At 47.9% G+C, this 62,646-nt stretch overlaps 1 protein-coding gene across 5 annotated transcripts; it reads left to right on the forward strand.

Annotated features, from left to right (window-relative positions):
• The first annotated feature begins 15,166 nt into the window (after positions 1 to 15,166).
• LITAF (lipopolysaccharide induced TNF factor) lies at positions 15,167 to 53,917 on the forward strand. Of its 5 annotated transcripts, none has more exons than XM_050774611.1 (4): positions 15,167 to 15,231; positions 44,841 to 45,065; positions 48,183 to 48,339; positions 52,155 to 53,917. In XM_050774611.1, the coding sequence occupies exons 2-4, from the start codon at positions 44,846 to 44,848 to the stop codon at positions 52,261 to 52,263; spliced, it is 486 nt and encodes a 161-aa protein (XP_050630568.1). In that variant the 5' UTR covers positions 15,167 to 15,231; positions 44,841 to 44,845; the 3' UTR covers positions 52,264 to 53,917. The 5 variants fall into 5 exon arrangements, with proteins under 5 accessions (XP_050630568.1, XP_050630564.1, XP_050630566.1 ...); XM_050774607.1 differs by lacking the exon at positions 15,167 to 15,231 and adding an exon at positions 15,644 to 15,865; XM_050774609.1 differs by lacking the exon at positions 15,167 to 15,231 and adding an exon at positions 15,675 to 15,742.
• The last annotated feature ends 8,729 nt before the right edge of the window (positions 53,918 to 62,646 follow it).

A 62,646-nucleotide genomic window follows, 5' to 3' on the forward strand; every position in this document is an offset into this window, starting at 1 on the left:
GAGTTCTGAGAGCTCTTTGTCAGCTAAGCTGGAAGCACAATTGCATGCCTGCTGAGATGGCTGGGTTGGGATGGGGGCTGCGGATTTTCTGAACCATTTCTGATACTGCCACATTGCTCTGTCTGCTAGGAAACCCTGCCAGGCAGCTGTGTCCCCCAGGGCGTTTCCAGCCATTCCCAGGCTAAAACTGGAGCGCCTGTTCCATTTTGGAAAATGAAGACTGACATCTCAAGGCGTGTTTCCTTTTTGGATGTTCCCCTGGATTTCTGGAGGGGAAGAGAAGGACGTGTGGAAAACAACCAGGGAGGCCCTTGAAACCCCTTGTGGGGCAGAGCCCCTGGGGCAGGGATTTGTTTTTTTTCACCTCAAAAGCCTGCTGACAGCTCAAACAGCATCGCCCCCATCCTGGGGATGGAGGCAGGGAAGTTTATTTTTTCTAAAAGATTGTTAAAGGTCTTTATTTTATTGCAAAAGCAATACATGCTGATTGTTTAAAAAGAAACACATAAGTAATACGGAACTGTATAAAATAAAGTTCCTGGCAACCCCCTCCTCCTCTTCAGAGGGAGGCACCCTTTACTGTTTGTTTTAAATGTGTTCTGTTTTATTTTCTTGATCGCCCAGGCTGGAGTGCAATGGTGTGATCATAGCTCACTGCAGCCTCGGACTCCTGGGTTCAAGGGATCCTCTCACTTCAGCCTCTCAAGTAGCTTGGGACTACAGGCATCAATCATATCCTGCTAATTTTTTATTATTTTTTTGTAGAGATGGGATCTCGTTGGTTTGCCCAGGCTGGTCTGGGACTCCTGGCCTCAAGCAATCCTCCCACCTTGGCCTCTCAGAGCTCTGAGATTATAGGCGTTAGTCAGTCACTGAATCCCATCTGTGTTCTTTCTTTTAGAGAGTTTCCATTTTAAGTCTTTGCAATTTTTTTTTTTTTTTTTTTTTTTTTTTTTTTTTTGCAAGAAGCCACAGTGAACAATAGATCTTACAACCTGGTACACATGGGCACTCGTATATAAATAAAACACAAGTGTGACTCAACCATACTTGTGACATGGAGTGCCCATCTGGAGTTGTGTAGTCTATTCTGTTCCATTCAATTACATTTTATTTACAAAGAAAGGTGGCTGGTCATAAACCAATCAAATGATTTCATGCCCCACTGCAGATGTAACCTGCAGACAGACAACTACTGTAGATAGTGGCACAGGAGACCAGCTGTTCAAGACTCCCTGTCCTACAGCTTGGATCTCACATTGAAGAATTTAGCAGCCTGCTTTCCATAACATTTCCATAACAGCCTGCGTAGGGCTCTTCCTTCCTTCTTAACAGTGACAGAATATCTCATTTTTTATTTTCATTTATTTATTTATTTTTGAGACAGGGTCTCACTCTATCACCCAGGCTGGAGTGCAGTGGTGCGATCTCAGTTCACTGTAACCTCCACCTCCTGGGCTCAAGCACTTCTTGACTCAGCCTCCTGAGTAGCTGGGACTGCAGGTATGCGTCACCACACCCAGCTAATTTTTTGTATTTTTAGTAGAGACAGGGTTTCACTATGTTGGCTGGTCTTGAACTCCTGAGCTCAGGCAATCCATCCGCCTCGACCTCCCAAAGTTCTGAGATGACAGGCGTGAGACTCTGCAACCGGCCCCAGTGGGCAGAGTTATCTTATTGAGTGGTTTTTCTGGAGGTATTTGTTCAACTCCTTCTTGAGTCATTTGCATTGTTTCCACGCTGGGGCTGTCACCGTTAATGTCGTGTGGGACATTCCATCCAGGCACAGGAACAAGAGCATCCATGTGGTAGATTCCCAGCATGGAATTTCTGGACTACAAAGCAAGCACCGGCCAGGCAGGGTGGCTCACGTCCGTAATCCCAACAACATGGGAGGCCTAGGCAGGCGGATTACTTCAGTCCAGGAATTTGAGACCAGTCTGGGCAACATGGTAAAAACCCCGTCTCTGCAAAAAATACAAAAATTAGCCGGGTGCCTGTAGTCCTAGCTGCTGGGGAGACTGAGGCAGGGGAGGATTGATTGAGCCCGGGAAGTAGAGGCTGCAGTGAGCTATGATCACACCACTGCACTCCAGCCTGAGTGACAGAGCGAGACCCTGTCTCAAAAAAGTTAATAAATAAACAAAAGCGTCTCCTACTATGTTTGCATGTAGGAACCAGTCACGATTTTTAAGAAAATACTGTGGTTTTAGAAAGAGGATATTCTTTTTTTTTTTTTGAGACGGAGTCTCGCTATGTCCCCCAGGCTGGAGTGCAGTGGCGCGATCTGGGCTCACTGCAAGCTTCGCCTCCTGGGTTCACGCCATTCTCCTGCCTCAGCCTCCTGCGTAGCTGGGACTACAGGCGCCCACTACCGCGCCCGGCTAATTTTTTTTTTTGTATTTTTAGTAGAGACGGGGTTTCACCGTGGTCTTGATCTCCTGACCTTGTGATCCGCCCGCCTCAGCCTCCCAAAGTGCTGGGATTACAGGCGTGAGCCACCGCGCCCGGCAAAAGAGGATATTCTTGTTTCAGAAAGAGGTTGGGTCAAGCAGCTAACCTTACCCTGGCTCTGTGTGGCCGAGAGAGAGAAGAAAATTGGAGAGCCCCCCTTCCCTCAGGGATTCCCCAAATGTTTCCTCTACATTTCAGGGTCTAACTGTGGTGGCCCCAAGAAGGTGTTCAGGATGGAGGAGGGAGGCCAGTGGGGTGGGGTTGGGTGGGGGAATGACCTCTGTCTCAGAAGGGTGGGAAGGTGGGAAGGGGAGGCGGTTTTTTTTGTCTGATTTGTGGAAACCCTCCAGACATTGAGGCCTCTGAGTGACATTCCCAGGATGGGGTCTGGAGGGCCGCCTGTGTTTGGAGGCAGATGCAAAAGGGGCAGTGAGGGTGGGGGGATGGACAATCAGGATTCTCCCCATTCCATTCCTGTCCATATTGCCCTCTCTTTATTCACTTATTCATGTGCCGGTGATGCAGGATTTTTCTTCTCAGTCACTTTACAAACCAGGGACCCCCAGTAGGCGACACCCTGCCCAGGCCTCACTCAGTCACACTGGCATGCCCCGGTTTGCCTGTGTTATAGCTTGTATCCACGTTCGGCAGTTCCCGAGCTCTTGTACCACGCCCAAGAAGAATGAGGATATGCAGGACATTGGAGGAGGAGGGTGGAGAATAATTTTATTGAGTGATAAAAACTGCTTTCAGCAGAGAGGGGACACACAGTTGGTCCCCCTACCTGAAGGCGGGAAAGTTCTCCCCCTGTGGCTGGGTCTGGGGTCTCTTATGGACTCAGAATGGGGAGTGTGGGCTGACTGGTTTGTGAGTATGCCAAAAAGGTTAAAGTGAAGACACCATTCAAAGGTGGGCACGACAGTGTAGAAAACCAGTTAGGAAAGGGTAGGTATATGTCAAATAGGTGAAGGGTGGGGACCAATTAGAGGAAAGCATGCCAAACGGGAACACAAGCTCCCAATCCAGTATGAGGATTTAACTTCTAGCTTGGCTTTCGGGTTTTAAACTATCTCCTGCTTGGAGGCGGGGTTTCACCGGGGACCCGCCCCATCTGCCTAGGCATTTGGCTGCCTCCTGCCACTCTTTCGGGCCTATGCCAGGCATCTGGGACACAGCAGTGACTAACGCACAAGCTTTAGCCTCCCAGCAGGGACCTTCTAGCTGGGGAGACAGATGTGGAATAACAACCATGATGTAGTTATTTACGAGGTGGTAAATGTGGCCGAGTGCAGTGGCTGGCACGTGTCATCCCAGTGCTTGAGGCCAGGAGTTCCAGACCAGCCTGGGCAACACAGAGAGACCCCATCACTACAAAAATAAAAAATAGGAAAACGAGCCGGGCATGGTGGCTGGCACCTGTAGTCCCAACTACTCAGGAGGCCGAGGTGGGAGGATTGCTTGAGCCTAGCAGTTTGAGGCTGCAGTGAGCTATATGATCACGCCACTGCACTCCAGCCTGGGGGACAGAGTGAGACCTGTCTCTATAAAAAATGAAAAAATTAAAAAGGAGATGGTAGTGCAACAGGAAAAGGTGACAGGGTGGGGGTGTTTCACGAGGGTCAGGGAGGAGAGCATAACCTCAGATAGAGTGGTTCGTGGTGTTTGAGCACAGGTTTGAAGGAAGGAGCAGGCCACATAGACACCTGGGATGCCTGCAGTCCAGGCAGGAGGAGCGGCCATGCAAAGGCCCTGAGGCGGGACGGTGCTGAAACAGCTGGGAGGAGGTCAGTGTGGCTGGAGTGGAGTGAGCAGAGTGGAGGATGTTTTGGAGGTGAGGGGCAGAGAAGAGACAAGGCTTAGGGTAACACAGGGCTCTGGAGTTCTCAGGAGGCTTCATGACCATGCGGAGGGGGTAGGGCAGCTGAGAGAACGAAAACAGAGGTTCTGGAAGGGAGGGGCTGGCTCAGGTCCTGTGGCCGCTGCGAAAGACACCAGAGGGAACTTTCAAAACCGCCATCATCATCACCGCTTCTCTCACCATTTCCTAAAACCAAAGGGGGCCTGGCTGTACCGTAAGCCCTGGTTACCCCCTCGGGAGGTTGAGCAACCTATGGCTTCCCAGTACCCACAGGCACGGCTTCCTACCTGCGCTTCCCCTTCTGGCCTCAGGAAGAGAAGCGCTCTTTGAGCCACCGTAGCTCGTGCCAGGCGCCTCAGATGATGGACAAACACTGACATGGAGGTTCAAATATCAGGAAATACAGAAACAGCCCAACCATGGTGCATCTGGGAGAAAACTCCGACAAAGAAGTCCTTTTGCAAGCCGAGAAGGAGAGTGGCATCTTAGCTTGGTGTTGTCTGGGGCAAAAAAAGGCTCAGCCCCTGGAGAGACAGCGGGGCTTCAGTGGGTGCCCCAAGAAAGGGGAGGAACCTGCATGGAGACCCAAGAGTGCTGGGGTTTTGGCTGGGCACAGAGGTTCATGCCTGTAATTCTAGCACCTTGGGAGGCTGAGGCAGGAGGATCACTTGAGCCTAGGATTAAGTTTAAGATTAGCCTAGGAAACCCATCTCTACAAAAAATAAAAAATTAGCCTGGTATGGTGGCGCATGCCTATAGTCCCAGCTACTGAGGTGGCTGAGGCGGGAGGATTGCTGTGCCCAGGAGGCAGAGGCTGCAGGGAGCTATGATAGAGCCACTGCACTCCAGCCTGGGTGACTACGTAAGACCCTGTCTCTACCAAGAACAAAGAAAGCAAAAAAGCATGCTGGGTTTTGTCCCATTTCCAGCCTGGCTGTGAGGCCTTTAGATCCCCAGCCCCTTTCTGGGCCTCAGCTATAAAATGACGGGGCTGGAGCGGGGAAAACGGGCGGGCAGACGGCCCTCCTTCAGACTGCGGATGGCAGTGAGTTGCCTCACCTTAAGTGCTTGTTTCTGTTCTGAGTTGGGCTCTGTAGGACACTGTTTTGGAAGGGAAGACTCTTAGGTTCTGTGGCCGAAAAGTCACAGATCTGGGCCATCTAGAAAGCTCTAAGCTCTAGAACCTCTCCACAGCATGGGGACTGAGCATGGACGTAGAGCCAGACAGCTTGGGTTCAAATCCTACTGCTGCCATGTGCTGGTTGTGTGACCTTTGACAACCTGCCTGACCTCTCTGGGCTTCTATTGCTAAGTCTGTAAAGCGGAGATGATAATATTTCCCTCATAGGGTTGCTGGGAGAGCGGAGTCCGGTGGCCTATGTGACTGTGACTATTCGTTAGGCGACTATAATTCTATGACTCATACTCCACCCGCACTCCATTGCCCAGCCCCTCCCCACACCCCTACTGGGTTGTGGAATGGAGCTCAAAGAATGAAATTCTTCAGTGTTATGAAGACATGTGTTTCCTGGAGGCTACAAGGAAGAGAAAGTGCCAGTAGATGACCCCAAGGTCACAGAGTATTTGTTTATTATGCATTTGTCCTGCCCTGCTGCTAACCAGAATGTAAACTCCAGGGGAATTGGGGTCCCCATCTTGTTACCCCAGTTCTAGCTCCTGAGATGGTGCCTGGTTTCCGGGACACACCACCTGAGAGGGTGAGAAAACTGCCTGACAACTTCAGGCATCAGCCAGGCCTGGCACAAATTTCACCCCTAGTCACCTTCTTGCTGTGTGATTCCAGGCATCTTACTTTACCTGTCTGGGCTTCAGTTGCCCAATCTGTAAAACAGCTGGATTGTTGTAAGGATAAAACGAGATGGTGAATGTAAAAGTGCTTTTACATTCCAGGGCCCAGTGCCCAGTGGGTACTCAGCTTGTGTTCCCATCACTATCTCCCTCCTCCCCACCAACTCCTCCTCCTCCCCCTCCTCTTTCCTCCTCTCCCTCCTCTTTCCTCGTCTCCCTTCCCCTCTCCTGTCCCCCTCCCCCTCCTTCTCTCCCTCCTCCTCCCCTGCTCCTTCCCCCTCACTCTCCCCCTCCTCCCTCTTCCCCTCTCCACTCCTCCCTCTCCCCCTGCTCCTTCCCCCTCCCCTCCTCCCTCTCTCTTTCCCCATCCTCCCTCTCCCCCGCTTCCTTTTCCCCTCCTCTCTCTCCTCCTCTCCCCTTCCTCCTTTCCTCCCTCCTCCCCTTCCTCCTCTCCTCTACCTCCTTCCTCCCCCTCCTCCTCCCCTCTGCCTCCTTCCCTCTTCATCCTCCCATTCCTCCCCCTTCTCCTCCTTTCCTCCTCCCCTTCCCCGCCCTTACTTCTCTCTTCCTCCTCCTCCTCTATTGGGGTTTCATTCTGCATCAGATGCCAGTTGCTGTGACCCGGATATGTTTTGTTAAATACAAACACAGTCACGCAGCACAATCCCTGTGGCCAAGAGGACGCCTGTGTGTCATTATTAAGTGGATCAGGCCTCCCATCCTGAGAACACGCTCTTCCTACGGTTTACAGGGCCCCTGCCCTGAAGCAGATAACCGGGGCCTCACTCTGGGCAGGCAGGAAAGGCCCTACCTGCCATCCAGCTGGGCTGCTTCTCCTGGCCTGGTGAAGATGGAGGCCTTCGTCTTCTGCCATGTTACCCAGCCTGTTCTGGGATGGTCTCCCACGCCCCCAGAGGAAGGGTTGACCCATTAATCACAGGGCTTGGGAAGCTCACCTGGGCCTCCACCTGGGCCACTGGCTGCAGGTGCCATCACCCACAGACGGTGACCAGGGACTGCCCTTGGACGTGGAGCCGGGCCGCCTGCTGACTCGGATGTCCTGTCCTGGCCAGAGGCAGCTCTCACAGCGAGCACTGCCAGATGGAACCCAGGATGCCTAGTTACATTTGAATTCCAAAGAAATAGCAAATGATTGTTTGGTGTATGTCTTGCGCAGTATTAGGGACAAATTACAGATCTGCAGCATTTGGGACACACCTATACAAATGACAAGCAGGCATTTGCTACTTCTCTGCAATTCAGATTAACTGGGCACCCCGTATAGTTATGTGCTAGATCCAGTAACACTCCCTAAAGCCTCCTTCTGCCCATGAGCTCACCCCGTTTCAGCTCCATCTTGGCAGCAGCAGAAACAAAGGGTTTGGCCAGGCTAAGGGCGAGGCCACTGAGCCAGGATTGGGGTTGGGGGTGCAACCTTAGGCAAGCCTCCTGTCCTCCTGGTCTCAGTTTCCCCGTCTGCATAACTCAGCTGGAAGAATCGGGGCTGCATGGACCTTTTTTGAGCATAAAGCGTGTGATGTATGTGGGAAACATGTTTTGGAAATGGAAAGGTGTTACGGAATTATGAGTGACCGGAATTCGTTGTTAATGGGTAATGCAGACCAGTCAGTGGGGGCTGTTTACTGGCAACTGGGTTCCTTTTTTGGAAATTAGTTTTTTTCAATAAGCAACCTGCATTTGTTCTTGAAACATTAGAAAATGGAGAGTAGCAAAAGGACGAAAAATTCCCTAATGACATCACTCAGGGACAACTATTTATAGCTTTTTTTTTTTTTTAATTTTTATTTTTTTGAGAAGGATTCTCGCTCTGTTGACCAGACTGGAGTGCAGTGACATGATCTCAGCTCACTGCAGCCTCCACCTCCCGGGTTCGAATGATCCTCCTGCATCAGCCTCCCAAGTAGCTGGGATTACAGGTGCGAGCCACCATGCCTGGCTAATTTTTGTTTCGCTATGCTGGCCACGCTGGTCTCAAACTCCTGGCCTCAAGTGATCCACCTGCCTCAGCCTCCTGAAGTGCTGGGATTACAGGTGTGAACCACCACACCCAGCCTCTATAGCATTCTTTTTCCTTGGAAAACTTTTCCTCCAGGTGTATGTGTGTATTACTTTTTCTTTTTCTTTTTTACAAAATAAGTGGGATCATAGTCTGCATTCTTTTAGGGAACCAGTTTTTCCTCCTATAGCCACTTCATGTCTGAAGTTTCAGAGTACACCCAGAGGAAAAGCATCTTCCTTTCTGGTCCATGTGATTCCTGGGGTATTGACAGACGTCCTATAAAACCACAGCCTGCCTGTCCTCCTCCTGCTATGCCTGCATAGATGCCTAGCTTATGTTAAAAAAAAATTGAGATACACTTCTCATAACAAAGTTTAACATTTTAAATATTTTAAACTGTACTATTCAGTGGCATGTAGTGTTTTGCAATCACCACCAATATCGAGTTCTTAATTTTTTTTTTTTTTTTTTTTTTTTGAGACAGGGTCTCACTCTGTCACCCAGGCTGAAGTGCAGTGGCACCATTTCGGCTCACTGCAACCTCTGCCTCCCAGGTTCAAGTGATCCTCCCACCTCAGCCTCCCAAGTAGCTGGGACTACAGCTGTGTGCTACCATGCCTGGCTAATTTTTGTACTTTTTTTTTTTCTAGAGACAGGGTTTTGCCATGTTACCCAGGCTGGTCTCAAACTCCTGACCTCAAGGAACCCACCTGCCTTGGCCTCCCAAAGTGCTGGAATTACAGGCATGAACCACTGCACCCAGCCCAGAACATTGTTATCACCCTAAAAAGAAACCTCATACTCTTGGGCAGTCACTCCCCAATTCTTTCAGCACAGATCCACTTTCTCTCTCTACGGATTTGCCTATTCTGGACATTTTGTGTAAATGGAATCATACAATATGTGGCTTTTGGTGTCTGGTTTCATTTTACAAAATGTGTTTGAGGTCCCTCTATGTTGTGGAAAGCATCAGTGCATTGCTCCTTTTTATGGTCAAATCACTCAATTCTTTTATGGCCAATACTTGTGGTAGAGATAGATTACATTTTGTCTATCCATTCATTCACTGATGGACATTTGAGTTATCCCTACCTTTTGACTAGTGGGAATACTGCTGCTATGAACATTCTCATACAAGTTTTTGCTTGAGTACTTGTTTTCAGTTCTTTTGTGTATACACCTTGGGGTGGAACAGTAGCTATAGCATTTTATGTTCCCACCAGCAATGTATGAGGGTTTCAGTTTCTTCACATCCTTCCCAATATTTATTTTCCATTAACTTTTTTTTTTGAGACAGAGTTTTGCTGTTCTCCCATGCTGGAGTGCAGTGGCACAATCTCGGCTCACTGCAACATCCGCCTCCCGGGTTCGAGCAATTCTCTTGCCTCAGCCTCCTGAGTAGTTGGGGTTACAGGCATCTGCCACCATGCCTGGCTAATTTTTGCATTTTTATTTATTTATTTTTTTTGAGACAGAGTTTCTCTCTGTTGCCCAGGCTACAGTGCAGTGGTGCGATCTCGGCTCACTGCAAGATCCGCCTCCCGGGTTCACGCCATTCTCCTGCCTCAGCCTCCTGAGTAGCTGGGACTACAGGTGCCCGCCACCACACCTGGCCAATTTTTTGTATTTTTAGTAGAGACGGGGTTTCACCATGTTAGCCAGGATGGTCTCGATCTCCTGACCTCATGATCCACCTGCCTTGGCCTCCCAAAGTGCTGGGATTACAGGCGTGAGCCACCACACCCAGCCTAATTTTTGTATTTTTAGTAGAGATGGGGTTTCACCATATTGGCCAGGATGGTCTCAAACTCCTGACCTCAAGTGATCTGCCAACCTCGGTCTCCCAAAGTGTTGGGATTACAGGCATGAGCCACCGTGCTCGGTCAAAAACTTTTTTTTTGTAGCTATCATAATGAGTATAAAGAGGTATCTCATTGTGGTTTTGATTTGTATTTCCTTGCTGACTATTGGTGTTGAACATCTTTTCATGTGCTTCTTGGCCATTTGTATATTTTCTTTGGCGAAACGTCTATTCAAGTCTTTTGCCTTTTTTTTTTTTTTTTCTTTTGAGACAGGGTCTGGCTCTGTCATCCAGGCTGGAGTGTAGTGACATGATCTCTGCTCACTGCAGTGTTGACTTCCCAGGTTCAGGTGATCCTCCCACCTCACCTCCAAAGTAGGTGGGACCACAGGTGCCCACCACCATGCCTGGCTAATTTTTGTATTTTTAGTAGAGACGGGGTTTCACCATGTTGGTCAGGCTGGTCTCGAACTCCTGACCTCCGGTGAGCTGCCTGCCTCAGCCTCCAAAAGTACTGGGAGTACAGTCGTGAGCCACCGTACCCGGCCTCAGTGCCAATTTGTTTTGTTTGGTTTTTTTTTGCTGAGTTGTAAAAGTTCTTTATATAATCTAGATACTAGACCCTTATCGGATATATGATTTGCAAACATTTTCTCCTCTTCTGTGGGTTGTCTTCTTACTTCCTGATAGTGTCCTTGGGCGCACAAAAGTTTTCCATTCTGATGAAGTCCAATTTATTTATTTTTTATTTTATTGCTTGTGCATTTGCTTTCATATTTATAAAACCATTGTCAGATCCAAGGTCACGAAGATTTATGCTATTGTTTCCTTCTAAGAGTTGAATGATTCAACCTTTGTATATGATGTGAGGTAGGGATTCTAACTTCATTCTTTTGCATGTGGATATCCAGTTGTCCCAGCACCACTTGTCAAATAGACTCTTGGCTGGGCATAGTGGCTCATGCCTGTAATCTCAGCACTTTTGGAGGCCAAGGTGGGCAGATTGCTTGAGGTCAGGAGTTTGACACCAGCCTGTGGTGGTGCATGCCTGTAATTCCAGCTACCTGGGAGGCTGAGGCAGGAGAATTGCTTGAACTTGGGAAGTGAATGTTGCAGTGAGCCAAGATCACACCACTGCACTCCAACCTGGGTGATGGAGTGAGACTCTGTCTCAAAAAAAAAAAAAAAAAAAAAGACTCTTTCTCCATTGAATGGTCTTGGCACTCATTGACCATAGATGTATAGTTTATATGTAGACTCTCAATTTTATTTCATTGATTTATATGTCTATTCGTATGCCAGAACCACATACTTTGATTACTGTAGCTTTGTAGTAAGTTTTAAAATCAGAATGTGTGGGCCAGGTGCAGTGGTTCATGCCTGTAATCCCAGCACTTTGGGAGGTGGAGGTGGGAGGATCACTTGAGCCCAGGAGTTCAATACCAGCCTGGGCAACATAGTGAGACCACATCTATACAAAAAATTTAAAACTTAGGCATGGTGGTGCACTCCTGTAGTCCCAGCTACTCTGGAGGCTGAGGTGAGAGGGATTGCTTGAGCCCAGGAGTTTGAGGCTGCAGTGAGCTATGATGGCACTACTACACCACAGAATGGGTAACAGAGTAAGACTCGGTCTCAAAAACAAACTGTAAACAAACAGACACAGTGGGTCCTCCAACTTTGTTCTTTTTCAAGATTGTTTTGGCTATTTGAAATCCCTTGCAATTCCATATTAATTTTAGGATCCACTTGTCTATTTTTGCCAAAAAAGCCAGCTGGAATTTTGATAGAGATTACATTGGACCCGGGCCAGGCACAGTGGCTCACACTTGAAATCCCAGCACTTTGGGAGGCCGAGGCTGGCAGATCACTTGAGTCCAGGAGTTCGAGACCAGCCTGGCCAACATGATGAAACTCTGTCTCTATTAAAAATACAAAAATTAGCCAGGCTTGGTGGTGCACACCCGTAGTCCCAGCTACTCGAGAGGCTGAGGCAGGAGAATCGCTTGAACCCAGGAGGCAGAGGTTGCAGTGAGCCAATATCGTACCATTGCACTCCAGCCTGGGCGACAGAACGAGACTCCATCTCAAAAACAACAACAACAACAACAAAAACAGAGATTACACTGCACCTGTACATCACTTTGGGAAGTATTGCCATTTGTGATCATTACTTTTACACATCAACTTAGCTAGCCTATAGTACCCAGTTATTCAACTAAACACCAATCTAGAAGTTGCTGTAAAAGTATTTTTCAGATGTGGTTAATTTTAGTTGACTTGAAGTAAAGGAGAGCATCCTTGGAAATCCAGATGATCCTAATTCAATCAGTTGAAAGGCATTAATAGCAAAATTGTGGCAGGCAGGGTGCCTCATGCCTGTAACCCCATTACTTTGGGAGGCCAAGGTGGGAGAATCACTTGAGCCCAGGAGTTCAAGACCACCTGGGAGACATAGTGAGACTTCATCTCTAAAGGAAAAAAAAAAAAAAAAAAAATAGCCAGGAGTGGTGGTGCATGCCTGTGGTCTCAGCCACTTGGGAGGCTGAGGTGGGAGGATCACTTGAGCTCAGGAGGTCAAGGCAAGAGCGAGCTATAATACTGCCACTGCATTTCAGCCTGGATGACAGAATGAGACCCTGTCTAAAAGAAGAAAGAAAGCACTCCCACCAACGGGTGAAGCTTTAGTTCCTGCCCAAGAGTTCCCAGCCTGCCATCCTGCCCTACAGATTTTGATATTGCCAGCACCCACAATTGTGTAAGCCAGTTCCTTGAAATCTCTCTCTGTACGTCTGCCTCTGTCTCTCACTCTCTACAGATAGATAGATTCTCCTCAATTTATGACAGGCGTATGTCCTGATCAATCCCACTGTAGGTTTAGAATATTGTAAGTTGAAAACGCATTTAGACTGGGCATGGTGGTTCATGCCTGTAATCCCAGCACTTTGGGAGGTCAAGGCAGGTGGGTCACTTGAGGCCAGGAGTTTGAGACCAGGCTGGCCAACATGGTGAAAGTCCGTCTCTACTAAAAATACAAAAATTAGTCAGGCATGGTGGTGCATGCCTGTAATCCCAGCTATTCAGGAGGCTGAGGCATGAGAATCACTTGAACCCAGGAGGCGGAGGTTGCAGTGAGCCACTGCACTCCAGGCTGGGCAACAAAGTGAAACTGTGTCTCAAAAAAAAAAACCAAAAAAACCAAAAAAACAAACAAAAAAAACCACAAAAAAAGCATTTAATATGCCTAACCTACTGAACATCAAAGTTTAGCCTAGCCTACCTTGAATGTACTCAGAACAACTTACATAGCCTACAGTTGGGCAGTAACATCTAACACAAAGCCTGGTTTATCAAAAAGTATTGAATATCTCATGTAATTTACTGAGTACTATACTAAAAGTTAATAACAGAATGCTTGTAAGGGTACTTGAAGTACAGTTTCTTCTGAATGTGTATCAGCATCATAAAGTTAAAAAATCGTAATTGAGCCATCGTTAAGTCTGGTACCATCTGTATATGTATATATCTCCTCTCTCTTTCTTTGAAAGATTTCTGACTGATATACCACTTTAACAATATTAAATCTTCTGGTCCGTGAATGTCTTTCCATTTATTTAGGTTTTCTTTAATTTCTTTCAGCAATGTTTTATAGTTTTCAGTGTATAGGTCTTGAACTTCCTTAGTTAAACGTTTTCCTAAGTATTACATTGTCTTCTCTCTCTCTCTCCTTCTTTTTTTTTTTTTTTTAGAGATGGGGTCTTGCTATGTTACCCAGGCTGGATTCAAACTCTCATGCTCAAGGGGATCCTTCCGCCTCAGCCTCTTGAGTAGCCGGGACTACAGGTGTGTGCCACCATACCCAGCTTCTATCCTTTTGAGGCTATTGTAAATGGAACAATTTTCTTAATTTCATTTTTGGATTGCTCATTGCTAGTATACAGAAATGCAACTGGCTGGGCATGGTGCCTCACACCTGTAATCCCAGCACTTTGGGAGGCCCAGGCAGGTGGATGGCTTGAGCCCAGGAGTTTGAGACCAGTCTGGGCAACATAGCAAAACCCCGTCTCTACAAAAAACTACAAAAAAATTAGCTGAGCACAGTGGCATATGCCTGTAGTCCCAGCTACTGAGGAGGCTGAGGTGGGAGGATCGCCTGAGCTCAGGAGGTCAAGGCTGCAGTGAGCTGTGATCGAGTCACTTTACTTCAGCCTGGGTGACAGAGACCCTGTCTCAAAAAAAAAAAAAAAAAAAAAAAAAAGAGCAACTGATTTTCGTATGTTGATCTTAAATCCCACAACCTTGCTGAACTGGTTTATTAGCTCTAATAGGTATTTTGTACATTCTTTAGTGTTTTTACATACAGGATGATATCATCTGTGAGTAGAGATAGCTTTACTTTATCCTTTTCAATCTGGATGCTTTTATTTTTCTTGCCTAATGGCAATGGCCAGAACCGCCAGGATAATGTTGGACAGAAGTGGCCAGAGTGGGTACTTTGGCTTGTTCCTGCTCTTAGGGGGAAAACATCCAGTCTTTTACCATTAAGTGTGTCATTAGCTGTGGGATTTTCACAGAAGCCCTAAAGTTGAGGAAGTTCCCGTCTATTTCTAGTTTGAGTATTTTTTTAAAAAAAAAAATCATGAAAGCATTATTGGATTTCTTCAAATGCTTTTTCTGTCTATCGAGATGCTCATGTGGCCCAGTTTACTTTTATCCCCTGGTTGGAAGCCTTGGGTTGGAAATTCAATCTCTGTGGTTTTTTGGGGATCAAAGAAAAGAGTTACAGTCTTATAGCTCTGCCCATAAATAATTGCAAGCTCACAACCGTGGTAAGTGTTTAGGATGCATAAAAACACAAAGTTGGCTCCTGTTGCTGCTCAGCAGTTGGGGAAAGAAAAACAAATGAAGATGTGGTACTATTCAGTAAAGGACAGAAGAAAACTCAGGCTCACTACTGCTTTTACAGGAAGGAAGGAAGGGAGGGAGGGAGGAAGGGAGGGAGGGAAGGAGGGAAAAAGGGAGGGAAGGAGGGAGGAAGGAAAGAAGGAAGGAAGGAAGGAAGGGTGGGAGGGAGGGAGGCAGGGAGGGAGGAAAGAAAGAAGGAAGGAAGGAAGGGAGGGAGGGAGGGAGGCAGGGAGGGAGGGCGGGAGGTAACTCATCCACAGCTGAGGGTGGCCCGTCAGTGGACATGGCACAAGGTGGCAAGAACTTGGGGCTGGGGACACTTTGCTGAGGGACCCGGGACAAGCCATACTCCCTATCTGGGCCTCCCTATCTTTAGGACCTCAGGTAAAGGCATGGGATTTGGGCACCGGTGGGTTCTAAGATTCAGGTCTTTGCCAGCATGGGGCTCAGAAGCTCCCTGTCCAAATGGCGTTTGTCTGTGGATGGCCACATCAGGGTTCTGCCCATCTCCTGGCTCTGTGTACTCTCAAAGCCAGGCACGTTTCTTAATTCCCTCTAATGATTTCCCAGAGAGCCTGCTGGATCCAGGCTGCTGCTGTGATCACTGCAGCCGGCCGATGGGGCTCCAAGCAGACGGGGAGATGGCACCCATTTAGAGGCAGATGTGGAAACAGGAGCTACTGATTTCCAGAGCTTTCTTTCAGTGAGAAAGGCCTACCTGGGGGCACGGGCCACCCTGGGCGCACAAAGCGGAGAAACAGCTGATAAGCCTTACGTAATACCTATCCCGTGCTAAAAACTTTACCCCCATCTTCCCAGTTAACTCCTAGTCGGTCTTAGGAGACAGGACTGCTATTGTGCCCATTTTGCAGACGGGAAGCCGAGCTCAGAGAGGGTGGGTAACTTGCCCGAAGGCACAGAGTGTCTTGGTCAGTCCGGACGCGTCTGTAGAGTTAGAGGAAGAGAAGGGCCGTCCTCCAGAGGGCTGGGAGCGCCCCAGCGCGGGTCCGGGGTCGAGGTTGGTGGTCCCGCCGCCTGGAAGTGGTGGAGCGGCGGGGGGAGAGAGGAAAGTGGGGAGAGCTGCGAGCGGCAAATCCGGAGGGAGGGTCAGGCTGTCGGGGGCGGGGTGGGGGGTGCTGGCACCGGGAGGCAGGGGCAGGATCGGAGAGTCGGGCAGACACCAGGTCCGCGCGAGGCGTCTCAGGGGTAAGCCTGGGGGGCTCTGGGGTGGCGAGGGAGCGGGGTGTGGGGTGAAGCCTGGGGGCGATCGGAGTGAGGCGGGGAACGGGCAGTGGTCTAGTCTGGGGCCCAGGTGCGGGCCGCGGGGGCGGGAGAAGCCGGAAGCGCGAGCTGGCCGCGCTCCGCCCCGGCGGGTCCAGCCCCCGCCCCCGTCCCCGCCGCCCGGCCCTTTTCCCGGGGCGCCCGCGCGGCCAGCTCAGACCTCCCGGCTCGACAGGCGGCGCGGGCGGCGGTGAGTGCGGCGCGGGGACGCCGGGGCTTGGGGGTCAGAGGGGGAGAGCGGAGGGCCCGTGGCGCCAGCACCTGCTGGGCGCCCAGTGCACCGAGCCCTTGGCTGGGGGCTCCCGGGAGGCCGGGGGGCGCCGGGCGGGTTGCCGGCATCGAGGCACAGCGGAGGGCGTAGGGGCCGGGCCGGGGCGGGGTCCGGCCTCCCAGCCCTGGTCCCGGCCGCGTCTGCGGTTGGGCTCATTTCCTGCGCCCCGGAGTGGCCCGATCGCGTGTGGCGGGGTCGTCTGGCCCCCACCCGAACTAGCGGCCCTCGCTGCCCGCCGCGACCCCCTACGGGGAGAGGACGGCCCCTGGGCTTTTTAGAAAAAGGCGCAATTCGCTCTAGTGACTCAGGTTGAGACTTCCAGAAATATTCCCCGGGGGTTCAGAAACAAAACCAAAACAAACAAAACCCCAACGAATTCCGGAATGCTGTTTGCATACATTTGGCTTCTAGAGGCGCGGGTACCCGCGTTTCTCCGCTTGCCCCCGCGAGTTCGCACAAGATCCGGGACGGACACCCGAGGGCCCTGGGAGACCCTGGGGAGGTGAAAGTCAGCGAAGTGGGCCGTGGCCCCTAGGCCTGACCCCTCCCCGCGGGGTAAGGTGGGCACCCCGCGAGCGCAGAGGTCCTCTCACTGCTGATGGCACCCAGCTCTGGGCCCAGACGCCGCTCACCGTCCACCGCTGGTGCCGGGTAGGTGCTGGTGGGACCAGCTGGTGACTGGTGGCAGAAGTGGACCTCGCCCCTCCCTGCCAAGCTAGGCAAATACCCTCCCCGCTCTGGTTTGCAGGTCACTGTGGATCTAGGTGGTCAGTTGGTGGTGTGCCCGAAGCTCTTCAGGGTCAGGGAGAGGAGGTGACGGGAAAGGTGTGTGTTCTGGAAGGGCCAGTCATGCTTCAGGGACCAGGCTAGTTGGACCTTCACTGGTTTTCTACTTCCCGACAGTGCAGCTGATGTCACTGACTGTTGGACAGAGCAGTGGTCACTGGGAAATCTAGTTTCTGGAAGCCACCGGGCCTTCCGAGCTCCTACCAGTCTTCCCAAAGAGGATACCTTCCTCCCCTTGGCCTGGTGCACTGGTGCTGGTTCAAAGACTGCCTGAAGCCCAGATTGGGGTCCTCTTTAGGAAAGCCGTGATTTGCCTTAATGTGTGCTTGGCTGCCTCATCTGCCCTCTCACCCCCTGCCTTCTCAGAGTGACTCTTTAGGACTTCCTATTTAGGACGAACCCAGATGCAGAGAGAAGTGCAAGCTGGTATCTGGAATTCCACCAGTGTTTTGGTTTTATCAGTTGGAGCAGGATCTAGATGGCCTGTGACTTGCTTTACCTGGCACTGAGTAACACCCATGTTGCACTTGGCTTTCTTCTCTACCAGCCCTTGCTCTGGGAACTAAATGTGCACCAAACTCTCTAAGAAACATTTAATTGTAATCTACCATGAGGGAGGCCTATCTTCCTCTTTCCTGTTACTTTAAGGCATGAATAATAGATGCATTTATTCACATTTGAGAAAGTATCTTGTAATGTTGTCAAAGACTAAGTGACTGGGTGATTGATCTAAGACGTAGGATCAATTTCTTTTCTTTTTTTTTTTTTTGAGTCAGAGTCTCACTCTGTCTCCCAGGCTGGAGTGCAGTGGTGCGATCTCGGCTCACTGCAACCTCTAACCCTTCCCACACCCCTCAGCCCCCGACCCGGGTTCAAGCAATTCTCGTTTCTCAGCCCCCAAGTAGCTGGGATTACAGTTGGGTGCCACCACGCTTAACTAATTTTTGCATTTTTAGTAGAGACAGGGTTTTGCCATGTTGGCTAGGCTGGTTTCAAACTTCTGACCTCTAGTGATCCACCTGCCACGGCCTCCCAAAATGCTGGGATTGCAGGTGTGAGCTACCTCACCTGGTCAATTTCTTAAGTCTCTAAAATACTACATTGAAGTGTAATTCACTGTCTTTGGTGAATCCATTTCCTTTTGTTCCTTCTGTTCCTTTTATGGGCTGGCTGTTGAGAAATAAAGCGCTACCCTTGCCATGTAAAGGATGCAAAAGAATGGCTCCTGGTCCTGAGGGGTTTACACAACGGGTAGAAAGTAGAAGTAAACACAGGCGAAAAAGTTGGTGCTTGCTAACACCCTTGTAACTCCGGAAAGGGCTTGAGAGCAGTGGAAAGGAGGCAGCTGAGTTAGAGAAAGTTTCATGGAAAAACTGAGGCCTGAGCACATGTGGCAGAAGGAACATGTGGACATAGTTCAAACAAACAGGAGGGTCTCAGCAGAGCTGTGGAGGAGGTACAGCCAAGCCCAGGTGGTTGAAGACACTAAATGGAAAATCCACTGAGAGGAAAGAGCTGGAAGGCGTTTCCAGCCTAAGTGAATTTTCAAGAAAATAAACAGTGCATGTTTTGCTGACATTACCCATCCTTACTGCTCAGAGGTGTGTAATAGCACTTTGAGAATGGGCTGGTGCCGTTTTGTGACTTAAACTTCTCCCACTGAAGAGGAATTTCCCCAGAGCTACAGTGAGGGTGGAAAAAAGAGGATCTGCAAGAGGAAGTCCTGGATTCTTGGCACTGTGACTTGTCCTCTATTTGTTTTCGCTTTTATGGCAGTGAAAATAGCCCCGTGGGTGAGGCGGTCTATCAGGTAAATAGACTTCCTTAGTTCTGTGTTTCTTTAGCACACACATTTTTGACATCTCCTGGGCGCGTTTGGCCACCCATGGTCTGTTCTGAACTTGATTAATGTTTACTTGCCTAAGAATTGTTATTTGAGGTCAAGTGGCATTTTCCAGGGTCCTCATAATTTCATCTTGTTTGAGCCTGTGTTGATTGACTCTCTGGACACCAGTGACAACGGCTTTGTAGCTAATGAAGTTGTCCCTTGGCTGCAGGTTATTTCAGTAGAACTGTGTAATTTCATAGAGCTTAAGGCATGGACACAAGAAAAGAACCATTCTGGAAGCTGTCTGTGTGATGGTGATTCTCTGCTCACCTCATAGTACGTAGGAGTTTATATACCAGGATCCAAAGCTGGAGGCTTCAGAGAAAATAATGTTGGAGAATTTAAGCTATTTAGCTCATGGAGACTTAGAAATAATTGACAGCATGCCTCAGGTGTGTTTAAGAGCTTAATGATGACTTGCCTTAATCTTGAATGCATGAGGTTATTCCTAAATGATGTACTGATAGTTTGAAATTTTTTATTAAAAAAAATTAAAGAAAGTATGGAAGATAAAGAAGAAAGGCATAATCTCATAGTCAGAACGAAACAACTCCCACTGGCTGTCCTTATCGGGCGGCTTCTGTCTTTTGTCTTTGTGCCTGTTTTCTATGAAATCATAATCAGGGTTCGTACAATTTTGTATCCTAATGCAGTTTCAATCTTATTAATGATCTCATTGCACTGTTTGGTGAAAACCCGTCATTCATGTGGAAACTGGGCATGTGGTTTCACCCAGAATCCAGAGGAAAATTGCCCACTCTGATTGTGGGGGAGCAGCCCAGCTCCCTGATGGAAGCATTTTCCATTCCACAAATCACTATGATTTGTTGTTATGCCATGCTTGAACCTGGCTTTAAGATTGTGGTAACTTTATCTTTGACTTGAGGGACATACCGCCCTGCAGAAACCGCCTGAACTCAGAAGATGGAATTGGCACACATTTCTCTGAAATATTTCACTCTGAGCTTCTGTACTTTTAACTGAGGTCTACTGAAATTAGAATTTGTTTGGGATCAAGTAACCGAAGGCCAATTTCTCGCTTCCTTTCCCAAAGAGAGCTGGAGGTCCGGGTTTCCCCTTTTGTCTAAATCCTTCCTGCTTAACCATTTATGGCTTAAGACGTACCATTCACCTTGAACATTTTCAGGAATGACAGGCAGGTTAAATTCCATGACAATAAAAACCATGTTGCAGAATCGTAGTTTAAAACCTGCCAAGCGACAGTCCTTAGTTTAAGAATTTTAAGCAATATTCAATGTAATAAGTATACAATTTGGGAGGGTTGATTATAGTCAGGATCCACTGTGCTCACATTATTGGAAATAACGTTTTTTCTCCAGAGACCCTAAAAGACCAGACCTTTTTGACCCTCGCAGCTGGTACTCTATCTTGTTTACAAACTAGGCTATTTTCTTAGGAGACCTGACAATTTGCATGTGAGTGCCCTTCTTTTGCCCAAGGAATCCCCTTTTTATTCTGGGGTCATTTCTGCGATATACATATTCATGGACCTAGCTTAGTGTTTCTTTTCTGGGGGCTGGGAGGTGGGGACCAGAGTAGAATTGAATATTTCTCCTTTTTCTTCCTGGAAGAATCGATCTTCGAGGATTAAGTTGGTGGTTAAAAAGCCGCTGCATCTTTCTGAAGGCCTTGCCCTTTTATGTGTTGATCTGATACCCAAATGTAGAAAACACTTCTATACACAACTTGAGGATATATTTTTAGAAGAGTTTACCACCCACATGTGGCTGAAGCTTTGTGGGGAGGTTTTTTTTTTTTTTTTTTTCCGTTGTGAGTAAAATAGATATTTCACTATATCTTGCTCTTATTTTCAAACCCTTTAAAAAGCCATTGACCATTTTCTCTTTTATTTTTAGCTGACACATAATAATCATACACATTTATGGGATAAAGAGTGATATTGTCATACATGTCTCCAGTGTGTAATTGATCAACGGGTAATTGGCATGTTCGTCACCTCAAACACTTATGGTTTCTTTGTGTTGTGAACATTCAGAAGTCTGCTAGCTATTTGAAAATATAGACGGAATCATCGTTAGCCATATTCACCCTACAGTTTACAGAACAGTAGAACTTCTTTCTCCCATTGAACTGTAACTTTGTACCTGTTAACCAACCTCCCTCTAGCCTCTCTTCCCCTCCCCTTTCTAACCTCCAGTAACCACAGTTCTTTTCTCTACTTCTGTGAACTCGATTTTGTTGTCCTTCCTTTGTGGAAGTTGTGAAATACCTTTTGAGGGGAGTGCAGACTTGTGGACAGGCGTAAATATGCATTCAGCTGGACTGAGTTTGGGAGGTTCCTTCAAAACCTGTTCTTTTGCTGAAATTCTAGGTATCTTTTTATTTTATTTTATTTTTTATTTTTCACCTCATTAGTTAGAAGTATCAGAAACTCTCCTTTTCCCCCCACTTAATCTTTGGCATTTAACCAAAATATACTTCATTTATTTATATGTTTTTTGAGATAGGGCCTTGCTCTGTTGCCCAGGCTGGAGTACAGTGGCGTGACCACAGCTCCATGCAGCCTCAGCCTCCCTCCCGGGCTCAAGCCATCCTTCCACCTCAGCCACCACACTAATTTTAGTGTTTTTTTTTTTTGTTTTTTTTTTTGTAGAGAGACAGGGTTTCGCCATGTTGCCCAGGCTGGTCTCAAACTCTTGGAGTCAAGTGATCCATCCATCTCGGCCTCTCAAAGTATTGCCATTACAGGCATGAGCCTCACCCCAAAGCACTCTAATGTTGTTGTTTTTTTTTTTTTTGAGACGGAGTCTCGCTGTGTCTCCCAGGCTGGAGTGCAGTGGCGTGATCTCGGCTCACTGCAAGCTCCGCCTCCCGGGTTCACGCCATTCTCCCGCCTCAGCCTCCCAAGTAGTTGGGACTACAGGCGCCCGCCACCACGCCCGGCTAGATTTTTGTATTTTTAGTAGAGACGGGGTTTCACCATGTTAGCCAGGATAGTCTCGATCTCCTGACCTCGTGATCCACCCGCCTCGGCCTCCCAAAGTGCTGGGATTACAGGCTTGAGCCACCGCGCCCGGCCAAATGTTCTTTTTTTTAAATTGAAATTGAGTGCTTTGGGGTGAGACCTGCCTATTTCATTTCACCTTATAGTTTTTCTTACTCTTGGCCTATGTAGGGGAGAGGGAAGACTTTTTTTGTGCCTTCTGAAGTTACCATAATTGAGTCTATGAAATAAACCGATGATTGATAGATTAACAGACAAAAATACATACACATTTTTCCATGCGTAAATGTGGGAGTCCCACAGAAAGTGAAACTCAAAGCAAGGTCAGATGATGGACATTTATCTAGTGTGCCTGAGCTACAAAAAAGGAATAAGGGGCTGGGCGTGGTGGCTCATGCCTGTAATCCCAGCACTCTGGGAGGACAAGGCAGGCAGATCGCTTGAGCCCAGGAGATCCAGACCAGCCTGGGGAACATGGCAAAGCCCTGTCTCTACAGAAAATACAAAAGTTAGCCTGGCATGGTGGCTCATGCCTGTGGTCCCTGCCACTCTGGAGGCTGAGGCAAGAGGATAGCTTGAACCTGGGAGATTGAGACTGCAGTGAGCTGAGATAGCACCCCTGCACTACAGCCTGGGTGACAGACCAAGACCCTGTCTCCAAATAAAAAAGAAAAAGGAATAGGGGCTTGGGGCTCCTGGAGGGAGGTAGTGCTAGGTTACAGAAGGGTGAGGGGAGGAAATGTATAGTGAACAAAGGTTGCCTTGTTATGCAGATAAAAAGTCTCTTGAATGATGAAAGTTGTCTCAGAGTAGCCCTCAGAAGAACAGGTGATAGCTTGTGACCAGGTGTCAACCTTCAATCTCCTCTCCTAAGTTAAGATCTTCCAGCTGGGCCTGGTGGCTCATGCCTATAATCTCAGCACTTTGGGAGGCCGAGGTGGGTGGATCACGAGGTCAGGAGTTCGAGACCAGCCTGATCAAAATGGTGAAACCCCATCTCAACTAAAAATATAAAAATTAGTCAGATGTGGTGGCAGTTATCTGTAATCCTGGCTACTCAGGGGGCTGAGGCAGGAGAATCGCTTGAACCTGGGAGGTGGAGGTTGCAGTGAGCTGAGATGACACCACTGCCCTCCAGCCTGGGCCACAGAATGAGACTCCATCTCAAAAAAAAAAAAAAAAAAAAAAAGAGAAGATTTTCCCTGGTTAATGAGGGTCCTATGATAGTCACTTTAGTTACACAGATCAAGTATCTTTTCTCTGAAATGCCTGGGACTGGAAGTGTTTCGGATTTTGGATTTTTTTCACATTTTGAAATATTGCATTCTACTTACTGGTTCGGCATCTCTAATCCAAAAATCCAAAATCCAGAATGCTCCAATGAGCATTTCCTATGAGCATCATGTCTGTGTTCAAAATGTTTCAGATTTTGGATTTTCATATTTGGGATACTCAACCTGTAGATTTCAATTTATTATATCAAAGGACAGCTTTTCAGAGCTACTCCTGTGTCTGCAGTTTCTAAGAGTAATCAGCTCGAAATATGCCAAAGAAATAGATCCTGAGGTGACATATTCCAGTCTCCTACAGTCATTTTGGGGTGGTGTGTCCTGAGCCCCAATACCTATTTGGCTCAGTTATAAGTGTAATCCCTGAAGGTATTTAAATAAACTTTCAATTTTGGCATAATTTTTGATTTGCAAGAAAGTTGTGAAGTTAGTATAGGGAGTTCCTCACCCAGTTCCTGGTTCTCTCCATTGTTAACATCTTACATCACACAGTATATTTGTCAAACTAAGAAACTGATGTGGTGGGTATGTTACTGTTCACCAAACTCCAGACTTTATTTGGAGTTCCTGGTTCTCCCACGGATGTCCTTTTTTCTGGGCCAGGGTCCTAACCCCAGGGTACCACATTGCATTGATATATTTTATCAATCATTGATATATTATTTATCAATAAATAAAATAAATATTTTATTTATTATAAATAAATATATTTTATTTATTTATCCCCATGTTGGCCAGGCTGGTCTTGAACTCCTGACCTCAGATGATCCACCTGCCTCAGCCTCCCAAAGTGCTGGGATTACAGGCATGAGCCACCGTGCCCGGTCCCACACTGCATTTAGTCATCCTGTCTTCTCAGCCTCCCTGGCTGTGTTAGTTTCTCAGTCGTGCTTTGTTTTTCATAACCTTGACACTTTTTGAAGCTCAGGGATTCTGTAGAATTTCCCTCAAATCAGGGTTGTTTGATGTTTTTCACATGATTCCAATGGGGTTATGGGTTCTGGCAGGAGAAGACCACAGAGGTAAAGTGTCCCTCTCATCCTGTCACATCAGAGGGCACCTGATATGCACATGACATTCCGGATGTTAATATCAAGGGAGAGAGTAAAGGATTCCTGATGTTAATTAATACCAAGGGAGAGAGTGAAAAGGAGGTGTTTGCCAGGTTTTCTCACTTGTGGTTTACTCTCTTTCCCTTTTCATAGACTCTGTTTTTCTTTCTTTCTTTTTTTGTTGTTTTGAGATGGAGTTTTGCTCCTGTTGCCCAGGCTGGAGTGCAGTCGTGCGATCTCGGCTCACTGCAACCTCCGCCTCCTGGGTTCAAGCAATTCTCCTGCCTCAGCCTCCCGAGTAGCTGGGATTACAGGCATGTGCCACCACACCTGGCTAATTTTGTGTTTATTTATTTATTTATTTATTTATGAGACGCAGTCTCGCTCTGTCGCCCAGGCTGGAGTACAGTGGCCTAATCTCGGCTCACTGCAAGCTCTGCCTCCCGGGTTCACGCCATTCTCCTGCCTCAGTCTCCCGAGTAGCTGGGATTACAGGCACCCGCCGCCTCGCCGGCTAATTTTGTGTATTTTTAGTAGAGATGGGGTTTCACCGTGTTAGCCAGGATGGTCTTGATCTCCTGACCTCGTGATCCACCTGCCTTGGCCTCCCAAAGTGCTGGGATTACAGGCATAAGCCACCGTGCCTGGCCAATTTTGTATTTTTGATAAAGACGGGATTTCTCTGTGTTGGTCAGGCTGGTCTGGAACTCCTGACCTCAGGTGATCTGCCTGCCTGGGCCTCCCAAAGTGCTGGGATTACAGGCATGAGCCACCACGCCCGGCGACTCTGTTCTTTGAAAGAGAGTCATGGAGTCTAGCCCACACACAGGAGAGGAAAGGGAGAGATTAAGTTCCACCTCCTGCTGGGTGCCATGGCTCATGCCTGTAATCCCAGCAGTTTTGGAGGCTGAGGCGGGTGGATTACTTGAACCCATGAGTTTAAGACCAGCCTGAACAACATAGTGAGACCCCCATTTCTATGGAAAGTTAAAAAAAATAAAAATCACTGGGCGTAGCCCCAGCTACTCAGGAGGCTGAGGTGGGAGGATCACTTGAGCCCAGGAGTTGAAGGCTGCAGTGAGTTATGATCAAGCCACTGCATTCCAGCCTGGAAAGAGTGGAATGAGCAAGACCCCATCTCTACAAAAAGTAGAAAATTAGCTGGACTTGTTGATGCACACCTGCAGTCGCAGCTATTTGAGAGGCTGAGGTAGGAGGATCGCTTGAGCCCAGGAGGCTGAGGCCACAGTAAGCTATGATGGTGCCACTGCACTGCAGCCTGGGTGACAGAGTGAGACCCTGTCTCAAAGAAAAGAAAAGAAAAGAAAAGTGCATCTCCTGGAGGGGGAGTATCTATGCATACTATTTGGAATTTGTCAATGAGGAAGATTTGTCTTGTCTTATTTAAAACATAGACACTTCTGCCAGGCGCGAGTTGCTTACGCCTATAATCCCAGCACTTTGGGAGGCTGAGGCGGGTAGATCACTTGAGGTCAGGAGTTTGAGACCAACCTGGCCAACATGGTGAAACCTTGTCTCTACTAACTGTACAAAAACTAGCCAGGCATGGTGATAGGTGCCTGTAATCCTGGCTGCTCGGGAGGTTGAGGCAGGAGACTTGCTTGAACCTGGGAGGTGGAGGCTGGAGTGAGCCAAGATCATGCCACTGCACTCCAGCCTGGGCAAGAGGGACACTCCGTCTCAAAAATAATAATAATAATAAAATAAACACTTCTTATGAGCTGATGCCATAGATACCCTGTCATAGATGGGATAGATGTGCCTTATGGGCACAGGAGACGTCAGCTGTACAAGGATGTCAGATGCGCGTGGCTTTCTCAAGGCCTGGTGGGGAAATATAGATCACATCGCTTCCCCTGGGGTCGAGGGAGGGTAACGTAATATGGTCCAGTTAGGGAAATATTAATAGAACCTAACTTGCAGACAGGAAGCAATTAGGAAGCAGGAGGAAGGCATATGTCATCAAGGGCTAGATCATGTGTTGCCGGCCAGGGGAAGTGAAACAGGCATGAGAAGCACGTGACAGGTAACGTCTACCACCAGCCTGTTCCCACGTTATCCATAAGTCTTGCTAAAGGCAAGATGGCTGTTTTCTGGAATTTTCAAAGACAGACAGTTAGACTACCTGCAGTCATCTGGAATTTGGCCAGAACAAAGGAAGTAAACAAATAGAAGACTTCCAAATAAGGTAGATATTTATCATCAAAGCAGATGCCCAAGCCTGTTTACCTCACTCAGAGGAGGCGCCCGAGGCAACTATGAGCTCTTACTTTGTGTTACACAAAGTCCTTGCACGCTTGGTTCTGCTGGTGTCCAGGTCCTCAGAGGCTTTGAAGCAGCAAATTGTGGTGGTGGAATGGAGCTGCCATCAGCACCATGTTGGACTATTGGCAGCCTGGGACAGTGTAGAACCACAGATGTAGACACAAACGTTTTTCTTTGCTTTCTCTGTTTCTCTTTCTCTCTCTCTCTTTTTTTTTTTTCTTTTTTGCAGATTGTAAGAAAGCAGAGAGGAATATGGGATTTTATTTACTTATTTATTTATTTATTTATAGACGGTGTCTTGCTCTGTTGCCTAGGCTGGAGTACAGTGGTATGATCTCAGCTCACTGCAACCTCCACCTCCCAGGTTCAAGCAATTACACCTTAGCCTCTCAAGTGACTGGGACTATAGGCATGCACCACTTTGCCCAGCTAATTTTTGTATTTTTAGTAGAGATGGGGTTTTACCATGTTGGCCAGGCTGGTCTTGAACTCCTGACCTCAAGTGATTCACCCATCTCGGCCTCCCAAAGTGCTGGGATTACAGTCGTGAGCCACCGTACCCAGCTGGGATCGATTTTAAAAAAGATTAAGGCTGGGTGCAATGACTTATGCCTGTAATCTCAATGCTTTGGGAGGATCCCTCGAGGCCAGCCTGGACAACATAGTGAGACCCCATCTCTACAAAAAAATTAAAAATTAAAACAACTAGCTAGTCATGGTGGCATGTGCCTGGAGTCCCAGCTGCTTGAGAGGCTGAAGTGGGAGGATCACTCGAACCCAGGCTGCAGTAAGCTGTGATTGCACCACTGCACCGCAGCCTTGGCAACACGGCGTGACCCTGATTGTAAAACAAAGTTCAATTTAAGAAAGAAAAAATAAAAGAAAAAGGTTAAGATACTTTTTTCGGGGGAGTGTTTACAGAGGCTATGGGTCAGAATGAAGCAACACCAGAAGGAGACTGGGGTTTCTGCTGCGTTTCGATGTGGTTTTTTTGTGTTCTCGGGAGAAGACACCCTTGGCGGGGGGGCCATGAGACCTTTGATGTGTGTTTACTCTGATGGCGAGTTGTTGGGGTGGCTTCTGCGGTGGATGGTTCTCTTGGTATTCTAGGTTTTAAAGCTTATTTTTAGACTCTGAACTCCCCTTCTTGGCAGGAGTTGAATCCCTCTGGGGGTTTTCAAGTTGCTTTTGGACTGCTGGTTGTTGAAATAGAAACCCCTTTTGTGGGGTCCCCCATAAACCCAGGTGCTGGTGCCCACCTCATGGTGTGAAGGCTCCTGTAACACAGCCTCACTCTCCTGGCCCCACACTGCTCAGCTGCCCCACGGGACGCAGGTATGTGGCTTCTGGGTGTCTGTCCCCGCTGTACCAAGATCTGCCCCCTTGCCCTTGTCCCCAGATCCTCCACTCGCTCCTAGAAACTGTGCCCCTGCCCACCAAAAAAGTCTCCCCTTCATATCTGTCCCACATCTGCCCCTGTTGGTTGACTTTGCCTCCCTATATAGGTCCCATAAGACTGGCAAGGGAGGGTCCACATCTCCCAATCCCTTGTCCAGCACTGGCCTTTAGAATCCCCTGGAGGAAAACTGGATCATAGTGCAACATGAAAAAAAAGAACTTTTGGCCAGATGCAGTGGCTCACGCCTGTAATGCCAGCACTTTGGGAGGCCGAGGTGGGAGGTTCACTTGAGGTCAGGAGTTCGAGACCAGCCTGGACAACATGGTGAAACCCTGTCTCTACTAAAAATAAAAAAAATTAGCTGGGCGTGGTGGCAGGCACCTGTAATCCCAGCTATTGGGGAGGCTGAGGCAGGAGAATCGCTTGAACCCGGGAGGCAGAGGCTGCAGTGAGCCAAGGTCATACCACTGCATTGCAGCCTGGGCCACAGAATGAGACTCTGTCTCAAAACAGAGAAAAAAGAACTTTATATTGACAAATAGGACGTTGTTAGTGCAAATTTTAGGGTTGATATAGCGGGAGTGGTAAAGGGAACATCTTACCAAATAGAAATAATTAGAAGCTTTAATCGTTCAGCAAACAGGGAAGGTCCCAGGGCCAGGTGCTGGGCAGGAACACAAAGGGCTGTGATGACATCACCTTTACCCAGAGGCGAGAAGGACCGGGTCGGAGGCCTGGGGAGGGCAGAGACAGGTTTGCAGAGGAGACTTTCTTTTTTAATTAAAAAAGTGTGTATTTTGTAAATATGTAATATTACTATGGTTCAACATACAGAAGACCAACAAGGGTGTAAAAGTGACCAGTGTTTGCCCCACGCCATCCCCTAGTCCACCCAGTTCCCCTCCCTATAAACACTGACCGTTAAGTTCCTTCTGTATGCCTTTGGAGACATTTTATGCATATTATATAAAGAACTACTAGGCCAGGCATGGTGGCTCATACCTGTAATCCCAGCGCTTTTTGAGGCGAAAGTGGGAGGACTGCTTGAGCCCAGGAGTTTGAGACAAGCTTGGTCAACATCCTGAGACCCCATCTCTACAAAAAATAAAAAATTAGCTGGGTGTGGTGGTGGGCGCCTGTAATCCCAGCTATTCGGGAGACTGAGGCAGGAGAGGTGCTTGAACCTGAGAAGTGGAGGTTGCAGTGAGCCGAGATCACACCACTGCACTCCAGCCTGGGTGACAGAGCAAGACTCAAAAAAAAAAAAAAAAAAAAAAAAAGTGTTTCTTCTTCTCTCACCATACACAAATAGTGGCACACTACAAACAGTGTCCTGGCTCCTTAAACGTGATGGTGTATCTTGGCGATGATTGCATTTCCCCAAATAAAACTCTTCCTTGTTTCAGTACCTTGCGGGGAGGGACCATCCCTGATTGGTACCCGTGCCTTGCTGGTGGACTAGGCTTCTGCTGTTACCAGCAACGCTGTAGTGAATACCCCATGTGCTTGTCATTTTGTCATTTCAGCCACATATGGGGGTTATTGCCAGCACACATTTCTAGAGGAAGAGTTGCTGGACTTGTGCATGTTAAATTGTTTTGGCCGTTTCTGTTGCAGGAGCCTCAGTTTATCCATACCCCACGCTAGCTCTCTGTGTGTGTTACCAACATTTTGCTCTTTGCCTGGTGGACAGGTGAAAAATGATACCATGATAATGGCATCGGTTATGGGGTTTAAAAGAAATCTTTTATGGCCAGGTGCGGTGGCTCACTCCTGTAACCCTTGGCCTTTGGGAGGCCGAGGCAGGTGGATCACTTGAGGTCAGGAGTTCGGGACCAGCCTGGGCAACATAGCGAGACCCCATCTCTACCAAAAATACAAGAAGTTAGCCAGGTGTGGTGGTGCGCGCCTGTAGTCCCAGATACTCAGGGAGCTGAGGCATGAGAATTGCTTGAACCCGGGAGGCGGAGGTTGCAGTGAGCCGAGATCGCACCACTGCACGCCAGCTTGGGTGACAGAGTGAGACCCTGTCTCAAAAAGAAAAAAGAAAAAGAGCTTTAGATATGCAGGAAGTGGGTACAGTTAATACAGAGAGCTCCTGTATACTGTCACCCAGCATCTACTTGACTGCGGGACACTGGTCACAACTGCTTCTCTGATGCTGCTGCATTACCGCTTACCAAACTCCAGGCTTTATTTGGACGTCACCAGTTTTTCCAACTAAGGCTTTTCTGTGCCAGAGTTCTACGTCGTATTCAGTTGTCACCTCTCTATTCATTCTCCTCTGGTCTCTGACAGTTTCTTGGACTTTCTTGTTTTCCGTGACCTTGACAGTTTTGAGGAGCGCGGGCCTGGCGCCCTGTGGCAGGTTTTCTTTTTTTTTGTTTTTTGTTTGTTTGTTTTGAGACAGAGTCTTGCTCTGTCGCCCAGGCTGGAGTGCAGTGGCCGGATCTCAGCTCACTGCAAGCTCCGCCTCCCAGGTTCACGCCATTCTCCTGCCTCAGCCTCCTGAGTAACTGGGACTACAGGCGCCCGCCACCTCGCCCGGCTAGTTTTTTGTATTTTTTAGTAGAGACGGGGTTTCACCATGTTAGCCAGGATGGTCTCGATCTCCTGACCTCATGATCCACCCGTCTCGGCCTCCCAAAGTGCTGGGATTACAGGCTTGAGCCACCGTGCCCGGCCCTCAGGTTTTCTCATGACTATATGGGGCTGTGGGTTGAGGGGAGGAAGGCCACGGAGGCCCTTCTCACCTCCTCCCGTCAGTCAGCAGGTGTGTGATGTCCCATCAGCAGGTGTGTGATGTCATGTGACTTCTCGCTGACCATATGCAGCCTGATCATCTGTCTCCGTGTGGTTTTAGCTGCATCTCCCTGCTTTAGAGGAGGACTAGAGCGTCGTCCCACCCTAGTTTGCACACCCTAGAAGTGGCAGAGTTGGGATTTGAACCAAGGAGGCTGAGTCTTAGAGTTTCTGCTCTGAAAGATTTGACCTGCCTTAAAATTCTGCCATTTTAACTTTTTTTTTTTTTTTTTTTTTTTTTTTTTTTGAGACAAAGTCTCACTCTGTGGCCCAGGCTACAGTGCAGTGGTACATCTCAACTCACTGCAATCTCTGCCTCCCAAGTTCAAGCTATTCTTCTGCCTCAGCCTCCCAAGTAGCTGGAATTACAGGCACGCACCACCACACCTGGCTAATTTTTACATTTTTAGTGAAGATGGAGTTTTGCCATGTTGGTCAGGCTGGTCTCGAACTCTTGACCTCAAGTGATCCACCCGCCTCGGTCTCCCAAAGTGCTGGGATTATAGGAGTGAGCCGCCGCGCCTGGCCCCATTGTCTTACCTTTCTTTTAGCACTTTTCATTTCCCTCTTCACGCCCTGCCTGTTCACTGTCATCTGTGTCTTCTCTTCACGCTGAGTAACAGTTGGGTTTTCCTTTGGCTAGGCCGTAATCCACGCAATTCCTGCTGTCCCTGAGTTATGGGTGACTTTGTGACTCTTGTAAATAACAGGGGGACACGTGGAGATGTTTCTGAAATTTCCATGTCTTAAATTATGTTAGTTTAATCCCAGCACTTTGAGAGGCCAAGGCAAGTGGATTACTTGAGGCCAGGAGCTCGAGACCAGCCTGAGCGACATGGCAAGACCTCATTTCTACAAAAAAAATTAAAACTTAGCCAGGCATGGTGGCATGTGCCTGTAATTCCAGATACTTGGGAGGCTGAGGTGGGAGGATGACTTGGGCCTAGGAGTTTGAGCCTATGGTGAGCTATGTTGGTGCCACCGCACTCCAGTCTGTGCAACAGAGTGAGACTCCTTCTCAGAAACAGACATTAATCGTGGGCACCAGGCAGAGGTGTCCAGCCTGTATCATCTCTGAGCTTAGTGGCCTCAGTTTCCCCACCAGGCCAATTCCTGATGGGATTTTGCTAGGAAGCCTCCACGTCCTGTTCGGTTGCTCAAGGGCAGTTCTCAGCCTTGGGCACTACCCATCCTACCCCTCCTTCCCTTTTGGGCCCTGCCTGCCTGTTGGCCATTTCACCAGAAAGGGTTGGGGTCAGGGAGGAAAAAGGCCCTGAGACTCCTTTGATATGGGTGTCAGGCTGGACACGGTGGCTCATGCCTGTAATCCCAGCACTTTGGGAGGCTGAAGCGGGTGGATCACTTGAGGTCAGGAGTTCCAGACCAGCTTGGCCAATATGGTGAAACCCCGTCTCTACTAAAAATACAAAAATTAGCTGGGCTTGGTGGCACATGCCTGTAGTCCCAGCTACTCAGGAAGCTGAGGCGGGAGCATCGCTTGAACCCAGGAGGCGGAGGCTGCAGGGAGCTGAGGTCGTGGCACTGCATTCCAGCCTGGGCAAAAGAATGAGACTCCATCTCAAAAAAAAAAAAAAGAAAAAAAGACAAGACTGTACCTTCAGTGTCACAAGCAAGCACTGAAGGTGGAGCCACTTACGTGGTGGCAACTCTGTGTCGCCTTTCTTTTCCACACCTGTTGGCTGGAGCTGTTGACGTTGTGACATCTTGGGGTGCCAGCAAGTTAGAGGCTCAGAATCTGCTTAATACCCATGAAGAAAGCCAGTGTCATTTCTGAGGAATGGAAGACACCTTGTCCCCATTGAACAAGTGGCTTTAGGGCTACCCCAAGGACCAGGTGATGAGTGTGGAGTGACAGGTATTTCTGAGTTTGATGGGGTGGGGACATTGGGGAGCCTGCTCATGACTCAAGGTTCTGAATGGATAATACAGTGGAAAGAACTACCCTCTCTCTCTCTCTCTCTTTTTTTTTTTTTTTGAGATAGGGTCTTGCTCTGTTGCCCAGGCTGGAGTGCAGTGGTGCAAACATGGCTCACTGCAACCTCTGTCTCCCAGGCTCAGGTGATCCTCCCCACTGAGCTTCTTAAGTAGCTGGGACTGCAGGTGCATACCACCACTCCTGGCTAATTTTTATCTTTTTTGTAGAGATGGGATGTCATTGTGTTACTAGGTTGGTCTCGAACTCCTGGGCTCATGCCATCCTCCCGCCTCGGGCTCCCACAGTGCTGGGATTACAGGTGTGAGCCACTGTGCCCTGCTGGAACTACCCTCTTTTCTGGGGGGGCACATCGTTCTGTCGCCCAGGCTGCAACACAGTGGCACGATCTCAACTCACTGCAACCTCCGCCTCCTGGGTTGAAGTACTTCTCCTGCCTCAGCCAACCACATAGCTGGGATTACAGGGGTGCACCACCACGCCCAGCTAATTTTTGTATATTTATTAGAGCCAGGTTTCACCATGTTGGCCAGGCTGGTCTTGAACTCCTGACCTCAAGTGATCCGCCCGCCTCGGCCTCCCAAAGTGCTGGGATTACAGGCGTGAGCCACCGTTCCCAGCTTGGAACTACCCTCTTGACATCCTTGCCTAGCCAGAACAAGAACTGGAATGGATGCTGGCCCAAGCAAGCGGTCCCTTCCACTGAGTGATGATTCTAGCAGTGCTGTAAACTTGCACCAAGGAGAAAAAAATGAACCAGTCTTGAGGTTTGGAGACTGCGGCAGTTTTTCTTTCTGACTTCATCTTGTCCATATGCACACGCCCCCACACTTCCCTTTCAACCTCTGTCCACCCATGTTTTGTTGTTGTTGTTGTTGTTTTGAGACAGAGTCTTGCTCTGTTGCCCAGGCTGGAGTGCAATGGCACAATCTCAGCTTACTGCAACCTCTGTCTCCCAGGCTTAAGCAGTTCTTCTGCCTCAGCATTCCAAGTAACTGGGATTACAGGTGTGTGCCACCACACCTGGCTAATTTTTGTACTTTTAGTAGAGACGGGGTTTTGCCGTGTTGGCCAGGCTGGTCTCGAACTCCTGACCTCGGGTAATCCGCCCGCCTTGACCTCCCAAAGTGCTGGGATTACAGGCGTGAGCCACTGCGCCCAGCCTGTCCACCCAGTTTTATCCCGACCTAATCCCCTCCTTCATGGACATCCTAGGGTCCCCTGTTAAGAAACAATACACAGGCCGGGCGCGGTAGCTCAAGCCTGTAATCCCAGCACTTTGGGAGGCCGAGACGGGCGGATCACGAGGTCAGGAGATCGAGACCATCCTGGCTAACATGGTGAAACCCCGTCTCTACTAAAAAAAAAACAAAAATACAAAAAACTAGCCGGGCGAGGTGGCGGGCGCCTGTAGTCCCAGCTACTCGGGAGGCTGAGGCAGGAGAATGGCGTGAACCTGCTGGCGGAGCTTGCAGTGAGCTGAGATCCGGCCACTGCACTCCAGCCCGGGTGACAGAGCCAGACTCTGTCTCAAAAAAAAAAAAAAAAAAAGAGGAAACAATACACTGCCCCCAGGAATCCTGGAGGAAATGAAGGATTCCAGTTCTTGAGCATATTTGGTGATGTGCTGGCATCTGCACGATAAATCCTCATGTCACCTTGAGCTGAAATGTGAGACCATCTGTGTGGAGGCTTGTCGTTACATGAACATCTTCCCTTACAAACGTTGTTTTCTCAGATTCTATGTTAGGGCTATTGGAGTAAGCCCCTCCCATTCATTTCTGCTTTTTCATGTCTACTCCTAAATCTTTTTTTTTTTTTTTTCTGAGGTGGGGTCTTCCTCTGTTCCCCAGGCTGATGTGCGGTGACAACATAGCTTACTGCAGCCTCAACGTCCCGGGCTCAAGCGATCGAGGGATCCTTCTATCTCAGCCTTCCGAGTAACTGGGACTATAGACGTGTGCCGCCACGCCCAGCTAATTTTTTTGATTTTTAGTAGAAATGGGGTCTCACTATGTTGCCCAGGCCAGTCTCAAACTTCTGAGCTCAAGCGAACCTTCTGCCTTAGCCTCCCAAAGTGTTGGGATTTCAGACATGAGCCACCACGTCTGGCCTGCTCCCAAATCTTCATGCCTTTCCAGATGGATCTTGGTGTCCTTTTTTCATACCTAGGTATTGCTTTCTACAAACTGTTGAAGTACCAGAGTGACCAGCTCGTCCCAGTTTGCCTGAGACTTTCCTAGATTTAGCACCAAAAGTCCTGCATCCTGGGAAAAACCCCTCTGTCCAAGGGAGACTAGGACAGTGGGTCGCCGTATGAAGCACCCATAACATTTTGGGCCCCTTTCTAGGTGCTGGGATGCAGATTTTAGTGTCAATTCCTGCTCTTATGCAGGAATGAGTCTATCCGGTCTATGGACCAGATAAAAAGACAGACAAGTAAAGAAAATGCCTTATGAGAAGTACAGCAAACAAACATGAGTTAGTAACAGCTGACATGTACTGAGTGCTTGTGTGTTCCACGTTGCTCTGGGGCCTTTTTGCAAATGGATTCATTTCATCCTTTCCAGAACCTTCTGAGGAAGAAACTATCAGTGTGCCCATTTTACAGATGGGAAAACTGAGGCACTAAAGTCATGCCCTGGGGCATGGGGGCCCCTGGATGAACCCAGGGGGTCTGGTTCCAGAGTCTGTGCCCTTGACCTCTGCACCATATAGAGAGGCTCCAGGAGGAATGAATTCGCCCGGGGGCAAGCCAGAGAGGGGCTTCTTGGAAGAGGTGACACGCAAGCTGGGATACGATAAGTGGAGAAGAATTTGCCAGACCCATCAGGAAGGAGGCAGACAGAAAAAAGAGCATGCCTGTGACATGTTTGGGAACATCCAAGCAAGGCAGGTTTGCGGGAGATGCCACGAGAGACTGTGTGGTTGGTAGGGGCACCAGTGCATCCTGGGAATCCTCTTAGTCCCCGCAGACCAGGAGCAGGGAGTCACACTAGTGTAGAGCACAATGAGGGTTGTCAGAAAGACCCACGTGGCTTGATTTTAGACAAACAGGGGCCTGGGATGGACTGAGCGAAGACCAGCGGCCAACTTAGAGGCTCGAGTTTTAAGGCCTTGGCTTGGGATAGTGAGATTAGAGATTTCCAGCAATATCTCTCCGTGCCCCATGCCTGCCTCGGCTTTTTATTGAAGAGAAACTCACACAAAGATAACCACTTAAAAGTGAGTAATTCAAGACCAGGCATGGCAGCCCATGCCTGTAGTCCCAGCACTTTGGGAGACTGAGGCAGGTGGATTACTTGAGGTCAGGAGTTCTAGACCAGCCTGGTCAACATGGTGAAACCCCATCTCTACTAAAAATACAAAAATTAGCTGGGTGTGGTGGTGGGCGCCTGTAATCCCAACTATTAGGGAGGCTGAGGCAGGAGAATTGTTTGAGCCTGGGAGGCAGAGGTTGCAGTGAGCCAAGATCGTGCCACTGTACCTGAGCGACAGAGGGAGACTCTGTCTCCAAAAAAAAAAAAAAAAAAAGGATAATTCAGTGGCATTTAGTAAGTTCATAGCATTGTGCAACCATCAACTTGCATCTGGTTCCAGAACATTTTCATCATCCCCAAAAGAACCCCATACCCATTTCCTCCCACTGCTGTACACCCATCCCTGGTCACCACTGATGTGCTCTGTATCTCTGGATTCACCTATTCTGGGCATTTCATGTCGATGGAATCATTTGATGTAGCCTTTGTGCTTTCGAGGTTCATTCCAGGGCTATCTTGGAGCCCAAATGATCAGTGATAAAACTGCTAGGCCGGCCACCCCGGGCTTCCCGAAGTCTGATCTTTTCCTTTGCGTTTAGGATTCAAGGTCATACTTAGCTAGCAGGAGCGATACCATAATCGTGAACGTGGTTTTCCCAGGGTGAGGCTTATCCATTGCACTTCCCTGTGATCTCCTCATTAAAAAAAAAAAAAAAAAAGATTCAAGATTTGAGGCAGAACACTGTCCCTTTTGACCTGCAAACATTGAATGAACCCCTGCTTTGGACAGACAAGGAGTAAGATGACGCCCAGGACCTTGTGAGCGCCTGAAGTAGCAGCTTCCACTGGCCTATTCCAGAGAATTCTGTTTAGGCTGAATTGTTTATTAGCAGATCTGTTGCTGAAAGTGAGGTCCCTCGTGGAGTTTATTTCTACGTCCCGAGGATTTCAGATCAATGCATCGGGGTATGGATGATCGCTGGGTCTGACACTGTGGCTTCTCCCTGGGGGTTCCTGGGTTTTTTGCCTCCCCTTTTAACAGAGTGATATTAACAAAACAGGCCGGGCGCGGTGGTTCACGCCTGTAAGCCTAGCATTTTGGGAGGCTGAGGCGGGTGGATCACTTGAGGGCAGGAGTTCGAGAGCGGCCTGGCCAACATGGTGAAACCCTTGTCTCTAGTAAAAATACAAAAAATTAGCTGGGTTTAGTGGCGCGTGCCTGTAACCCCAGCTTCTCGGGAGGCTGAGGCAGGAGAATTGTTTGAACCTGGGAGGCAGAGGTTGCAGTGAGCTGAGATCATGCCACTGCGCTCCAGCCTGGGTAACAGAGTGAGACTCTGTCTCAAACAAAAACACAAACAAAACTGAGATGCAGATGCTCTCTGGGTTGACAAGCAGCCCCTCCCCCTCAACACCCCCCAACCTCTTCTCTGTTGCTAAGGGCTTGAAGCAGTAAATATGCAACTTTGGCCACTCTGCCTCCAGGGAATTTCTGAACTCTCTCCCCTTTCATTGTTTTTCTCCCCAATATGAGAAGGCTGAGCTTTGTGGCTTTACACCCTGGGCCCATCATTAAAATTCTGTTGCCTGTTTACTAAGAAGCAGGTCACTTTGAATTGCCAAGTGCCCAGTGACAAAATGAATTGGAACCCATCATTGGCAGATATTTTTTGCATCGCATCACAAGTATGTGGCGCAAGTATGTGGCGTGAAAGTGCTCAGTAAACGCACTTTCATGTATTAGGGAGGCAGAAAGAAAGGTGATCCTCCAGAGTTCAAATGTGTCAGATGTGTTGCTTCCACTGAGGGTGTATTTTCCTTTCCCGATTTTTCTGTTTTTTAAAAATTTCTGGCCAGGCTCGGTGGCTCACACCTATAATCCCAGCACTCTGGGAGGCCAAGGCGGGCTGATCACCTGAGGTCGGGAGTTTGAGACTAACCTGGCCAACATGGTGAAACCCTGTCTCTACTAAAAAATACAAAAATTAGTCAGGTGTGTTGGCAAGCTAAAAAAAAAAAAATTATTATTATAATTTTTTGTTTAGAGATATGGTCTCACTCTGTTACCCAGGCTGGAGTGCAGTGGTGTGATCACACCTCACCGTAACCTCGAACTCCCAGGCTCGAGCAATCCTGCCACCTCAGCTTCCTGAATAGCTGGGACTACAAGTTCGTGCAGTCATGTCTGGCTAATATATATTTTTTAATTTAAAAAATTTGTTTGAAAGATTGTTTTTATATGTGATTTTGTGACTCTACTTTTTTTTTTTCTTTTTGTTTTGAGACAGGGTCTCACTCTGTCACCCAGGCTGGAGAGCAGTGGCGTGATCATAGCTTATTGCAGTCTCAAACTCCTGGGCTCAAGTGATCCTTAGCCTCCGGAGTAGCCGGGGCCACAGGCGCCTGCCACCACGTCCGGCTGATTTTTGTATCATTTGTAGAGACACGGTCTGAATTTGCTTCCCAGGCTGGTCTCAAACTCTTGGGCTTAAGTGATCCGCCCATCTCGGCCTCCCAAAGCGCTGGGATTACAGATGTGATCCACCATGCCTGGGCAAGAATCCCTTTCGTTGAACAAATTGTTGAGAGTTGGAGTGAGGAAAACTTTTGGCTGAAAGGGACCCCAAGATATCCCAAGTGGCATATTTATAGATGTGAAAGTGATTCCACAGCTGGGCATGTCAGTTCCAAATTCTCCATGGATCAGGAATGCCTCCTTTTCCTTTTCTGTCACCACCGGTCACATTTGGCTAGTTAATTTCTGGGCTCCAGTGCAGCATGGAAACGCGGGGCCTTTTGTTCAAAAAGTGTTCAGAATTTCTTTTCTTTTTCTTTTTCTTTTTTTTTTTTTTGAGACGGAATGTCGCTCAGTCGCCCAGACTGGAGTGCAGTGGCACGATCTCGGCTCACTGCAGCCTCCATCTCCCAGGTTCACAGTGTGGAGAGGCTGGGCACGGTGGCTCACGCCTGTAATCCCAGCACTTTGAGAGGCTGAGGCATGAGGATCGCTTGAGCCCAGGAGTTTGTGACCATCCTGGGCAGCACAGCATGACCCTGTCTCTAAGAAAAATTAAAAGGTTATAGCCAGGCATGGTGACACACACCTGTAGTCCCAGCTACTCCAGAGGCTGAGACGGGAGGATTGTTTGAGTCTACGAGTTACAGGCTGTGGTGAGCTATGATTGTGCCACTGTACTCCAGCCTGGGTAACAGAGGGAGACCCTGTTTCTCTCTCTTTCCTTCTCTCTTAAAGACATTGTGGAGAGTATGTGTGTGAGTTTAGGGTGAGGGGGACTAATTGCTGTTCCTAAGAGTTTCATAGTTGGGGGGGTGAGAAGGAGGGGATGGGGGGTGATGAGGAGAGGGATGGTTGGTGGGAGGGCCTCTTATCCCAGGAGATAAGCCAAATTGAAACGAAGGCACAAAACAAGAAAAACGAAATGGGACTAACCCTGGTGGCATTTTCTGGCCTTGGGGCCTCAGAGAGGGAAGACTGTGGAATTTATTTAGAAAACTTCCAAACCAGCGGTTATGAGTCTTCTTTACTATTCTGGCCTGTTGCTCTTGTTCTTTTCAGAATTATAAGTGTGTTTGTGTGGCTGTTTGATCTCAAAGCAATGCTCAAAAGAGGCAGTGTCTCAAAGTCCCAGAAGATAAGATGTGACCACATGAAAGATGGTCTCAATAAAGGGGGAGAGACAGTGGCCAAAGCCTTAATTTCCAGAATGAGAAACTGGGGTCCACCCATCCTTTAAGGGTCATCAGAAGAAAGCTCCCATCCTCCCATCCCCCACACCTGTTTGTTGACTCTTTAAAAATGCCATTTCCTGACTTTGGGAGGAGAGGCCGTGGTTTTTGCAGGAATTGCGCTGCTGCCGAGTTCAGCCATTGCCTCTTGGAGGTTTAGGATGCCCCAGGCCTTGTTTTCCCTCAAAGCATTCCGTTGGCAATCACGATCGACCATGCTCCTTGAAGATTTCTGTACACACTGGCTTTTTCTCATCTTGTAAGTTTTTATACGAGTCAGTTTTCATCATAAATTGTGGAGGTGGGTCTGGGGCTGTGATGGCGAGTCCTCGACGTTCAACCCGGATGTAGGTCACTCCAGAGCCCCAGGGTGCCCTGTCGTTCCCTTTGCTGGAAGTTTCAACAAGGCCAGAAGCAGACATCAGGGGTTCCCGGGGGGCCTCTGGAGGGGAGGTCAGCTGACTTTAGGGGCAAGCTGGGACTTTTGCATTTCTATTCCTGTATGTCAGAGGAAACTAGCAACATGCCTCAAACCACTTTACACCGTCAGTCTCAGTGTTAAACCCGAGCCTGTTTTCACAAACGCCTCCTGTGATCTCATTACTCCCCCACCCTGCCCTCCTGCTTCTGTGGCTTTCTCTCCTTTGCTTCTTGCTCCTCTGAGAGACCTTCTGTCTCATCTGTCTTTTCTGGGGTTGGGCCTTTCCCCTTCTCTATAACCTTCTGTGACTCCCATGGCTCATAGCTTTGCTGTGTATTAGGAGCAGAAAGCAAGCTTCATTACGTCATTTAATATTTTTTAGTAGCTACATTTTTCTTTTTTTTTTTTTTTGAGATGGAGTCTCGCTCTGTGGCCCGGGCTGGAGTGCAGTAGCACGATCTCGGCTCACTGCAAACTCTGGCTCCCGGGTTAACTGCTGGGATTATAGGCGTACGCCACCATACCTGGCTAATTTTTTGTTTTTAGTAGTGATGGGGTTTCACCATGTTGGCCAGGCTGGTCTCGAACTCCCGACCTCAAATGATCCACTCGTCTCAGCCTCCCAAAGTGCCAGGATTACAGGCATGAGCCACCACGCCTGGCCACCACATTTTATTTATTTATTTATTTTTGAGACAGAGTCTAACTCTGTTGCCCAGGCTGGAGTGGAATGGCGTGATCTCAGCTCACTGCAACCTCCGTCTCCCAGGTTCAAGCGATTCTCATGCCTCAGCCTCCTGAGTAACTGGGATTACAGGCGCCCAATACCACGCCTGGCTAATTTTTGTATTTTTAGTAGAGACGGGATTTCACCATGTTGTCTAGGCTGGTCTCAAACTCCTGACCTCAGGTGATCCACCCGCCTCGGCCTTCTGAAGTGCTGGGATTACAGGCGTGAGCCACCGTGTCTGGCCTCTTTTTTTATTGATTGATTGACTGATTGAGACAGAGTCTTGCCCAGGCGCAGTCATGGGTCACTTGAACTCCTGGGCTTACGTGTTTCTCTCATCTCAGCCTCCCAAGTAGCTGGGACCACAGGGGTGCACCACCATGTCTGGCTAATTTTTAATTTTTTTTTGTAGAGACAGTGTCTCCCCATGTTGCCCAGGTTGATATAGAACTCCTGGGCTCAAGCCATCCTCCTGCCTCAGCCTCCCAAAGTGCTGGGATGACAGGTGTAAGCCACCATGCCCGGCCTAGTAGCCACATTTTGAAAGGTACAAAGAAACAGGTGAAATTAACAATACACTTAACTTCATATATCTAAGCTGTGGTCATTTTAATATATCAACATAAGAAATTATTAATGAGATATTTTACATTCGTTTTTTTCCTACTAAGTTTTGAAACCCAGGGTGTATTTTTACATTGACATTCTATCCCAAATTGAATGCTAAATTTTTATCAAAAAACATTTTGATCTATATTCAGTGGTTATCAAATTTACTATTGAAAAAGTAGATTCAGGCCGGGCGTGGTGGCTCAAGCCTGTAATCCCAGCACTTTGGGAGGCCGAGACGGGCGGATCACGAGGTCAGGAGATCGAGACCATCCTGGGTAACACAGTGAAACCCCGTCTCTACTAAAAATACAAAAACTTAGCCGGGCGAGGTGGCAGGCGCCTGTAGTCCCAGCTACCCGGGAGGCTGAGGCAGGAGAATGGCGTGAACCCGGGAGGCAGAGCTTGCAGTGAGCTGAGATCCGGCCACTGCACTCCAGCCTGGGTGACAGAGCAAGACTCCGTCTCAAAAAAAAAAAAAAAAAAGTAGATTCACATGCCCAAGTCGTCCCAGACTTCTATGAAAGCTTCCCAATAATTGAATTGTTAGTTTTTAAGTTTAAATTGCTTAAACTTAAATACAAGCAAAAATTCATTGGGAAGTAAAAAGATGAAAGAAAGCTAAAAAAAAAAAAAAAATTCAGTTCCTCACTCACACTAGCTCAATTCTTCTTTTCTTTTAGAGATAGAATGTCGCTCTATCCCCAGGCTAAAGTGCAGTGGCATGATCATGGCTCACTGTAGCCTCCACCTCCTAGGCTCAAGTGATCCTCCTACCTCAGCCTCCTGGGTAGCTGAGATCACAAGCGTGCACCACCATGCCTGTCTAATTTTTTTAATTTTTAAAATTTTGGAGAGACAGGGTCTCATTATGTTGTCTAGGCTGGTCTTGAACTCCTGGGCTCAAGTAATCCAGCTGCCTCCACCTCCCAAAGTGCTGGGATTACAGTCATAAGCCCCTGTGCCTGGCCACAAACCACATTTTAGGTACCCAACAGCCCTACGTGACTGGTGGCTGCTATATCGGGCAGCAGATACAGAGCATTTCAGTCATCACAGAAGGTTCTGTTGAACAGCACGCTCTGATGATAGAATGAAGTCTTGAACACGTGTTCTCCAAGAGACCTTCAAAGTTTTCTCGAACGCAGCCCCAACCCATCTTTACTTACTGACTTTCTTTTTATCATGTTCACTCTCCGCGCCTCTATTCCACTTTGTTTTGTTTGTTTTTGAGACAGGGTCTCGCTCTGTTGCCCAGGCTGGAGTGCAGTGGCGTGATCATGGCTCACTGAGGCCTCAACCTCCCAGGATTAAGCAGTCCTCCTGCCTGAGCCTCCTAAGTAGCTGGGATTACACGTGTGTGCCACTACACCTGGCTAATTTTTTTATTCGTTGTAGAGACAGGGTCTCACTATGTTGCCCAGACTGGTCGTGAATTCCTGGGCTCAAGTGATCCTCCTGCCTCAACCTCCCAAAGTACTGGGATTACAGGCATGAGCCACTGCACCCAGCCCTTTTGTTTTGTTTTAGAGATGGGGGTCTCACCATGTTGCCCAGGCTAGTCTTGAGATCCTGCCTGGGCTCAGGCTATCCTGCCACCTCGATCCCACAAAGTGCTGGGATTACAGGTGTGAGCCACCACACCTGGTCTCTGTTTCCACTTTGAGGTGAATACCCTGTCTTCGGTTCCTCCAGAGAAGTCTCCTCCTTGGGGCTTGGTTTAGAGGCAGGGCTTCCGAGAAGGACTCCACCCTTCTCCCTGCAGTGGGATTAATTGCTGCCTTGGCTTCCCACGAGTTCTAGAAAATGAGGCAGACAGTGTAGGGAGAGGGGAGAGGTGGCAGGCCTGTCCGAGCCCTGTGCTGTGTGGCTCGCTGCCCTGGAGCCTCGTTTCCCATTTCTCCCGAGACAGATTTGAATGGCTCTTCTAAGGCAGCCTGAACCCTGCCCAGTTAGAAAAACAGTCACACAAAGAACAGCACTGTGTCTGCCTCCAGCTGCCCCATGGCTGCTGGAGCACGGAACGTCAGACAGGAGCACACTCTGGGTGCAGGGTGTAATTCTAGGCGAGCAGCAGCTCTGCCAGGGCTGGAGGGAAATCCTTTTTTTGCCCTCACAAAAGAAAATGTGTGCCTGGCTGCTCTGGTGCTCATTTTTCAAAATGGGAACTGCAGTCTATGTGTATTTCCTTCTTAAAAAGCTATAACACACAGGCTGGGCAGAGTGGCTCACACCTTTAATCCCAACACATTGGGAGGCCAAGGCAGGAGGATCACTTGTGCCCAGGAGTTCAAGACCAGCCTAGACAATAAAGTGAGCCTCCCGTCTCTACAAAAAATAAAGACATTAGCTGAGCGCAGGGACGCATGCCTGTAGTCCCTGGGAGGCTGAGGCAGGAAGATCACCTGAGCCTGGGTGGTGGAGGCTGCAGTGAGCTGAGATCGCACCACTGCACTCTAGCCTGAGTGAGATCTTGTCTCAAAAAAAAAAAAAACAAAAAACTATAACACACATACTAAAAAGTATATACATTTTAATTGTACAACTCAGCTTTTTACAGACTGAACATATCTCTGTAACTAGCCCCCAGGTGAAGAACGAGAACAGGACCCGCCCCCTGCAAAGGCCCCCTCGTGCCCCTTTTCAGATTCTTCTTCCTCTCCCAAGAGTACAAGAGTAACCGCCCCATGAATTCATTTTGCCTATTTCTGACCTTTATTTAAATAGTATCATACAGTGTTCATTTTGTGGCATCTGGCCCCTTTGCTATTTGCGATGCGATAGTTTGTGGTTGGTTTTTGAATGCCTTTATCCTTTCCGTTACCTGAAACAGTTAGAGAAAACCACAGTGGTTTAAAAACCAAAAAAAAAAAAAAAAAAAAGAAGAAGAAACATCAGCTATGGAAGATAGGTCATTGTCCGGTAATGGTTTAAGATATGGAGAAGAAGTAACTCGTATTTGGTTGATGTTTCCACTTGGGATTTTCCAGGTTTTGGTGATTTTTGGTAGAAATTATTTACTTTTTGATTTTTATTTAGGGAATCCATTAAGATAATAATTCTGGGGTCTTGAAGGGACATTAACCCTCTTCCTGGGTTTTGGACAAAGCTGGATTGAAGTCATTTTCTCAGAATTTTTGTTTGCCAGAAAGAAAATTGAAGACTTGGGTGAAAAAGAGAGAGGGAGAGATCAATTGAATTTCTCATCTGTTATGTTCTGTTTCTGTTTTAGGTAAAATGTCGGTTCCAGGACCTTACCAGGCGGCCACTGGGCCTTCCTCAGCACCATCTGCACCTCCATCCTATGAAGAGACAGTGGCTGTTAACAGTTATTACCCCACGCCTCCAGCTCCCATGCCTGGGCCAACTACGGGGCTTGTGACAGGGCCTGATGGGAAGGGCATGAATCCTCCTTCGTATTTTACCCAGGCAGCGCCCATCCCCAATAACAATCCAAGTACGTGTGGCCTCCTAGGCCTCCCTTACCATTCCTTGGCCCTCCACCCTGGGAGTCAGGAGAGTGGGAATCAGGAGAGTGACCGAAGTGACTCTGCCAAAGAGTCTAAGTGAAGTGCCAGTATGTTCCAGTTTTACCCCCTTACCTTGAAATTCCACACACAGTGTTTTTTTTTTTTTTTTTTTTTTTTTTTTTTTGAGACAGAGTCTTGCTCTGTCGCCCAGGCTGGAGTGCAGTGGCGCAATCTCCGCTCACTGCAAGCTCTGCCACCTCCCGGGTTCACGCCGTTCTCCTGCCTCAGCCTCCCTAGAAGCTGGGACTACAGGCACCCGCCATCACGCCCGGCTAATTTTTTTGTATTTTTAGTAGAGACGGGGTTTCACCGTGTTCGCCAGGATGGTCTCAATTTCCTGACCTTGTGATCCCCCGGCCTCGGCCTCCCAAAGTGCTGGGATTACAGGCAGGAGCCACCGCGCCTGGCCACACACAGTCTTTTAGATTCCATGTTGGTGAGGCTCATGGCTTTTCTATAATGAAGTATGGTTTAGGATCTTCCCATGACCATCATATACGAATCATTTGGCACGTCTCACGGAGGCACAACCAACTTTCTTCTGAGAATGGGAGTTTGTGTCTTAAGGGCCCCCACCCTTCCTCCTAAGGTCTGATGCAGAACTTCTGCCCTGAGGCCAGGGCTGAGGTAGGAACAGGGAGAAGAAACTGTCCTGAGCAGTGTGTGATTGTGTTTTCATACCAGCTCACCCTCAACGCAAGTTGCTCTTCTGCTTTTGAGCAACCAGATGGTCCCTGTCCTTGGGTGCTTCCTTCCGCCCAAATGTGCCCTGGTATGTCACTGCTTCAGTATCACAGGCAGTTCTGGAAGAAATCTTTAGCTCAGAGAGGGGACCCGTGAATCAGACCACCTGGGTTCACATAACCTCCTTGTGCCTCAGCTTCCCCATTTGTAAAACAGGTTTCATCCAGTACCTGTTTACAAATATCAGTGGGTTGTTAACATGAAAGGAAGTTCTGTGTGCCAAATACAGAGTACTCATTCGATAAAAGTGAATTCTTATTGTTGTGTTCAAGTTATTTTGACCGCTTGAGCTGGATTCTTAGACCATCCTGTGATCCATAGTTTCTTTTTTTTTTTTTTTTTTTTTTTTTTTTGAGACAGGGTCTTACCATGTTGCCCAGGCTGGAGTGCAGTGGTGCAGTCATGGCTCGCTATAACCTGGGCCTCCTGGGCTCAAGTGATCCTCCCACCTCAGTCTCTGGAATAGCTGAGACTACAGGCATACACCACCACACCTGGCTAGTTTTTAAATTTTTGTAGAAATGGGATCTCACTGTGTTACCAGGCTGATCTTTAACTCCTGAGCTTAAACGATCTTCCCACCTCCCTTGGCCTCCCAAAGTGTCAGAATTATCAGCATGAGCCACAGAGCCTGGCCCAAATAACTTATTTTTGAACCCCAAAAACACTTAATAAAATGTATGAACTGGGTGTGGTGGCTTGTGCCTGTAATCCTAGCTACGGAGGCAGGAGGATCACCTGAGGCCAGGAGTTCCAGATCAGCCTGAGTGACATAGTGAGACATTGTCTCTATGAAAATAAAATTAGTCGAGTATGATGGCTTGCACCTGTAGTCCCAGCTACTTGAGAGGCAGAGGTGGGAGGATTGCTTGAGCCCAGGAGGTTGATGTTCCAGTGAGCTATGATTATACCCCTGCACTCCAGCCTGGGCAACAGAACAAGACTCTGGCCCCTCCTCAAAAAAAAAATTTCACGTAAGTGCTCAAGTATGATTCAATACTACTTTTCTGGAAGGAGGGTCTTATCTGTGAGTATTACTAAGTTCAGTTAACTCTAGGTAGTAATATTCTCCTAATCCATTTGTTACATAAATGGCATTCTAACAACGTAAAAAGGAACAGAAGGAAGTTGCTTTGACAAAAATATGAGCTTAACAACTGAAGTGCTTAATGATTGTCATCACCCTGGATTCTCTTTTTTTTTTTGAGATAGAGTTTGTTCTGTTGCCCAAGCTGGAGTGCAGTGGCGTGATCTCAGCTCACTGCAACCTCTGTCTCCCGGGTTCAAATGATTCTCCTGCCTCAGCCTCCCAAGTAGCTGGGACTACAGGCGCGTGCCACCATGCCTGGCTAATTTTTGTCTTTTGAAACAGGGTTTCACCATGTTGGCCAGGCTGGTCTCCTGACCTCTGGTGATTCACCCGCCTCGGCCTCCCAAAGCCAAGGGATTTGCTGGGATTACAGGTGTGAGCCACTGCACCCGGCATGGATTCTCTTCTGATTCTTGTGAATGTTCAAACATGGTTTCACATAGCTTTTTCTTCCGAGCATTATTTCATATTTTCATTTCTTGTATCAACACAGTTCACGAGCTTATTGTCTTACAGAGTTGACCTGCATTTCCTGGCTTGGTAAACTCTACCCTTATCATTGGGTGTCAGAGTTTATCAAAGGGTCTGTGTAAAAAGAGTGGATTGTTTATCAAGGGCTGCTAGGCACAGTGTGAGGCTGGTTAAGATTTATTTATTTATTTTTGAGACTGAATCTCACTTTGTTGCCCAGACTGGAGTGCAGTGGCGCAGTCATGATTGACTGCAGCCTCAATGTCTCAGACTCAAGTGATCCCCTTGACTCACCTCAGCCTCCTGAGTAGCTGGGACTACAGGCATGCACCACCACGCCGGGCTAATTTTTATAGTTTTTTGTAGAGATGAGGTCTTGTCATGTTGCCTAGGCTGATCTCGAACTCCTAGGCTCAAGCAATCCTCCCACCTCGGCCTCCCAAAGTGTTGGGATTATAGACATGAGCCACTGCGCCCGGTCCTCCTGTTTTTTGAGGCTGAATCATATTCTGGTGGATGGAGAAACCTCGCTGTGTTAATTCATTGGTCCATCAATGGACACTTGTGTTCCTTCCCCTTTTGGCTCTCATAGGTAGCCAAATGACGAACGCATGCTATGAACACGGATGTACAATTATAGTATTTGCTGGCATCCCTGCGTTCCTCTCTTTGTCCTGTTGTGAATGCTATTGGCCTTGTTTCCTGAGCAGCCTGTGTTTGTCCCTCTCCCTTTCATCAGTTACCGTGCAGACGGTCTATGTGCAGCACCCCATCTCCTTTCTGGACCGCCCTGTTCAAATGTGTTGTCCCTCCTGCAACAAGATGATCGTGAGTCAGCTGTCCTATAATGCCGGTGCCCTGACCTGGCTGTCCTGCGGGAGCCTGTGCCTGCTGGGGTGAGTCTGCCTCCCACTTGGCCCCAAGCCCTCCTGCCCTTCTCTCCGGGTGCTGGCGGCGGGGTGGGTTCTCAAGCGCACCATGCTTGGCATTCAGGCCAGACATTTGTGTTGGTTTTTTTTGAGATGGAGTCTCACTCTGTCACCCAGGCTGGAGTACAGTGGGGCAGTCTCGGCTCCCTGCAACCCCCACTGCTCAGGTTCAAACGATTCTCCTGCCTCAGCCTCCTGCGTAGCTGGGATTATAGGGGTACACAACCACGCCCAGCTTATTTTTAGTAGAGTCGGGGTTTCACCATCTTGGCCAGGCTGGCCTCAAACTCCTGACCTTAGGTGATCTGCACGCCTCGGCCTCCCAAAGTGCTGGGATTACAGGTGTGAGCCACCGTGCCTGGCCTAACATAGTTCTTTCTTTTTTTGTGACGGATTCTCACTCTGTTGCCCAGGCTGGAGTGCAGTGGCGTGATCCCGGCTCACTGTAACCTCTGCTCCCCGGGTTCAAGCGATTGTCCTGCCTCAGCCTCCCTAGTAGCTGGGATTACAAGTGTGCACCGCCACGCCCGGCTAATATTTTGTATTTTTAGTAGAGATAGGGTCTCACCATGTTGGCCAGGCTGGTCTCGAACTCCTGACCTCAGGTGATCTGCCCGCCTCAGCCTGCCAAAGTGCTGGGATTACAGGCATGGGTCACCATGCCTGGCCCAAGACATTTCTTGATTGTAGGGGGTGTCCTGTGCATTGTAGGATATTGAATAGCATCCCTGGCCCCCACTCGCTTGATGCCAGGAGCACTACGCTCCCCACTTCTGACCAAAAATACCCCCTGGGAGGCCAAGTCATCCCTACTGCTCTATCAGTCCCCAGAAATTGGTCTTCTGTCTTTTCTTCTTGCTTATCTGCGCGTGGGGACAAGCTTCACAGCTGCTTCCAGCTGTGTGTAGGGCAATACCCTCAGGGGTTCCTTTTCTTCTAGAATTTCATGACCTAAATAATAATGTTTGCTGGAGCCCGAGGGAAGCTTTAAACAATCTGTACATTAAAATTCTTCATAGGAATCGCTTCAAAACTTCTTATCCTTTTATGACCCAAAGTATTTTTCCCGTTGCCCATGCGCGGGAATTATGTAAATATTTATGTCTGCACCCAGGGTATTATGTTTAAAGAGATAATAGTTTCTGTTCTGGGAGAAAAATCTGAGGAAACACAATCAATTTTTTGTTTCCCACCAAGCAGGTAAAAGTAGCTTCCTTATTCCTGGCCACTTGAGCCACTCAGAAAACCCCAAGGGGCTCCATTCTTTTCCTTGAAGGAACCGATGTTTGTGAGTTTCAGGAGCCTCATGCAACCAACACATTCCTCCACATTGTCCTTTGGTGACTTGAGGTTGAAAAGGAACAATATTTCTCTTCCTAACTTCAGTAAGAGGCTCAGAGTCCCGGAGAGTGTAGTTAACTTCCTCGAGGTCATGTGTTAAATAAGGAAGGAAGGAGACAAAACAGCTTTCTGGGCACCTGATTCCCCCTCTTGCCCACAGGACTCTGCTGTTGTTTTCATTCCATGGGCAGAAAATGCTAAAAAAAAAAAAAAAAAAAAAAAAAAAAAAAAAAAGAGTCCATTGCCTTTGGATATTTGTATTAAAACAAATTTTTATCTTTGAAATCAGGGAAAGGACAGAATAGAAACTTCCTTGTTTTGTTTTGTGTGAGACTGAGTCTTGCTGTGTTGCCCAGGCGGGAGTGCAGTGGTACGATCGTAGCTCTCTGCAGCTTTGACCTCCTGGGCTCATGCAATCCTCCCACCTCAGCCTCCTGAGTATCTGGGACCACAGGTGTGTGCCACCATACCCAGCTAGTTTAAAATTTTTTTTGTGTGTGTGTGTGTGGAAGCGGGGGTTTTACTATGCTGCCCAGGCTGGTCTTAAACTCCTAGACCCAAGCAATCCTCCCGCCTTGACCTCCCAAAGTGCTGGAATTATAGAGGAATAGAAACTTACACTGAGTATTGGCCTCTGCCAATCTGGCTTTACAAACTGAGGCAGCCTTTGTTTCCCTCCCTTTGTTCCTTCCTTAAACATGGTAGAGTGGGTTCAAATCCTGCCTCTCACTAGCTGTGTGGCCATGGGCAAATGACTTTACCTCTCTGTGCTTCGGTTCCTCATCTATAGACGGGGGGGCGGGGCAATAAGGCCCACCTCAGGGGCTGCCGAGGATAAAATATATGTGTGTGCTGCCTGGAGCCGTGCCTGCACCTGTAAGCCATAGGTTAGGACTCCTGCTGAACGGACTGACTGCTCTTATTTGAGCTCTGGAAAGCTTAGGCAATAGGAGGAAATTTCTTTCATGAGATAATTTCCTCATCAGAATGTTTCCAAATTTTGCCTTATGTAAACCAGCGTCTTCCCGTAAAAGGCTGAGTTTTCACCACGTTTTTGACAAACGTTGGTTGTCAGGCTGTCTGACGTTCCTGCCTGTGTGTGCCAATGGTGGATTATGTAGGTTAAGAGTTGTTATTTGGGGAAGTCTACTTGGTTGCTGTAAGAAGCAGCCTGTGTATATGGGAAAGAGATCAGTAAGACAGGGGTTGGCAAAACGGCCCTGGAGCCAGGCGCCTGTTTGCAGTTTCACAGGAACATAGCCACGCCTATTGGTTTTTGGATTCTCTGTGGCTGTCTTCTCGTTGCAAGGGCAGAGTTGAGTAGTGGCAACAGAGACTCCATGGCTCATCAGGATGAAAGTATCTGGCCGGGTGTGTGGTGGCTTCCACTTGTAATCTCAGCACTTTGGGAGGCGGAGGTGGAAGGATCACTTGAGGCCAGCAGTTCAAGACCAGCCTGCACAACATAGCAAGACCCCATCTGTACAAACACAAACAAAGAACAGCAACAAAAAGACTAAAAGATCTACTATCTGGCCCTTTGCAAAAAAAAGTTCACCAAGCCCATCTAAGACTTTGAAAGATTCCCAAATGACTCAAGATTTGAAAATCATGCTCAAAGGGGGTCTGTCCTTAGGAGGAGCCTTGGCGTTGGCTGGCATGTTAATTTCCTGGGGGTGCCATCACGAATTACAACACACCTAGTGTTTAAAACAACAGATATTGACTCTCACAATTCTAGGGGCCAGAAGTGCAAAATCAAAATGTCAGCAGGAGCCGGGTGTGGTGGCTCTCGCCTATAATCCCAGCACTTGGGGAGGCCAAGGCAGGTGGATCACTTGAGGTCAGGAGTTTGAGACCAGCCTGGCCAACATGGTGAAACCTCATCTCTCCTAAAAATACATAACTTAGCTGGGCGTGGTGGCATGCGCCTGCAGTCCCAGCTACTCAGGAGGCTGAGGCGAGGAGAATTGCTTGAACCCAGGAGGAGGGAGAATTGCTTGAACCCTGGGCAACAGAGCAAGACTCCGTCTCAAAACAAACAAACAAACAAACAAACCAAAAAAAAAAAAACCCAAAATGTCAGCAGGGCCACGCTTCCTCCTAAGGCTTCAGGGCAGAATGTTTTTTTGCCTCCTCCAGCTTCTGGTAGCTCCAGGTGTTCCTTGGCTTATGGCCTCATCGTTCCAGCCTCTGCCTCTGTCTTCACATGCCCTTCTGCCCTCTCTGAATCTCTGTGTGTCCTGTCCTCTTCTTCTAAGGTCATTGGGTTTTGGGGGGTTTTGGGGGTCCACCTCCCATCTCAAAATTCCCATCTCAAAATTCCTAATTATACTGGCAAAGACCCTTTTTACAAAGAAGGACATGAACATGTTTTTGGCAGCCAGTGTCCATCCTATTGTGGTCAGTAACGTGCTCCACGTGTCTCTCTCCCCTCCCAGGTGCGTAGCGGGCTGCTGCTTCATCCCCTTCTGCGTGGACGCCCTGCAGGACGTGGACCATTACTGTCCCAACTGCAGAGCTCTCCTGGGCACCTACAAGCGTTTGTAGGACTCAGCCAGACGTGGAGGGAGCCGGGTGCCGCAGGAAGTCCTTTCCACCTCTCATCAAGCTTCACACCTGGTGGAGGTTCTGCCCTGGTGGTCTCACCTCTCCAGGGGGCCCACCTTCATGTCTTCTTCTGGGGGGAAATGTCGCAAAACTAACAAACCTCCAAACCCCAAAAATTGCTGCTTGGAGTCGTGCATAGGACTTGCAAAGACATTCCCCTTGAGTGTCAGTTCAACGGTTTCCTGCCTCCCTGTGACCCTGAGTCCTCCCATCTAACTGTGATCATTGCCCTCTCCGAGTATCTTCCAGTGATCTGCCATCAGTGGCTCTTTTTTCCTGCCTCCGTGGGCCTTTCTGGTGGCAGTCTCAAACTGAGAAGCCACAGTTGCCTTATTTTTGAGGCTGTTCTGCTCAGAGCTCAGCTGAACCAGCCTTTAGTGCCTACCATTATCTTATCCATCTGTTCCCATCCCTGATGATAAAGATCTTGCCTTATAGACTTTACAGGCTTAGCTTTTAGAATCTGTAACTTCAGACTTCATTAGCACACAGATTCACTTTAATTTCCCAATTTTTTTTTTTTTAAGTAAAAAGAGGGGCTATTAACACGCAGTACAGACATATCCATGAGGTCATAAATGCATCCTAGAATACCAGGGCTGGATTTTATCACTGCCCTGTGTCCCCTTGTTTCTCTGTGCCAGATCATCAGTGCCCCTTTCCATACAGGGATTTTTTTCTCATAGGGTAATTATATGAACAGTTTTTATGACCTCCTTTTGGTCTGAAATGCTTTTGAACAGAATTTCTTTCTTTAAAAAAAAAACAAAACAAAACAGAGACGGGGTCTTACTGTGTTGCCCAGGCTGGTCTCGAACTCCTGGGCTCAAGAGATCCTTCTGCTTTGGCCTCCCGAAGTGCTGGGATTGCAGGCATGAGCTACCGTGTGGGGCCTGAACATAATTTCAAGAGGAGGATTTATAAAACCATTTTCTCTAATCATATGATCGGTGTCATTTTCCCATTTGCCAGTGTAGTCTCACTTAAAAAAAGAAAAGGAAAAGAAATGGATAATTTCATCCGCTGCCTTTACTTGGGGTTCATGTGGTTCTTAAACACCTTCATCATGGAACTCCCAAAGTGGGGTCCCTTTTGGGTTCCTGGTGGTGGGTTTTGGAAGATAAGGGAAAGCACATTTTGAGCATGTCTGGGTACCATGGTGCGGAACACTTGGGAACCAGAGCTGTTTCAGAGGAATCTGAAGTCTGATTTTAGTTTTCAGAGACGTGGCTTGTTGTAAAACATCAGAAGACATGATTTCCAGGACTCAAGCAGCAAGCCAGGATTCTAGGTTGGCTGCTGTGTCATCTTTGAAGTCAAGACAAAGCTGGGCTCGACCTTCAAGAGTCCTCGATTTGACAATAATTCAGCTTAGGGAACTCATGTGAATACTACTATGTAAAAATAAAACCTAGACCTTGAGCGAACATCTGTATATTGGTTGAAAATGATAGTGGTAACCATGGATCCCCCTTACTTCATTTGACGTTTGGAAAATTCCAGTAATTATCATTTTTGCAATGAATACGGATACCACATAGTACTTTGGTGTTACCTGCTTTTGAAAAATAAAGTCTTTGGTTCACCCGGTGAACTATTTATGAGTTCTTTTGGTGTGAAGAAAGGGCTCATGTTGCGTTTCCAGCCATTGCTACAAAGAACCTTTATTTGCTCAGTAACGGTAGAAAATCCTTCCCGATTAAAAACGTCAGACTTGCTGAATATCCTGCAATGTCTAGATGAGCGATGTTGATTTGGGTGGATTTGCTAACGAGTCAGATTTGAACATGAGGCTTTTGGAACCCAATAGGCGTCGTTGATGGCGGCAAGCCATAGCTTTCAAGTTTTAATAAAATGCACAGAAGAGAGCTGTCCTCATTCATTCTCTGAACAAAACATGCTTTGTGAGATGCTAAAAGGAGGGTATTGTAACATGTCAGGAGTATGGATGCCGCCTTCCCCCCTCCTTTGCTACCTGATGATATAGCTTCATTTTGCTAGATGCAAGGAAATAATGTCATCTTGGTGTGGCTTACATTGTCATTTAAACCCTAAATTACAGTCTTGAAAAATTGCTGCTTTCCAGATCTTGATTGTGTAGTTTTGGGGCCATGCATATTTAGCAGTTTGGCTCAGATGGTGGCATATACATGATCTCAAGCTATTATTAATTACACATGCAAAGTCTTCAAAACAAGAGCCCTATTTCAGGATCAGTAAAAACATGTATTACGCGAAACTTTCATGTCAGATGCCTGGAGTACGAAGCGTTCATTGGATATTCCATTTTACTGTTCAAAGTATGGACTTACATATCAAATTAAAACGCTCTTTTGTTCTGCCGCTGTTTGATGGGGACTTGAGAGTCTCTTGCAAACACTGGTTCACATTCAATTAATGAAAGGGCTTTATACCTGCCTGCTTGGACCGCAAAGAGGAATTTTACCAATCTGAAACCAAAAGTGGCTATTTATCTTATATTCTGTTATGTCCATCTAGGCGAGGTGGCCTTCTAAGAAGTGTTGGTTTGTGTTTTAATGAAATTATTCAGCTACTGCATCTCTTGAAGCCAGACTAAAGCATATGATGGATTCCTTGCTGACCACAGCGTTACCCGTGAAGATTTTTTCTCTGGGACAACTGGCTTCCCAGTTGCTAACGAGAACACTTCTGTTGGATACTGAACTATTTATAAACAGGGCTTCATATACTCACACCATTTGGCCTCAGTTTTCTCTCCAGTGAGAGTCTAACGTGTTTGGGATGTTAAAAATCCTTCTCTGACTTTCTGGGCTCAGGATTTCTGTTAGGAGTAAATCTAGACGTTGGAATTTTACTTGCAGAATTCTGATTTGCCTTTTGGTTCGTCGGTCCTCTCCTTCCTGTATGACTGAAATGTTTACAATGAGTCACCTGTTTTTTGCAGGCACATGAGTGAATTGAAAGTAGATCTACCAGGGGCCATGAAAGAGACATTAAGAGTAGTTTCGCTTTTTATTTTTTTGAGAGGGAGTCTTGCTCTGTCACTCAGACTAGAGTGCAATGGCATGATCTCAGCTCACTGCAGCCTCCACTTCCCGGGTTCAAGCGATTCTCCTGCCTCTGCCTCCCGAGTAGCTGGGATTACAGGAACCTGCCACCGTGCCCAGCTACTTTTTGTATATTTAGTGGAGATGGGGCTTCACCATGTTAACCAGGCTGGTCTTGAACTCCTGACCTGCCCACTTCAGCCTCCCAAAGTGCTGGGATTACTACAGGAATGAGCCACCGCGCCTGGCATTTTTTTTTAATCTAAATTTTAAATAAGATTCTGGAGCTCAGATTAAAATGAAAAAATAAATGAATAGCTCACCACCAAGTATAGAGTCTAGTGCACGTAACCATGTACTAACCACCTTGTAACTGCTCTCTGCAGTATTAAAAAGATGTTCTCTCAATTAATTACCTTTTCTCCTTCTCTTTCCCTTTCTGTTCCTTTTTTTTCTTTTCTTTTTTTCTTTTGAGATGGAGCCTCACTCTTTTGCCCAGGCTGGAGTGCAATGGCACAATCTCGGCTCACTGCAACCTCCACCTCCAGGGCTTAAGTGATTCTCATGCCTCAGCCTCCTGAGTAGCTTGCACTACAGGTGCGCTCCCTCCTGCCTCGCTAATTTTTGTATTTTTAGTAGAGACGGGGTTTCGTCATGTTGGCCAGGCTGGTCTCAAACTCCTGACCTCAAGTGATGTGCCTGCCTCGGCTTCCCAAAGTGCTAGGATTACAGAAGTGAGCCACCATGCCTGGCCTCAGCATTTAAGTATTCTTAAAGCTCTTAGTACTGCAGTGCCTCTTAAGTGATCTTGGCCTGTTTCCCAAATGTGCAAAATCAATTTAATGGGTTCATCAAAAGTCACAGTGCATTACTCATAATAGATCTGAGTATTATCTGTAAAACTTTTGGATATATAGGTGTGTGTGTTTGGGGGAGGGGTCACGGTGTAAAGTAAGTGTGAAGGGTAACATCTGGAAGCCTCTGGTTGGTGTCTGTGGATTTCACGTTGTTTATTATTGATTAACTCCTGCTCTGTCGCAGGCATTGGGGTGGAAAGCGCGACCCTGCCTAGGAAGAGTGAACAGTGGGCTTAGCGCTGCCCCGCCAACATTTCTTCCTCTTTCCTCTTCCCTCCTTCCTTCTTTCTGTCTAAAATTCACCTAGTGTTAAAGTACGTAATCAGGTGGCTTTTAGTGCATTTACAGTACTGTGTAACCATCACTTCTACCTAGTTCCAAAACATTTTCGTCAGCCCAAAATAATGCCCCAAACCCATTAACAGTCACTCCCCATTCCCTCCTCCCCACAACCCCTGGCACCCATCAGTCTGCATTCTGTCTGGATTTACCTATAGTGGGTATACTATATCAATGGAATCGTAGAATACGTGATCTTTGCATCTGGCATCTTTTGCTGAACATCATGTTTTCAAGGTTCATCCACATGGTGACGTGGACCAGCGGTTCATTCCTTCTTGTGGATGAATATACTCCATTGTGTGGATAGACCACAATTGGTTAATCCACTCATCCTTCGATGAACGTCTGTGTTATTTCTACCTTTTGGCTATTGTGAATAATGCCGCTGAGAACATTTGTTTACAGGCATATGTTTACAGACATGTTTTCAGTTCCTTTGGGTGTATACCTAGGAATGCAATTGCTGGGTTATAGGGTAATTCTACCTGTATGGTTCATTGATTAATTGATTAAGACCAAGTCTCACTCTGACACCCAGGCTGGAGCACAGTGGCGTGATCTCAGCTCCCTGCAACCTCCACCTCCCGGGTTCAAGCAATCCTCCTGCCTCAGCCTCCCAAGTAGCTGGGACTACAAGTGCATGTCACCATGCCTGGCTTATTTTTTGTGGAGACGGTGTCTCACTATGTTGCCCAGGCTGGTCTCGAAGTCCTGGGTTCAAGCCATCTGCTTGCCTCAGCCTCCTGAGTAGCTGGGATTACAAGCACACGCCACTACACTCAGCTAATTTTAAAATTTTTTGTAGAGTTGGGGTCTTCTGTATTGCCCAGACTGGTCTCAAACTCCTGGGCTTAAGTGATCCTCCTGCCTTGGCCTCCCAAAGTGCTGGGATTACAGGCATGAGCCACCGTGCTTGGCCTTCCTGTTTTCACTGAAGGTCTTTCTTTGTGCTTGCATTGGTTTGCCTCTCCCTGCATTAGCTGTTTGTCTAACTAAATGGCCTCCTGATTTTATGTTCTGCCTGCCTTCTGTCTTAAAGTCTGTTTTTTTTTTTTTTGAGACGGAGTCTTGCTCTGTCGCCCAGGCTGGAGTGCAGTGGCCGGATCTCAGCTCACTGCAAGCTCCGCCTCCCGGTTTTACGCCATTCTCCTGCCTCAGCCTCCCGAGTAGCTGGGACTACAGGCGCCCGCCACCTCGCCTGGCTAGTTTTTTGTTTTTTTTTAGTAGAGACAGGGTTTTACCGTGTTAGCCAGGATGGTCTCGATCTCCTGACCTCGTGATCCACCTGTCTCGGCCTCCCAAAGTGCTGGGATTACAGGCTTGAGCCTCCGCGCCCGGCCTAAAAGTCTTAAATCAATTCAGGCCTTTATCAGTGACCAGATAGTGTCCACATGTGTATATGTGAGAGGTGGTGGTCTGGGTGTTTCTATAGGGGTGTGTGTGTGTGTGTGTGTGTGTGTGTGTGTTGGGGGCTGTGTGTGTGGGGGATATGTAGGAGTGTGTCTGTATATATGTGGGTGTGTCTGTGGGTGTTTGTTGGAGGGTCTAGGTGTCTGTCATGTGTGTGAGCTGGGCTCCGGGTGTCTCCGTAGCTGTCTGTGAGTGTCTGGCCCCGTGTGTATGTGCATCCACATGTGCATGTGTCTCTGGGTGTGTGGAGCGTAAGGGGAAGGGGCTGAGCTGCCTGGAGCTGCGCTGGCCTGGAAGCCTTCAGTACTCCAGGAGCCCTGCAAGGACTTTCAGGCCAACCACGCCCAGGGGGGAAGATAAATGACTGTTGCCTCGCTGATCTCAGGGACTAAAGGGTAGGAACGATTGTTCCTTCTGTTGTTATACAGTGTTGGGGACCATGCCTGGCCTCCTGACCTTGTCAGTCACGGCTGTGTCCGGCTGCTGGTGGATGATTCCAGATGGGAAAGATTCTTACTGAATCTTGTAAAACAGGGCCAGGGCCACTGTCATCAGACTCTACAGCTGTACATTAGAATCCCCTGGGGGAGGCTGGGTGTGGTGGCTCATGCCTGTAATCCCAGCACTTTGGGGAGGCTAAGGCAGGATGATTGCTGGAGCCCCGGAATTAAAGACCAGTCTGGGCAACATAGTGAGACCTCGTCTCTACAAAAATAAAAATTAAGTTTGAGCATGGTGGCTCACGCCAGTAATCCCAGCAGTTTGGGAGGCCAAGGCGGGTGGATCGCCTAAGGTCGGGAATTCGAGACCAGCCTGACCAACATGGAGAAACCCTGTCTCTACTAAAATACAAAATTAGCCAGGTGTGGTGGCACAGGCCTGTAATCCCATCTACTCAGGAGGCTGAGGCAGGAGAATGGCTTGAACCCAGGAGGCAGAGGTTGCAGTGAGCTGACATTGCACCATTGAACTCCAGCCTGGGCAACAAGAGCAAAACTCTGTCTCTAAATAAATAAATAAATAAATATTAGCTGGGCATGGTGGGGTGTGCCTGTGGTCCCAGCTGCTCCGGAGGCTGAGGTAGGAGGATGACTTGAACCCAGGAGTTCAAGGCTGCAGTAAGCCGTGATCGCACCACTGCACTCTGGCCTGAGCAACAGAGTGAGGCCCTTGCTCTAAAAAAAAAAAAAAAAAAAAATGAAAAAACAATCCCCTGGGGGAGAATTTAAAAGGCTCCATGCCCAGGCCATGCCCCAGATCAACTGGATTAGGAACTCTCAAGATGCCACGAGGCATCAGTGCCGACCTGTCCCGGGGCACAGCCATACTGGGGCCACAAGAAGCCTTTAATTGTATCATTGTTTTCATAAGAGGGAAAAATGCCTGCATATAATAATGAATCCAGCCTGGATTATATTTCTCTTTATACCAACACAGTCATAAAATACATGTTCAAATACATTTTTATGGAGGAAGTAGCCCACTGACGTGCTAACGCTGCCCCGATCAGCCTGCGGCTGCAGCGTGGCCCCAGGACACTGACCTGGCTTGGGGGTTGGTGTGAGTGTGTGAGGCTCCATCACTGATGCTGTGGTCCCTAGGGCCTCTGTTCATTCAGTAAGTGCTTATTGGGTGTGTAACATGTTCCCAGGATACAGCAGCAAATAGGAGAGTCCGGCTCCTTGCTCTTGGGGAATTTAAACTAAAACGTCATCATGTTACGCTTGCTTTGCATATTATGATAACCTGATCTTGCATATAAATGCTTCCTCAACTACTGCGTCCACCAATCCTGCCAAGAACTCTTCTAGATAAAAAGGAAAAACACTATCATTTTACAAGTAAAAGAATGGAGGCGTGGAATGAGTGTGATTTACACACGGCTGCCACGCAATTCATAACAGAGCAACTTCTTCTGGTCCTAAAATTCACCTTGGGCTTGTTAAAAATACAGATTCCCAAGCTACATGCCTGGAGATTCAGATTCAGAAGGCTTGGGAGGGGGCCCAGGAATCTGCATTTTTAAGAAAAGGCAGGGTGTCTGTAGTCCCAGCCACTTGGGAGACTGAGGTGGGAGGATTGCTTGAGCCTAGAAGTTAGAGGCTGCAGTGAGCTATGACTGTGCTACTGCACTCCTGCCTGGGCAACATAGGGAGACCTCATCTCTTCAAAAAGAGTAAAAGAGAGAGCAGGAAAGAAAGAGAATGAGAAAGAGAAAGAAAGAGAATGAGAAAGAGAAAGAAAGAGAATGAGAAAGAAGGAGTGCCTAGGTGTTTCCTAAGGGCAGGCAAGGTTGAGAAATGCTGTTCCATGTGGCCTGGGATCAGATCAGCCAGAGAGAAGGAACTGAAATGAGGGTTCTTGACCTTGGTACTTGACCTTGGGCCAGATCGTTCCTTGTTCTGAGTCCATCCTGTGCATTGGAGGATGTTTAGCAGCATCCCTGGCCTCTACCCAGAGATAGATGCCAGTAGCAGTCCTCAGTTGTGACAATAAAAAATATTAATACTCCAGGCCGGGCGCGGTGGCTCACTCCTGTAATCCCAGCACTTTGGGAGGCCAAGGCAGGTGGATCACCTGAGGTCAGGAGTTCGAGACCAGCCAGGCCAACATGGTGAAACCCCATCTCTACTAAAAATACAAAAATTATCTGGGCGTAGTGGCAAGCGACTGCAATTCCAGCTACTCGGGAGGCTGAACGAAGGAGAATCACTTGAACCAGGGGGCAGAGGTTGCGATGAGCCGAGATCGTGCCACTGCACTCCAGCTTGGGCGAAAAAGCAAAACTGTCTCAAAAAAAAAAAAAAAAAAAAAAAAAAAAAAGCCCGAAAAACTCCAGACATCACTAAATGTCTCTGGAGGAACAAAATCAAATCACCCCATTGAGAACACCTGGGCAAAGTGCTTGGGTCAAAGGAAACATTGCCTGTGTTTGGGGATCGGGTGTCTCTCACTGACCCAAACATGGTTAAAATACGCCAATTTCCATAAAAAGGAATGCAGCAGTAACATATACCACAGTGTGGATGAGCCTCGGGAACGTTATGCCATGGGAAAGAAGCCAGACAGAAAAGGTCACCTGTTATATGATTCCGTTTATATGAAATATGCAGAATAGGTGATCCATAGATACAGATGACAAATTGGTGATTGTCAGGGGCTGGGAAGAGGGAAGGATGGAAAGTCACTGCTTCATGAATCTGGGGTCTCCTTTGGGAGTGAGGAAAATGTTTTGCAGGCCAGGCATGGTGGCTCGTGCCTGTAATCCCAATACTTTGGGAGGTTGAGGCAGGAGGGCCGCTTGAGCCTAGGAGTTTGAGACCAGCCTGGGCCACATGGTGAAACCCTATCTCTACAAAGACATATGAAAAAAATTAGATTGGTGTAATGGCAGGCAGCTGTAGTCCCAGCTACTAGGGAGGCTGAGGTGGGAGGATCGCTTGAGCCTGGGAAGTCAAGGCTGCAGTGAGCCATAATTGCGCCACTGCATTCCAGCCTGGATGACAGAGTGAGACCCTGTCTCAAAAAAAAAAAAAAAAAAAAAAAAAAAAAAAGAAAGAAAAAGAAAATGTTTTGCAACTAGATAGACGTAGCAGTTTTACAACAAGGTGGATGTACTGATGCCACTGAACTGGTCACTGTAAAATTGTTTAATTGTACTAGGTGAATCTCACCTCAATCAAAGAGAATATGCCAATTTGTATCGTTTCATGTGACAACTGGTAAAATGAGGATGGAGTGAACTGTGAATGCAGCATAAATCAGAATGGAGGTTTCAGTGAGGTAGTAACCATTAACAAGTGTGTTAAGACTGTAATATAATGGCCGGGCAGGATGGTTCACGCCTGTAATCCCAGCACTTTGGGAGGCTGAGGCAGGCGGATCACCTGAGGTCAGGAGTTCAAGACCAGCCTGGCCAGTGTGGAGAAACTCCATCTCTACTAAAAATACAAAATTTGCCAGGCGTGGTGGCACACGCTGTAATCGCAACTACTCAGGAGACTTGCTTGAACCTGAGGCAGGAGAATTGCTTGAACCTGGGAGGCAGAGGTTGTGGTGAGCTGAGATCACACCATTGCATTCCAGCCTGGGCAACAAGAACGAGACTCCGTCTCGGGAAAAAAAAAAAAAAAAAGACTGTAACATATAATTAAATAATCCTTATAAAGCAAATGGTAGAATATGAGGACAGGACCTCAGTATCAACATCTTTGGAACCAGTACAATGTTGGGTTAAAGTGTACAGTACATGCTTGTTGAATTAGGGAAGAAAGTAAAGTGAAAGCATTTGATTCATCAAGAACCATGACTGAGCCACTTGCAACCTGCTGCGGGGCTGGGACAAGTCATTTGAGCTTCCCACACCGAGTTGCTCTCCTTTCCAAGAAAAGGTAGGCTGATTCTTCCAGCGCTAAAAGTCTGTTTTAGGAAATGGACAGGTCTGGGGGAGACGACAGTACCTGCTGGAACATTCCAGAACATACTGGAATATGCTAGGGGCTTGCTGTTTTGGCCTATGTTGTGCTGAAACCCTATTAGTTTCACTAGGGAGGCAACCAATTCAAGAGGCTGAAGAAGAAATGCAGAGCCAGCAAAGGAGACATGGGGTTTGATTAGGGACTTAGATACAGGGGAGAGAGTGCAGGTGGTGGTGGGCTGGAGAGGAAAACTGCAGCCACTTGCAA

This window comes from Macaca thibetana, chromosome 20 (assembly GCF_024542745.1).
Source record: "Macaca thibetana thibetana isolate TM-01 chromosome 20, ASM2454274v1, whole genome shotgun sequence".
Taxonomy (NCBI): Eukaryota; Metazoa; Chordata; class Mammalia; order Primates; family Cercopithecidae; genus Macaca; species Macaca thibetana.

What these genes read in the sequence shown, in the direction of transcription:
- LITAF (XM_050774611.1), top strand. Translation starts at nt 44,846, where the DNA reads ATGTCGGTTCCAGGACCTTACCAGGCGGCCACTGGGCCTTCCTCAGCA. An exon ending in CATCCCCAATAACAATCCAA is followed by an intron (nt 45,066 to 48,182) that starts GTACGTGTGGCC and finishes CCCTTTCATCAG; the next exon opens with TTACCGTGCAGACGGTCTAT. An exon ending in GGGAGCCTGTGCCTGCTGGG is followed by an intron (nt 48,340 to 52,154) that starts GTGAGTCTGCCT and finishes CTCCCCTCCCAG; the next exon opens with GTGCGTAGCGGGCTGCTGCT.